The 72,089-nt window shown below is 35.7% G+C and overlaps 1 protein-coding gene across 1 annotated transcript; it reads left to right on the plus strand.

Moving 5' to 3' along the window:
* Positions 1 to 23,732: 23,732 nt before the first annotated feature.
* Positions 23,733 to 27,002, plus strand: LOC138695164 (apolipoprotein D-like). Its single transcript, XM_069819622.1, has 4 exons — positions 23,733 to 23,743; positions 23,833 to 23,912; positions 24,837 to 24,932; positions 26,742 to 27,002. The coding sequence occupies exons 1-4, from the start codon at positions 23,733 to 23,735 to the stop codon at positions 26,873 to 26,875; spliced, it is 321 nt and encodes a 106-aa protein (XP_069675723.1). The 3' UTR covers positions 26,876 to 27,002.
* The last annotated feature ends 45,087 nt before the right edge of the window (positions 27,003 to 72,089 follow it).

A 72,089-nucleotide genomic window follows, 5' to 3' on the forward strand; every position in this document is an offset into this window, starting at 1 on the left:
ATCCAAGAATTAAAATGGTCTAAAATTATACTATTCTCTTTGAGCAACGTTATGTATTTCAGATCTTGAAATGACTCTGGAAATGAACACAGGTGGAAATTTGAAAGAAGAAGTGATTGTATTATAGCGATTTTAAATGAACTAATAAGAAAAATTTCGTCATTTGTTGAAATTAATTTCTTAAAACAGTCCAGAATACTCGGACATTGGTGTTTTAGAGAATGCAGTAGGTTATCAATATGCCTCAATTCCGTGTTTTCAACATTCGGGATATGATAAAATGCATAAGATTCGTCATGATGGAAGTTTGCATTGGAATTGTTAAGTTCCTGCAAACTGGATATTTGTTTCTCAAACTCAGGCACAACAAGGTATGAGGTGAAGAAAGACTGGAATACAGTGTTAATTGCTAGCCCATAGCACAAAGCCATGAGGAGAAAAACACGCATTGAAGTTGAGTGTGGGTGCTGAGTCACTGATACTCCTACAAGAACGGATAACATATCGTAACAGCAGTTGAAAAACGTTTTGTACGCTGGAATTTTCATCTGGAAATCTTGGTATTTTCTCGTAATTGCCCACATGACAACAGATGCTACAATTACGAGGAAAAAAATAGTGATCCAGACATTTAAAGAGAATACTTTGGTAAAATTTCCAAGAATGAGACGCGGTTTGGCACATGAAGTGTACCATCTCACATCTGTTGAGTAATGAGGAATCGCAATAGAAAATGCAGAGAAAAACACTGTTTGAGAGTACGCACAAATCGCTATATCGAAATCTCTAGAAGACTCGGTATAAGTTAAATTAATTTTGTTTAGTATTTCGCGAACAATCCGAAGCTCCATCGTACGGATCACAGAATTAATATCGTCGCACTTTGATAGAACCAGTAATGGACATCCGTGGAAGGTTTCAGGTATTCTTTTGGAAAATATATAACTGTGTCTGTGTTTGAGAGAGCATTCTGGATTACTTGAAGACATATCTATGCGAATAACATTTCCAAATGTTCCACATTGTTTTCTTGACCGGTATGGAAACCATGTGTATAATTCCAGATGATAATTTATTGGATTATTTCCATCATGCTTGTTGCTTAATGTTACATAAGATCTTAATTGTGTGATTGAGGACAATACAATTACGTCATATATGTTGTAGGTGTCCCACATGTATTCAAGAATTCTTGTGTGGTTACATTGAATAATTTCTTTCTTGCTGTTGGCAAGTAAAATGACGATAATAAATCGTGCTTTGGAATTCAAACGCTTTCCTCTTCTTTCAATTTTAAGGTAAACATTTATGCTGTCGTAAATGAAGGAATCAAGCTTTATACAAGAGTGTGAATTTTCTAGCACGAGAATGTAGTTGTTGAATTTTTTAATGAATTTGTAGACGCGACGAACTTTTGAATGTCTGTAATTATATGTTTGTAAGTGGAGAGACCACAATCCAGTGTCGTGAATGTTTTCCAATATGGAGTCCAAAATCTGTGGATGTGTTCGATCAGGAGATATGAGTTCCTTTGATTTACCTTGTTGCAAAACAAGAATTGGTTGTTTCGAATTGAAGTAATTCTGGATTATAGATTGCAAGACTATCACTATATCAAGTTGTTCAGATGTTTTTACGTTGTCAGGAGTAGAAATAATGCTCTTACACGTTACACTGATCAAAAGTACGACAAAAAAGTGTATTTCTTTCATGATTTGAGAGATTTATTTAAATGTTTTTATTTTGATAATGTATATAACTCAGATTTTAATGCAGTGGCATAAAGCTGTATTAACGTAACAGTTGTAGATTGAAATATATAAAATGTTTATGTATTAAACTAACCAAAAATAACGTAAAGTTTTGAATAAATTAACTAATGACCATATTCTTACAAGTTCTTAAACTGTTCGAGAACTGAATATTCTCTACTTTTAGTTTCTCTAACCCGTGCGAAGTAAGATTACAAGCTCTGATTTCTTTAAAGCTGATAGTCGATATTTGGAAAAATGTACGACTTTTAATCCCTTTGTTAACTACTGTATTACTAAACAAATTACCATCATTTAATAAAACAAAAAATATGTAACTCAAACTAACAAAATTTAATATTTTGTGTATATATGCGTAGTGTTACAAAACATTATGTGTATTAAGATCTTGCAGTACTGTATTGCTACACAGCACAACATGTATAAATATCTTACATTACATTGTCCAAGTCAAGTCTGCGAGTGGGGATATCGGGATGGAATGTAGAGGCAAAACACAGTTGCCACATAGGTCACTTGACGCTCAGATTTCAACGTGTGCACATCGTTTAAAATACACTACGGAGCGCACGCATTTTTTGTCCTTGTCTTCAGATAAAGGCAACAGTTACGCTGTCTCCCAGCCTCCCCCCTCATGCAACTTTCTCTCCCACGCCCACGCTTGCCAATCAGAACGCCAAACCTGACTGTCAAGCAGAAGTAGAAGTACAGTCTATTTCAAAGCGTCTTAAATTGTTACCGCTCTATGAACTGAAGCGCAGTAGGAAAACTTTGCTGTCATCTGAGACTGTACTGGTCTCCTATCGTTACCGCCTCCTTTCACTACAGAACTGCCTCCAACTTCCCCTCTCGGCTCGCAGACTTAACTTGGTCGAGCTGTACTGTAGGACATCCATATATGACACTTCCCTCACAGCGCAAGCTCAGTTGCATTTTCTGTTATAATTATTCCTCGTACAGTTGTCGCGAAATCGGCCGTCGTTTCTACTGCAGTAATTTTAGTTTCTAAAACCTTATTAGAGGGAAAATGTTCATAAATTACTTAAAAATGAATACGTAAAGTGCATCTTATCTGTATCGCAAGAGATTTTCAGTGTCCTAATTCAGCACACGATTGTTCTCAAATACTTGACTAAGCTCCTCTTGTGAAAATGTTCCATATGACTTGTCGGATATTTTGTTCCACTTTTTGCATAACTTACAACTAAAAAAACTCGCTGCAATATGCTATGCACCATTCACAAACAGTTATAAAGACACAATAGCTTGCTGCACTACACTATGCATGAATGAATACTCCCTTCAATATTCAGAAACAATTAGAAAAGACGCAATTGCTTGCACTATCCTATGTACGAATGAGTAATCTCTTCAGTGTTCTCTAATAATTATCAAAAAAAAAAAAAACAAAATAGTTTCCACTATCCTGTACACGAATGAGTACTCCCTTCAGTATTCCAAACAATTAGAACAACACAATAGCGTGCAATATCCTATGCACGAAGGAGTACTCCCTTCGGTGTTCCAAAATAATTACAAAAAAAAAAAACAATATCTTTCACTATCCTATGCACGAATGAGTACTCTCTTCAGTATTCCAAACAATTAGAACAACACAATAGCGTGCACTATCCTATGCACGAATGAGTACTCTCTTCAGTATTCCAAAACAATTAAAAACACAGTTGCTTGCACTGTCCTATACAGAAATGAGTAAACACTTCAGTGTTCTCAAACAATTAAAAAAACACAGTAGTTTGCATTACACTACGCACGAACAGTAATTCCTTCAGTAGCTCACAACAGACTGAGGTGAACTGCACTCATCCATACCCCGATAAACGCCCTTGAACTTCGGCGCGTACGTGATGCAACGTTTCTGTAACTCCCTTGGCGTCATAGACGAAGCACTCTATAATGGTACAAAACAAAATGTATACATATTAACGCTTAAGAATAAACAGTCCACACCTGTGGAATAACGGTTAGCGCTTCTGACTAACCGCGAAACCAGGTGGCCCGGGTTCGAATGCCGGTCGGGACAAGTTACTGGTTTAGGTTTTTCCGGGGTTTTCCCTCAACCCAATATAAGTAAATGCTGGGTAACTATCTGTGCTGAACCCCGGACTCATTTTACCTGCATTATCACCTTCATTCCATTTATTATTTTATCTCCAATGGGGGGGGGTAGCCCTATTTTACATATGTATGCTAGGGCTATAGTTTTACACAAAAAATAGGCCTAAGCGTAAAACAAATTGAAAAGAAAAATAAATTAGCTTACACAGTGGAAATAAAACCTAAAGAATCCGTAATTTAAACATTGCGATTGCAAATCAAACATCAGTCATCAATTGAGACATACAGAAAACAGTTACAACACATAAACATAACATTTCTTATAGCTGTACTCTATAACACAATTAAGCAACTTTCCCTAACATACATCATAAATTAATACACAATAGTCACACAAACACAATCAAGCATCCCATAACTATGACTCACATACACAACAAATCAAGCATCCTCTACAACACATACACTTCAACATGATAACTATACTTTTAAAAGTTACAAATTTGGCTGCAAAAGAATAAATACGACACTGTTACTAAATACTGTTATTTTCTACAAGGTCTTAAATACACCTGTAATAAATATGTGAAATTCCTTTATGCAACATTGCATCAGAAGAACTTTTGTAATTGCTGGTGAGAAAGTTGTATCGCACATCCATTTAGAAGCTAAATAACCTTAGATATTGATACAGCATCGTAAAATAACCCACTAAAAAAGAATAAACAGATAATAGTTCATTATCAGTTGTCATCTGTAGTCTACTGGTAACTTACTTTCCTGCGGACGCAGGCAACGCATATTGAAACCCTTAGACACGGAAAATGGTCGCTCTCCTATAGCGTGAATTTGTCTGTCTTTCGGGTTAACGCGAGATTCACACGGAAAATATTAGCATCGAGATCCGAGGCTGAAGTCCAGTTGTAGCAGCGACATATCTGTGTGTAGCGAAACGACGTTTTTCCCTACGAAGCCTTGATGGCTTAGCGAAAGACCTCTTTCTTCTTGTTACAAAGACCGGGCTTCAAATCTCTAGGCTATATGTAAAACACACGCCTGTAAACACGGCGCACACGATGATTCCCAAGCTATTCCGGGATGGGACATAGGACCGATTTCACCAACATGTTACTAATTCACAATTAATTAATTAATTAATTGTAATTTAACTTACATACGGAATGATGAAAGATAATAATAATAATAATAATAATAATAATAATAATAATAATAATAATAATAATAATAATAATACTTACTTACTTGCTTTTAAGGAACCCGGAGGTTCATTGCCGCCCTCACATAAGCCCGCCATTGGTCCCTATCCTGAGCAAGATTAATCCAGTCTCTACCATCATATCCCACCTCCCTCAAATCCATTTTAATATTATCTTCCCATCTACGTCTCGGCCTTCCCAAAGGTCTTTTTCCCTCCGGCCTCCCAACTAACACTCTATATGCATTTCTGGATTCGCCCATACGTGCTACATGCCCTGCCCATCTCAAACGTCTGGATTTAATGTTCCTAATTATGTCAGGTGAAGAATACAATGCGTGCAGTTCTGTGTTGTGTAACTTTCTCCATTCTCCTGTAACTTCATCCCTCTTAGCCCCAAATATTTTCCTAAGAACCTTATTCTCAAACATCCTTAATCTCTGTTCCTCTCTCAAAGTGAGAGTCCAAGTTTCACAACCATACAGAACAGCCGGTAATATAACTGTTTTATAAATTCTAACTTTCAGATTTTTTGACAGAAGACTTGATGACAAAAGCTTCTCAACCGAATAATAACAGGCATTTCCCATATTTATTCTGCGTTTAATTTCTTCCCGAGTATCATTTATATTTGTTACTGTTGCTCCAAGATATTTGAATGTTTCCACCTCTTCGAAAGATAAATCTCCAATTTTTATAGTTCCATTTCATATAATATTCTGGTCACGAGACATAATCATATACTTAGTCTTTTCGGGATTTACTTCCAACCCTATCGCTTTACTTCCTTCAACTAGAATTTCTGCGTTTTCCCTAATCGTTTGTGGATTTAATAATAATAATAATAATAATAATAATAATAATAATAATAATAATAATGATTTATTTTAGCTGGCAGAGTTAAGGTCATAAGGCCTTCTCTTCCACTCAACCAGCAAAAAGTATACATACGTATGTATGAACTTACAAAGAATTAAGCAATTTCATTTAGATAAGAGCTACATGTATACAAGAGTTATTTACGAATTAAACAACAAAATACTATTAACTATTAATTAAACACTGAAATACAAACTATGTAGCAGAATTAAGCTAAAATACATAGAATGTTAATATATTTCAAATAATGTTAGATAATAGAAAGAGATTATTATGAGACAATTTTGAAAATACAGCACTATCAGGATGCATGTCTAAAGGAAGGAGTAACAATGTAGACAGTGATAGTTTAAGTCAGTATGATTGGAGTGAAATGCTAAGAAGGTTATCTTTTAGCTGTTTTTAAAAGTGCTTATTGTCTTGCAGCCACTAATACTTTGTGACAGGGAATTCCATTGTCGCGAGGTGGATACTGTAAAGTGATCTGGTATTTACGTCGTGGTTAGAGTGTAGATAAGAGAAACGAGACGAAAGGTAATTTGGTGTTGAAGTGTGCAGAATTCGAAAGAGCAATGACAAGGAGTGTAAAGTTCTACGTTCTTTAAGTCGGAGCCACGAAAGACTTGCGAAGGACGGTGATATGTGATCATATCGTCGGATGTTGCATACGTATCTGACGCACATATTCTGAACTCGCTGTAGCTTGACTGACAGTTCAGAACTTAGGTCACTTAACAAAACGTCACAATAATCGAAATGCGGCATTACTAGGGTTTGTACTAGGGTAAGTTTTAGTTGCTGGGGCAAGAAGTTTCTTAAGTGACTCAAACAGTGAATGGAGGAACAGATTTTTTTTATAGTTTCTTTAAGTTTAAAATTCCAATTTAGATTATTATCGAAAAAGAAGCCAAGATTTTTTTACGACAGATGAATAAGGGATTAGTGTGTTGTTAAGGGTAACAACTGAAAGATTACTGTTATTAAGAGAGTTAACAAAACGCTTATGGCCAATAATTATAGCTTGAGTCTTACTTGGATTAAGTGCGAGTCCGAAATTGGCCGCCCAAGTGGAGACAGTGGCTAGGTCACGCTATGTGCAGAGGTGCACTCATTACGAGTGACTAAGTGGCCGGGATCCGACGGAATGAGCGCCGTCTTAAATAACTAAGTGATTATTTAACACGGAAATATCATACGTACTTCGGCAAATCATAATAGACTAATATTATACACGGAAGTTAAATCAAGTTTAATTTCTTTGCATTTCACCGAACTAATACGCAATTAAATTAAAGTAAATTAATTTAATTCCACATTCAGTCATCACGGGCTTACCAATCAGAGCAAAATCACTGTTTAGTATATACAGTCACGAAACTCAATACGTAGTAAATATGCATCCATACATAGTTGCTAACCACTAGTATCGCTGCTATCGCCTCATTACAGATAATGATAAATAGTACCCGCACACTCTGTTGTTCCTAGTACCCTCACAAACTCAAGCTTCGTGACGGTATATACTAGACTGTGGTAAAATCGTAATTCCGAAGGTTATGTGCCCTGTAAATGTAAACACTGGCTTTTGATTTCATTTGTTATTTTACAACAATAACATCAACAATGGAGGTAAAGAAGAGATCTGATGATATTCCCCTCCCCCTTTCTTAACTGTAAATGAGCACAAACGCTACTTAGGTGTAAATTTTTCTGACATTTTGTATATTCGATTCCCTGTAATTACCATAATATAATGAAATATATACCAAGCAATATAAAGTATGCTCATTAAAACAAAATGATATGACAATCTTCACTAAACTGTGGTATTCACTTAACTTTAACCCTTGCTTTCACCGTTTGTAATAAATGGCGCTTGGCCCACTATGGCTCTGAACCCTTGAAATATTCTTCACTATTATATATGTGACACACAATTTGCTTACGATTAAGTATTAAATAATTTTCTTAATGTTCTTACTTGTAATGCTCTCCCATTTCATGTACGTCACACTTGTCTGCATCTCGTAATCGAAGTGTTCAAATAACGGAGAAGAATTCCGTGCGAACAGCAAATCGCTTCGTGTCATTAATCGTCATACTGAGTTATGAAATTCAAAATACAGACATGTTCTTTTGTGAGCGAAGTACTAGCTAAATACAAAGAACGGTTGAGGTTTCGTAACGTATTCGAGAAGAAACAATGCAGGATATATTATTCTGAATCGATATGGCGACATTGCGGAAATAAAATAATCCTTTGTTTCTCTTCTATTTCGCAATTTCTTTTTTTTACAGAGTGGTTCATTTAGCTTTGCAGTCAGTGTTGTAATTTTATGGCTGTAAGTAATTAAAGGACTCAAATTTGATCCAGATATAGCACATAAAAACTTGAAAACAAGATTATTTTTCAAGATAATTCCCCGGTTTTTTATACATTCCTGTCATCGACCAGTGTGCTTATATCAGGTGGTTATAATTAAACTGACGGTGTTCAGGGTGGCACAGCACGGACTGTAATGATTGTAGGAGTGTGAAATCTGGTAGATATGCTAATTAAGCAATGCACTCGTGAATTATATAAAAATAGTTCCAAGTCTTGCCACCAGGTGAAAATATTAGAAATTGTGAACAAATTAATATCCCATACTGTAGATTACATAAAACTAATACAAATTTTTTTGTCATGGGGATGAAATTATAGAATAAGCTTCCCAGTCAATATTATAAGTTACCAACCAATAGTTTCAAAGCTAGATTTTATAATTGGCTTTTAATTAATCCTTTCTACTCTGTAGATGAGTTTCTTAACATAAATTCATTCGAAATTGTTTTTAATAAATAAGTTATTTACATTTAGTTACAATTATTTCAATAAGAGTGAAGTGTTTTCATTAATTTTAGAGTTTCAAAATGTTTTGTGTTTTCATCCTAATTATACTTTACTGTTTGAAATTATATGTGTACTTTCAAATGTATGTTTTTTTTCCTCCCTTCTGTATTGTGACGAAGCCTATCACTGTATATATTATTTTAATGTACCGAAGTACATATGATATTTCCATGCAGATATTCTGCGTCATCATACGATGAAAGAGTAATGGAACGGAGAAAAATTGTCTCCGGCGCCGGGATTTGAACCCGGGTTTTCAGCTCTACCTGCTGATGCTTTATCCACTACACCACACCGGATACCCACCCCGGCGTCGGACAGAATCGTCTCAGTTTTAAGTTCCAACTCTTGGGTTCCCTCTAGTGGCCGCCCTCTGCACTACGTCATAGATGTCTATGAACGCAGGACTGAAGTCCACACATGTGCTGAAGTGTACTCGTTATGAGTGACTAGTTGGCCGGGATCCGACGGAATAAGCGCCGTCTTAAATCACGAAGTGATTTACGCATATCATATATATTATTTTGTCCACACCTGTGGAGTAACGGTCAGCGCGTCTGGCCGCGAAACCAGGTGGCCCGTGTTCGATTCCCGGTCGGGGCAAGTTACCTGGTTGAGGTTTTTTCCGGGGTTTTCCCTCAACCCAAGATGAGCAAATGCTGGGTAACTTTCGGTGCTGGACTCCGGACTCATTTCACCGGCATTATCACCTTCATATCATTCAGACGCTAAATAACCTTGATGTTGATACAGAGTCGTAAAATAACCTACTAAAATAAATAAATAAATAAATAAATAAGTAAATAAATAAATAAATAAATAAATATATTATTTTAATGTACCGAAGTACATATGATATTTCCATGCAGATATTCTGCATGATTTAAGCCGGCGCTTATTCCGTCGGATCCCGGCCAACTAGTCACTCATAACGAGTGCACCTCAGCACATGTGTGGACTTCAGTCCTGCATTCATAGACATCTATGACGTAGTGCAGAGGGCGGCCACCAGAGGGAACCCAAGAGTTGGAACTTAAAACTGAGACGATTCTGTCCGACGCCGAGGTGGGTATCCGGTGTGGCTTAGTGGATAAAGCATCAGCACGTAGAGCTGAAAATCCGGGTTCAAATCCCGGCGCCGGAGAGAATTTTTCTCCGTTCCATTACTCTTTCATCGTACTATCACTGTATGTTTAATGGCTTAATAAATTGAATTGCATTGATGTATGGCGCTGTAAGTAGTCAGAACTACAGTGACTGTAGTCAGAACGTGGTAAGGGAGCGGGAAAAAGGCAGGAAAGATCAAATACTCGATAACGGTGGTTCTGGCACGTTTATTAAGAACTATGGTCACAAACACTATTCAACATGGCCTCCCACCTCAGCAACATGCTGCGTCTGTAACCCATGATCATGAGTTGCGCGCAGCATATCTAGTGAAATCAGAGCGACATGTTGTATGCTAGCCTTTAGATCAGGCAGACACCGAATATGATAGACACGATCTTTCAAATATCCCCACAACCAAAAGTCACATGGATTTAGGTCGGGAGATCTTGAAGGCCACTCATCTGAAAATTGCATAGAAATGATGCGATCGTTACTGAAAGTTTCTCGCAGCTTTCACCTGGTGAGCGACATGTGGTGTTGCCCCATCTTGCATGAAAATAATGATGTGATCACAGTTGCGTCCTTCCGTGTTAAACAAGCAGATCCCTATAATGTGCAGATGTCACTGTACACCTAACAGGGCCGCGAGGTATTCATGTGTTTGTTCTTTTCTGCCTTTTTCCTGCGTTCATACCACGTTCTGATACAGTGACTGTAGTTCTGATTGCCTACAGAGCCATATTTTCACCTGGTGGCAAGCCTTGAAACTAATTGCATAACAAGCAGAGGTCAATTTAGGAATAATATTATTCTATCATTGCAATTTAATAATAATTTATTGCTAGAACAAATATACATACTTACTTATGGCTTTTAAGGAACCCGAGGTTCATTGCCGCCCTCACACAAGCCCGCCATTGGTCTCTGTTCTAGGCAAGATTAATCCAATCTCTATTATCATATCCCACCACCCTCAAATCCATTTTAATATAATCTTCCCATCTACGTCTCGGCTTCCCCAAACGTCTTATTCCCTCCGGTCTCCCAACTAACACTCTATATGCATTTCTGGATTCGCCCATATGTGCTACATGCTCTGCTTATCTCAAACGTCTGGATCTAATGTTCCTAATTATGCCAGGTGAAGAATACAATGCGTGCAGTTCTGCGTTGCGTAACTTTCTCCATTTTCCTGTAACTTCATCCCTCTTAGCCCCAAATATTTTCCTAAGAACCTTATTCTCAAACACCCTAAAGTGAGAGTCCAAGTTTCACAACCATACAGATCAACCGGTAGTATAACTGTTTTATAAATTCTAACTTTCAGGTTCTTTGAGAGCACACTGGATAACAAAAGCTTCTCAACGGAATAATAACAGGCATTTCCCATATTTTTTCTTTGTTTAATTTCCTCCCGAGTAAAATTTATATTTGTTACTGTTGCTATAAGGTATTTGATTGTTTTCATTTTTTCAAAGGATAAATTCCCAATTTTTATATTTCCATTTCATACAATGTTCTGGTCACGAGACATAACCATATACTTTGTCGAACAAATGTAATTACATATTTTTTTTATAAGAAATCACACTAGTAACCCCCGGAAAGAAAACATACTCGTCCTCAGGGGGCATTTCACAAAATTTTAAGATAATTATTTTATTAACAGGAAAAAAAAGTGAAAATGGAAAAAGAAAAACACTGATATTAGACCTACAATATTTGAAACTTTGTTTTCTCTCTGAACAACAATTTTAAATTGATTTCTTAAAATAAGGAGCATTATCAAATTGAATGTTTGGGAATTTATCTGTTATCTGCTATAGTGCCTTCGACCGAAGTTGCTAATGCAATCGAGGCGGTTAGAAGCAAAGGGGTGTAAGTGATATGAAAAAAAAATTAAATGCATCCAAGGTAAACTAAAGCATTTAAAGTAAAGGGATATATTTTAACCACATCGCACATTAATATTTAAAATTAAAACTTCACTGAATTTACGAATGCTTAGCAACTTTTAATCACATTTTATGGAAAATAACGTAAGTGCACTTACACCCCTTTGCTTCTGACCGCCTCAATTGAAAGCTACAGTTGTGGTATATTATTTAGGTTCTGTCTAGCATATGTTCTCTGATTTTTTAGTTTTGTATTTATGTGAATGCAAATTAAATATATTTCGGTTTTTATGTACGAAATTCAATAAGACATTGTTATAAATTTATTGGATATTAAATATTTTAAATTCAGAATCAATAGTTCTGAGGCATAATAAAAAAAAACTTATTAAGAAATATTTTTATTATTATTTCCTTTAGCAGCATCATTGGCATGAGAGAGGTACTAAAAGCACAGCTTTATCTTATAATAACATATTGTAATATAGCTTGTACTAATGAGAGGTAAGTAATTTCGTAGGATGACAAACTAGTGAATCATTTTTCTTAATCTAATGTAAAGAAAAAGAACATCTTAATTCCAACGTAAATGTTGGTCAATTATTACTCCGAGATATGTAACATGAGGAGATTAATTTAGAATAGGACATTTATAGTTGTCAGAAGAACAATTAGATGTATACATTTTTAAATACAAGAGCGAATCAGATTTCATACCAACTAGGATTGCCAACCGTCCGAAATTTTTCCGGATTGTCTGGAAATCAGTCCTCTATGCAGGAAAAAAATTAAATTATTTTCAGGACGCTTAATGTCCTGAATTTTGTTCATTGCAATATTATATTCTGAAATTTCATATTGATATTTCATTATTAGAGATCCGACATTGTTTGCAATGGCTTGGTAGTAAATCAGCATTTGAATAACTTGAGTGATTATGATTTGCATCTCTTTAAGAACGAAGCACTGAATGTGTATCAGAGGGCCATTGACTATTTCCAAAAATGGTTTAATTAAGATTCTTCACTTCTTAAGAAAATCACTTTTCTAACCTTTAATGATACTTTCACATTCAGTGTCCTTACTGAAATTGTGAGTATATTGCATGTTAATATAGAACTGGACTTTGAAAATGGTGCTGCATTGTACCAAGAGTATTGCCTATTGAAAGAGATGATGCCGGTATTGAAAGATCTACCAAGTCCTCAGCAATGCTGGACACTCTTTTCAAGACACGTTGTGTGCTAAACTTAAAGAAAATTGCTGAACACATACATGCTCTTCAATTATCAATGCTCATGAAGAATCTCTGGACTGATGAGGGGAACCGGACAAGGCCAGAACTTGTAAAATCAGAACTCTTACTAAAGACGAACTTTAATATGGCATGTGGAGAATTTTTTTGATTATGTTTCAACAATCAAAGAACTATTAAACAAAACCAAAGAAAGTAACAAGTATTATTTTAAACAATGTTAATGTAGTGAGTGTAGGGACATGTACAGGGATGGGCAACTCGTGCTCCCAAAATGCTAAAAAACATTGAAAGAAAGGCAGACGGAACCAGCAGCATGCAGTTACAAGTTGTTTGTAGTTTCGCTGCAAAAGCCACGGTGCGCTCTGGCGGCTCATGCAGGTGATCGTAGTATCTATTCCATGATTTGAATTTCAGAATGACGCATGGTACAATAATTATAGTAATTTTAGACAGACTGTACCTAAACACATAACAAAATTATATTATTTCCTAGCTTTGTAAATTAGTTTAGTACTGGAAACACAAACTGAATACAACCTTTTCAAGATACGACAAATATAGCTGCAACACTTATTTATTATTACACTATTTGTTAATATTTCTTATTATATGTCTCATTTGAAATATAGAACCCGAGAATTTACAAGTCTTTATACATTAAAGAGTATTCCTCTGTTCTCAGAAAGGTAATAGTCTGTATTCATAAACAAATACAAATTCAAGGAAGTATTTTTTACATATCATGGCAGATGAAATAAGCTTATTTCTGAGCTCTTTCTTTACTTTGAGAGCTTTTACACTTCTTTCTTGTATTAAGCTCTGCCTCAAGCACATATAGTATATATGGAAGCAAAGAGTAGCCTATATTTGGAAATTCTGACTTAGGCAACATTACGAACAGTTCGATTCCTGATTTTGCTGGAATCTGAGTGGCGTGCTGTTCTGTAGATTTATTAATTCAAACTATAAATTTTCAGGATTTTCTATCGACGTAAGCTAAAAAAATTTCAGAAAAATTTTGATTCCTTGTCAATTGTCACTGTTTCTCCAATTCTGCTGTAGGTCTTGAAGTAGGGTCTTATATTTGATAAGATTTTCTTATCACTCTTCAAGATAGTTTATAGTCAAAGAAAGTGCAGTTATCTACATGATATTACCACATTTCAAATTTATCCATAAATGCTCTTAGCTAGTCGATCATATGTCGTGCAATTCTGTAACTCGCACGCACAACGTGCTAATGGTACTTGATATCAGTCTCACCTTGTTGATATCTCATTTTTACCTTTAGCTGTTCTAAAGCAGATGCAGACAGTATTTCTTTACTAATACCTTCACTGTTTATTTGTAACATAAAATGTCATGCGTAAGGAAGTGTAATAGAATACAAGCTTTACCTCTCTTCTTAATAAAAAAAATCTCTTTTTACTCGTAACTAAAGGGAAATGATCTGGGAATTATATTGTTTTTCACTTAAAACGAGCCGCCACTTACGGCAGAAGCGATCGAACTTGTGTCTTGAAATAACCGCACACAGACAGTACAGCTAGTACAGAGTCCGTTCTACCTGCACTAAGCTTGTGTTGACACTTTGAGAGCACGAGTTGCCCACCCATGGCCATGTATATCAACCCCTGTGCTTTTCAATGTGTACAGGCTTATGGCATGTTCTTTAATACAGGGCTACACCGCTACAACCAAATAATAACACGAAGTCAATTCGAATTGTTTAATTGAGCGTCAAAATACAAGTGTATTTACATTGAAATTCATTATAAGTTTGTGCTATTTTTATTTTTTTAATGTGTCCTGAATTTTCGTCCTCTATAGTTGGCAACTCTAATACCAATAGAATTGAAAAAAAAAAAAAACTCTGTACATATCCATTTTCATAAATGTCACTGAAAGAATAAATTATAATGTTTTTATATTCTGCAATATTTTGATTGGGACACTACATACCTTTCTCCCGTAACTAAGGATCATGAAATCTATTTAAAAATAAAATTATCACATGTTTCGTATTGTAAATAATACCTGTACTGGCTCCAAAAGCTTGAACACAAAGTACAAGAAATCACCAGCGTATGACAAAGAATTGCGACTTGAAACCAATGTTACTCCAGCAGGCAACTGTAATCAGCACGTAATTTGTAAGACTAGAAATGTAATTTTTCACGGGCAGAAGCACGACAACCTTGGCTCCCTTTAGAAAGCACACGCTGACCGTATAGCGGAAGCCTGCTTAATAATTCCAGTGTATTAAAATTAAAAGGCCAGGCAGAATCAGTCATTATCGCTCTCATTGCGTAAGATGGGGAGAATACTGACGTGTCTGGCCATTGTTACGCATTGTGGCGTCTAATTTAGGTCACTGAGAATGGTGCCATCGTCTCATGATATAAGGAACGTCTGCAATCGATGACCTTCCATTGTTGCTAGATGTGATGTCAGAATACTGAAGTGAGCGACTTAGTAAGTGATCGAAATATTCGTGCTTCAAGGTATTGTATGGATATTGTAAATAAGCAAGTGAAAAACGCAAAACAACTTATGAAAAAGGATATAATACATAAAGAGTGTAGAAATGGAATACATTGGTATTATACAGGGACATCATTTTATTTTTACTAACATTTTAAATATTAACCTGTCTATACCTTTAGAGAACCGGAAACACCGCTTGCTCCCCCCTCCAAGACTGGAGTTCGATGATACTGGCGTAAAACACAAATCACTCTACTAGGTATAGGAATGAAGAAAAGTAGTTCATTCATTTACGTAAACTAGGAAATATCGCGATTTTGAGTTTGATAATTTTCATTAGTTTTTCTTTAATCAAAGTACAGTACTGTATTAAGAATAAGTGTTTTTACTCACGAAGTGAGTTATCCATGCGAACGTATTCATTATGCAGTGTATATTATACTGTCTACAGCACATTAGCGTACAATATAGAGAAAGAAGTTAAATTGAAAAATAATCATAATATGAATATTTAAACACAATTTTGAAAATGGTGGCCGTTCATTTCGATACAGGCTTCAGTTCTTTTGTGCATATTATCGCACTATAGACTATTGTACCTAATTCCAATTACCAGTTTGGTCCTTCGTACTAGTAACTCATGTTGAAATAATTCTGTACCTACTCTACGTACTGTGAATTCAATCTTCACTTCTGCCCGACCCGAAAATATAAAATTACTCAGACATGCTATCTACTGTCCGTCCAAGTGGTTATGCCGCAGGATTGTAGAAAGGGAGGAAATCACGTGACAGTTAATTACTTAACGAGGCCCTTTTATTTAAGTTAAATTAAACAGCTGTATAATATTACGTAAACTTCCAATTCCTAAGAGAAATTAATGTTTTCAGAAAAGAGCTAAGACAGCCCAGCTATTACAGAGGGGGGAGCAGAAGCAGGTGGGGGAAATCGGGATGCGACGTAGGCAAACGGACAGTACCTGTGCGAAAATATGATTCAATATTGAAAGCTCTTTCGTCACTGGAAAACGCGAACATATTTCTGGAACGTACTATACTCAGTAACTCAGTACTGCTTACTATCTGCGGTCTTGGTTCTGTGTGGAGTTGGAACTTCCTTAGTAGAAGAGGTGGGAGTGAAGTACATTCAGAAACTCAGGTACAATAAAAATTGAAGTAAAAATAAAATGATGTCCCTGTACATCTTGATTACACAACTTTTAACACTGTATCACTTCGGAATGTGTATGGTAAGACTTTCCTTGTTAAATTTCAACGTAGGCCTACCTCGTTTACATGTTTCGACCTATTTATGGGACATCTTCAGAACTGGTCGTTGTTGGTCTTGGCGCCACTTGTTCTGTTTCCTGTGAGGGTGTGTTCCTGTGGTATAGTGTAGAGTCAAAGAGTGTGTGTGTTTTGAAGTTCAGTTGTGTGTTGAGAATTTCGTTGGGGTGTGTTTTTGTGTGTCTGTATATTTCATATTGTTCTAGCATGTTTAGTTTCTGGCTTTTTGGTTGGATGTGTAGTATTTCCATGTCTGTGTTGATGTCTCTGTGAGTGTGGTTAGCATTTGTGATGTGTTGTGCATTTGTGGAGGTGTTTTGTAATTTTGTTATAACAACACACATCACAAATGCTAACCACACCCACAGACATGGAAATATACTACACATCCAACCAAAAAACCAGAAACTAAACACACTAGAACAATATGAAATATACAGACACACAAAAACACATCCCAACGAAATTCTCAACACACAACTCAACTTCAAAACACACACACTCTTCGACTCTACACTATACCACAGGAACACACCCTCACAGGAAACAACAAGTGGCGCCAAGACCAACAACGGCCAATTCTGAAGATGATCCATAAATAGGTCGAAACATGTAAACGAGGTAAGTTGAAATTTAACAAGGAAAGTCTTACCATACATATTCAGACATTGGTATTGTTTTTTCTAATAAAATTTCTTATTAGGCAAAGTATCCTAAACTGTATAATATAGATTTCATTATTCCCACGGGAATATGTAAGTCATTGTTTTCAGAACGCCTGATAGTGCAGAATTTTCATGCTCTTAACCGAACCAAATTCACGGCACACGTCATCTTTCTTTTTACCACTCTAGATTTATTTTGTAACGTTTACTTTATATTCAACACTTTAAACTTTTCTTTTATATGCACCTTGCTGCATTATCCTGTATGTAATACCTGTTTGCAAACTGAATGTCCGAAGGATGAGTGGAACGGAGAAAAATTCTCTCCGGCACCGGGATTTAAACCCGGGTTTTCAGCTCTACGTGCTGACACTCTATCCACTAAGCCACGGAAATATCATATGTATTTCGGTACATCGTAATAATATATGATATGCGAAAAATAATCACTTGGTGATTTAAGACGGCGCTTATTCCGTCGGATCCCGGCCACTTAGTCACTCATAACAAGTGCACCTCTGCACATGTGTAGACATTGTGCCACTGTCATACATCTGTGACGCAGTGCATGAGGGTAGGCCACTAGAGGGAACTCAAGAGGTGGAACTTGAACTGAGAGGATTCAATCCGACATCGGGATGGTAATCCGGTTTGGCCTAGTGGATAGAGCGTCAGCACCTAGAGCTGAAAACCCGGGTTCAAATCCCGTTGCCGGAGAGAATTTTTCTCCATTCCACTCATCCTTCACCATATGATGACGCAGAATTTCTGCACGGAAATACCATATGTAAAAAGGCTGATGCCACTACAGAAAAAAGAGTTTCGCCTACCATACAATCCATTCTCTTTTCTTTTCTCGGCCCATAAAATGCTTTTGTCATAGTAACCGAGTATAATATTGATCAGTAATGATATTACTGTACGTTCGGAACTATCAGCCTGATATCGCACTCGACGAAGATTCTCTTGCGAATACTGAATCGAAGTTTATAGGCCTATTCTAAGATGAAGGACAGTTGCAAGAAGAGCAGTTAGGCTTCAGGTAGGAAAAAGGTACGAGAGATGCAATTGGACTACTACAAACAATCGGCGAAAGGTATCTAGATAAGAATAAAGAAGTGTGTCTAGTATTTGTGGATATAGAAAAGGCTTTTGACAGAGTAGATTGGAATAAACTGATGCGGATCCTAAAGAAAATAGGTGCGGATTGGAAAGAGAGAAGGCTGTTCAGTAATCTTTATATGAAACAACGGGTCAAAGTCAGGATAGGAGAAGAAATGTCAGAAGGAAGTGAAATTGGGAGAGGAGTACGTCAAGGATGTTCTTTATCACCTACACTGTTCAACATGTACATGGAGAATTTGATTTAGTAAAGAACTGTTTTCAGAACATGGTAGGAGTGGTAGTAGGAGGAAGAAGAATAAAGTGTATAAAGAAATGTTATATTTTATTTAACGACGCTCGCAACTGCAAAGGTTATATCAGCGTCGCCGGATGTGCCGGAATTTTGTTCCGTAGAGTTCTTTTACATGTCAGTAAATGTACTGACATGAGCCTGTCGCATTTGAGCACACTTAAATGCCATCGACCTGGCCCGGGATCGAGCCCGCAACCTTGGGCATAGAAGGCCAGCCCTATACCAACTCGCCATCCAGGTCGACGTGTATAAAGATTTCTGATAATATAGCGTTATTAGCATAAGAGGAGATGATACTAAGGGATATGCTACTGGAGCTAAATGACAGCTGTGAGCAGTATGGGATGAAGATAAATGAAAATAAGACGAAGACCATAGTCATAGAAAGAAAAATAAAGAAGACAAACTTGCAAATTATAAATGAGGCAGTAGTGGAATTGGACAGCTTCAAATACTTGGAGTGTACTGTAAGCAGTAACATGTTCTGCAGCCAGGAAGTCAAAAGGAGGATAGCAATTGCAAAGGAAGCTTTTAATATAAAAAGGAGCATCTTCTACAGGCCTCTGGAAAAAGAACTAAGGAAGAGGCTAGTGAAGTGCTTTGTATGGATTGTGGCATTGTATGGGGGCAGAAATATGGCTATTACGACGAAGTGAAGAGATGCGAATAGAAGCATTTGAAATGTGTAGCTATATGAAGAAGAATGGAACAAGTGAAGTGGGCAGACAGAATAAGAAATGAAGTTGTGTTGGAAAGATTGGATGAAGAAAGAATGGTGCTGAAACTGATCAGGAAGAGGGAAATAAATTGGTTGGGTCACTGACTAAGAAGAAACTGCCTACTGAAGGATGCACTGGAAGAAATGATGAAGGGGAGAAGATATCAGATGATAGACGACATTAAAATATATGGATCATATGAGGAGAGAAAGAGGAAGGCAGAAGATAGGAAAAATTGGAGAAAACTGGGATAGCACTGAGAGATCTGCCGTTGGGCAGTACAATGAATGAATGAATGAATGAATGAATGACATTAATGACTACCTGCGAATATCTCTCGACAACATACTATTTTTAATTTACGTAGAACATGCATTTTTAAAGAACTTGCACTGTTGCTAAATATTGCTATAATAATAATAATAATAATAATAATAATAATAATAATAATAATAAATATTATTATTTATTTATTTAATCTGGCAGAGCTAAGGTCAGTAGGCCTTCTCTTCCGCCCAGCCAGACTCTAATTCTAATTGAATACAATCGGCTTTTATTACATTAATTGTATTGTATTGTATTGTATTGTATTGTATTTATTAACATTCCATGGTATTCATACATGCTTACAGCTAGAATATGGAACAAGTCAAAAAACTTAATACTATTATAAAATCTTAATTTATAGTCACAGTCTAGATGAAATATATATAGACGAGATTTACAATATAGTCTACTAGTAAAACACAAAGTTCTAGTATCAATTTCATGAAGTGTTATTGAATGTCATGAATTCACCTACAGAATAGAAGGCGTGAGAAATTAGGCACTTCTTTAATATGGCCCTAAATAATTTTATGTTTTGAGTTTCATTTTTTATATCGATAGGGAGGCTATTAAAAATTTTTACTGCCGTATAACGCACTCCTTTTTGATAGCACGATAGACTTGCCGATGGAGTATGAAAGTCATGAAATAATAGGTTAATAGACCGTAAAAAACACGAAAGTGAATAATGAAAGTAAGATAAGTAATGTTAGTGAGACAGTAATAAATATTGGTAAGAAATAGTAATAGTATAATAATAATAATAATAATAATAATAATAATAATAATATAATAATAATAATAATAATAATAATAATGAGATAATTTAAATATTTATTATGTGATGGTATACTTATACGGTCTTACTAATAAAAACTCTATATACAGACGTTTAACTGTCTTATACTTATACAATGAGTAGCTCGTTTATAAGTCGTGTGTAAATTCCTTACTAATAATCACTACATACGTCGTGTATAACAGTATAACTGTTACACAGCTACGTCATAGTTTCGTCATTACTTCGTTACGAAAGGTAATAGAATATCTGAGGTTCTCTACTGGATCCGGTAGAGCGCTCTAGTGTGGTGTGTTAAATATCGATAGTACAACTGGCTCTAATCGATTACCACACTACATTTTGGTCAAAGAGTACAAGCTACAGCAATATTATTCTAATAATTCTATGATCTTTGGTGTGTTCTTCTATGGTTACAAGGTAAACATCATCATAAAATGACAGTCGATACGAACAGCTGTTAGAGGGGCGGCCATTTTTTCCATATATACAACGCTTAAACAAGGGGTTTCGTGTATATAACTACTGCAAAGCAATTCCCATTGTATAGTTACAGCCTGTTTATACGTCTATAGCTTATTCACGGTTTATTAGTAACGTTTTCTGTCTCAAATCTGCATAAGTCTCGTATAAAAACTATACACGGTTTATTAGTAAGACTGATACTGTATAACCATTAAACATTGAGGAACTTGAAACAACTATTATTGTTAACAAGAATTGTTAGAATAATAAGAAGTTGCTTGAGAATAATATATCATATTTTGTTTAATGCAGACAAAAACCGCATTTCTTAGTGACTGTCGCTGTAACCGAGGTGTCGCACTGACCGTTGTCGCTATAACCAAGTTCAACTGTATATCGTAGTAACATCACATAAATGGAACGTCTTTAGACGAAATACTGAAGCATTCCGCCTCTACTATTTGCCAAGTAACCTCAGTGGGTGATTTTTAATGTAGTCAATATCGAACCCAGTTGTTCTGACACAGAGGCATAGACGCTACTGTTTGAATAACACCAGACGGCACAACCCTGTTGTTCTGCATGTTCAAAACGCAGATTCATTGACTTACTCTTTGTCCTGCAGGTGGAGTCGGCATGGTGCTCTCATTGGTGTTTCTATTCGCAATGCGAATGTTGGTATCAGAAGCCCAGGTTCCGTTCCCGGGCGGCTGTCCGACTGTAAAAGCGATGCAAGACTTCGATGTGCTCAAAGTAAGTTTTGTGCCTGGTATTTTTGGTCATTTATTGGGTGAGCAAATTATCTCCCGACCGGAAAGCAGCAACGCTATCGGGGGGCAAGCTCCCACATTCTGATTACGGAGGCAACGCAATGTCCATGATTCGACAGACTACAAACTGTTATTGTCAATTTATTATTAAACATGAGCAGTTAAAAAGGCAATTTATTCAACCATATTAGGAAAGCGGATTCTGAAACTGTCTGTTCTTAGCATCTGTTTATGAAATGACACACTGTAGTGTATTTTGAGAAATAGAGGTGATATTTTCCCAGATGTTATTTTTCGTTTTTTCCATGGAATGTCGATTTTTTATATACTTTGTATTTTAATATTTTTTATGCTCGACCATGCCGAAATGTAGTAAATATACACCTGGTAGTAGCCCTTTAACGGACCTCATTAAAGTACACCTATTCATTAAATTTCAGGTGTTCCACCAATCAGAAAATACCATTGTAGCAATATGAAAGCGCAAGTATCGATTATTCTCGGATATGCAATCAAAAGACAACTAGCGCGAGATTAGACAATATTAAACTCAGTCGAAAAAAACAACACACAAATTAACATCAATTCACCGTCATCTTCCAGCCTTTCACAAAGCATATTCCCGCAGATTCATTTCACCAATTGCCCGAAAAAATCAATATGGTCGAGCATAAAAAGTCGTATGAAACTTGACTATAATGGTAATTAAGACGCTCGTATGAAAATTATGAAACTCGCTTGCGCTCGTTTCATAAACATACTCGCGTCTTAATTACTACCATTATAGGCTCGTTGCATAATGTACTATTATAGATAAATTATAAATGTCACTGTGGGTTTGGTAGGGGAGTCAAAGGGGCCAAAGATTCCTACTGATAATTTTATACTAGAACTTATACGAAGTTTGTCTACGCAATAGTCGGCAATATGTCCTGTCTAAGAATTCTGTTGGAGAAAGAAAGAAGTACACTGTTGCTCAGTTTAAAACAAGAAGGCATTTTGTGTTCAGGAATTCCCTTTCTTAATTTGGTGGATTAAATTGTGTATTAATTGCTTATACTAAATAATATTTTACATTAATTTACAGCTTGTAGTTTTCCTGTGCATTTCATTAGGATAATTCCACTAAGCATTCAATATTAAACTTCCTATGCACGCACATGTAGAGATTGCTTTTAAGAATTAGGCGAGTTCCTTTGTATGACTATCATATGGACTTTGGTCACTGCCAATTTCATTATTTGAAGAAGTGCAATAATAATAATAATAATAATAATAATAATAATAATAATAATAATAATAATGGAGCAAACTAATAATAATAATAATAATAATCATAATAATAATAATAATGGAGCAAACTAATAATAATAATAATAATAATAATAATAATAATTATTATTATTATTATTATTATTATTATTATTATTATTATTATTATTACCATCATCATCATTATCAGAAAGAGACATAACGTGAATCGTAAATAAAAGTGTTATTTCCTATGGTAACGGTTTGATTTTCTTTTGTTTCCAGTTCCTCGGCCTGTGGTATGAACAGAAAAGATATTTTGCCATCTTTGAAGCAGGAGGCATCTGTGTCACCGCAAACTACACCGACAAGGGGAATGGCGCCATCAAAGTCAACCACACCGAGTACAACACGCTGTGAGTTCCTTTACCTCGAATTCAGAATATGGACTGTAAGTTCCAGATGAGTTATTATTGTTTTTATTATTATTATTATTATTATTATTATTATTATTATTATTATTATTATTATTATTATTCCTCAGGTCTGATTCCTACAATTCGATAACAGGTACCGCCAAACTGATCGATGAAGGCACATTGGGCGTCAAGTTTCGTTCAATCGGTGAGTAGCATCTCTTCAGTACACGAAGACTAAGATATCTTACATAAATTGATCTTAGCCTATCCACTATATAGGCTATGTAATCTACCCACCATACGTTTCCTGTCACAATAATTTGGAGTCTATGTAACGCGGTATATTGCTTGACTACGGGTTAGTACGACGGAAGTTTGAAGTTCCGTCTTAGCTACAGATCAGACTAATGTAACCAAATGGAACTAACCTGATAAAATCGAAATAACATAACGTAATCAAACCAAAATAACAATACCAAACTAATGTAACTAAATCGAGGTACCTAAGCAAATAAAAATAACCTCATTAAACTAATCAACCAAATCAAATTAATTGATAATTGAGAAAAATTCGCTCCGGCGCCAAGGATCAAACCCGGGATATCCAGTTCTACGCACTGGGTGTTCTAACCACTGAGATACGCCGAAGTTCAATCCACCGTACTAGATCAATTCTTTCTTCTTTGGTTCTTTTCCCTTTATGGCCTTCCTGGGTTAGAGCACCCAGTGCGTAGAACTGGGGTTCCGGGTTCGATCCTCGGCGCCGCAGCGAATTTTTCTCCATTAATAACAAATGGTAACCTTCACAGATAATCTACGTAAAGATGAATTTTTAATCCTACAGAATTTATCTATTGTAATATTATCTGTTTTTATTATTGTTTTTCTTTTTTCTTCCTTTGACAAGTACTATAGTTTTTTGCTCATTTATGGACCAAAAAAATAAATAAATAAATCAAATAAAATACGAAATAAAAGATATACTTGGTAACTGGAAGCGATGTAGGCTACATAAATTGATGTGCTCATCTTTATTTCCTCTTCATCTAACAGCAAAAATGTTATATTAAAATATGTCTTCTTAATAAGTAAAAACACGTTAGCTATAATACATGTACCATGTTTCTAGGAGGTTTCCACGCGCCGTACACAATAGTAGGAACCGACTACCACAGTTACGCGGTTGTCTGGTCTTGTGCAGATATATTCTTCGTTGGCAACCTACGTGAGTATGACATAATTTTATTTATTTATAATTTATTTTCATTTGTAAATGCGATTCTTGGTTGAAAAGTGAAATTGCTGTATATTGGTACCTTCCCCCCCCCCCAAAATTTGAACCCCAATTTTTTTTATCTAATTTCAAATTTAAGTTGTTGTAGCAATGGTGTTTCTAAATACAACAAATGAAAAATGTGTACAGAAAATATTGCATTATGCAACGAGCCTATAATGGTAGTAATTAAGACGCGAGTATGTTTGTTTATGAAACGAGCTCAAGCGAGTTTCATGATTTTCATACGAGCGTCTTAATTACCATTATAGGTAAGTTTCATACGACTTATTATGCTCGGCCATATTTCTAACTTGAAATTATTCACAAGTATTCATGTTATGGTTATCTAAGTGAGGAGCGCAACTGACCTTCTAAATTGTGAGATGTGCGCAGACGCGAAAGTATTGATTTTTTCCGAGGAACGAATGTCATTGACCTTGATATAATCTAGAGAATAACATGAACATGAATCTTGATATAACCTGGAAATTGATTTAGAATTGAAAAACGAGATGACAAATTGAATTTATTTGAATATTATTTACAATTAACGCTAATTATTATAGTAACAAAACATAACCTTCTGCGACAGTATTGGATTTCCAGCCTTCGTGACGTTTCGCTAGTTGTCTTTCGATTGCATATCCGAGAATAATCGATACTTGCGGTTTTATAATGGTACAATCAGTACAAAGATGATTTTTCATTGGCTAAACAACTGAATTATAAAGAATAGGTGTAATTTAATGAGGTGCATTAAAGGGCTACTACCAGGTGTATAATTACTACATTTCGGCATGGTCGAGCATAAAAAATATTAAAATTATACCATCCTTTCCTCTTCAGTTGAATGCTCGCTCAGTATAAGCGTAATTGTTATAGTAAATACTCTACAGCCAGTGTAATGAGTATACTGTTTTCGCTGTAAGAAAAATCCTAATGTAAATACAAGCACGTTGCTGTCACATTCGTGATTGGCTTCCAGTCGAAACACTCAAACGACGCAGGAAAATATAGTTCCGTATTTGGAAACCATAATCTTATATTATTGAAAATAAAAAATTGAATTCTAATTGTTAAATACGATGAAACATAATATAACTTCAATTATATGTAAAACACTATGTAAAAGAAAAGCTACTTTTATATTTTATTTACAATGAACGCGGATGAATACCAACAGTTATACCGAGGTAGTCTGTTCTTGTAACAAGCTGGCGTCACTTGAACTTGTAGTTGTTCACGTGAGGACGTAAGTTTAAAATAATTTAATTACAGTAATTATAAAGTAAAAGTTTCCTAAGCAACTAATGCATAGTAGTGAGGTTAGGTCTACTTGACGAGTAATATGAAACAATGTACAAGAGTAGGCGGGAACATGTACTGAGAATCTATGACGCCACGCTGCGGCCAATGAAGCCTCTCCTCAGTTACGTGCTATTGTTTACATTAGGATTTTTCTTACAGCGAAAAGATTATAGTTTGAGAATGTAAACACGTCATAACCTGTTCCCTTTCCCTACAAGCCAACCACAAGGAGAGATAAACAGCATGTAGTCTTGAGTGACTGTTTATATACTCGAACTATCCATTGCGCTGACAATCTTATGTTCGGCATCTATTCTCAGACTGGGTGGACGCAATAATTCGCGGTATTATTTGCTGTGTGCATATGCGACGTCCACAAAAATTCATGTCATGCTATGCATTACATTATTCCTGTGTATACGCGACCTAAAACACACATAATGTTGACAGAATTTGCTTGGGTGCTGACCCGGGAGAAACATCCAAGTGAGGACACCCAGAAGAGGGTGAAGGAAGTGCTGCGAGCCAACCATTTGTCCTCCAAGACGTTCCGGAACACCCCCCAGACGTGCCTCGATAACTAACGGACATCCTTGAGCTAAGATTCTCTCACAACTGATCTCGTTCAGAAAACTGCTGGAAGACAAGGCAAATCACTCAGCATCCCAACTGTGACTGTAAACAGAGAGAAATAAAATAAGGTATTATTAATTATTTGGATAACAGGTTTTATCAGCGCTAATCTATTAATCAGACTTGAAATTTTTAAAAACTTTAATAGTAATTTTCGTTTCTCGTTAAAGTGGTACATGTTGTATTTTTTAGTGGTTTTAATACCGTTCATGATATAAACACAATGATTCTCTGATAATCATCGTAATAATTATCATAATTTATTATGATGTCATCGTCAGCCATAATAGTGTTCACAATCATCATAACATTTCCGTCATTGTCAGCATCATCATAATCATAATATTATTTCCGTCGTCATCATAATCATAATATCATCATTGTCAATATTGCAGTCATCGTCATCGCCGCTATTGTCCTTATCGTCATCATCATCATCATCATCATCATCATCATGATTAGGAGTACGAATATAAATGGCACACCAAGTATAATAGTAGTAGTAATAGCTTATTCAAGTCCCGCACCGTGGCGTCGTGGTCTAAGGCATCCTGCCTAGGACTCACGTTACGGAATGCGCGCCGGTTCGAGTCCTCATGGGGGAAGAAAATTTCTCATGAAATTTCGGCCAGTGTATGGGACCGGTGTCCACGCAGCATCGTGATGCACTTGGGGAGCTACAATAGGTAGCGAAATCCGGTTAAGCAAACCAGCTATAACAGCGGGGGGGGGGGGCTTATCGTGCTAACCACACGATACCTCCATTCTGGTTGGATGATCGTCCACCTCTGCTTCAGCATGTGGCCGTGAGACCAGCAGCCGGCTGGTCGGTCTTGGCCCCTCGTGGGCTGTAGCGCCACAGATTTCTTTTAAAACGGCGTTTCAATTTCACTCACCTCGAATGGACTTCATTTTACGTAAAACTGGATTATTATTATTATTATTATTATTATTATTATTATTATTATTATTATTATTATTATTATTGAATGTACTGTTTATAAATTTTGTATTTTATTACATTTATGATTTCCGTAATAACAATAATAGCAATAATTATTAGTTACTATTAATTATTACTAGGCCTATTGATATTACACGTGGACCCACTGCCTGACAGTACAGTGACTCTTATTTTCATTATTAGGCCGAGTCTCAAAGCTCGTCCATACTTGACTAGCAACTAGCTGACTTGTAAACTAGGGAGCTTTGTAAATGTATGCTTGAAACATGGCCTTTTTCATAGACTATTTTTTCTAAAAACCATGACATCACGGTGCAGTACTGAATTAAGAAGGCAGTGTCATAATGCAGTTTAATTACGAGTTATGTGGAAAAGATAAGGGCCTAACATATTACAGCAATGTTTAAAACATTGTATAAGGTAGTATAACAATGTCAATGTTCAAAGTTAACGTGTTATTCTACATTATTTCACTACCAAAGCATCTTCAGACTTCATAACCCCATTTGCTGATGAGGTATTCATGTTTATTTAATGAACAAATCATTAATCAGGCAAGCATTTTCGTTTATTAGCTACTACGAACTTGATTGCTATGCACCATGTAGCTTTGGATCATGAATTCTGTCGTCACTTCCGACTTTTTAGATAACTATCTAGTTCACTTTAGCTGAAAATGTAGCTTTGAGACACCGGCCTAATTATTATTATTATTATTATTATTATTATTATTATTATTATTGTTATTATTATCATTATCATTATTATTATCATTATTATTATTATTATTATTATTATTATTATTATTATTATTATTTTCACTGCAACTTCACTACCTCTAATCTTAATGTCATTATCACAAATATTGGTGTTACCATTATCATAGTTATTATCTCTATTATTATTATTATTATTATTATTATTATTATTCTTTCCATTATTAGCCTATAATTGTCATTATCGCAAGTAATGCTGTTGATCCACTATTATTAGCAGCAGTACTTTTGCTTGAATTGTACTCCCACTACTGTTACCAATACTACTTTTCACTTTTTTTTAGGTTACCATTATATTACTACGATATTACTGTTCTCAGGACGTATCTCAAAGCTACATTTACAACTGAAGTAAACTAGATTGTTGACTAAATAGTCGGATGTGACGCCAGAAGTTACGAACCCATAGCTAACGAAAAAGACCGGCTATGACGTCAATTGGAGTCACGTGGTTATCATGGTCTAGTCATGGCCATTTTGACAATCGTCTAATATAAATACATGTTCAAAGTTGTAAAAAAAAAATAAAATAAAAAGAATTGTTATACTAAACTCATGTTAAACGTGCATTCAGTTCAAAACGTAATTTTCATAGATATCTTTTGAGCATCTTTTATATTTCTACATCTTTCTACGTTTCTTTTCTAGGGTCTGAAGAAACTACCATTCAGTTCATAAACCTGATAATCAAGTTTCGTGGTGTGTTTATAATCGCAGAACTAAAATTTCCAAACAATAACAGCTGGTAACTCGTAATGAAATTGCATTAAAACACTGCCTTCTTAATAGAGTGCCATACCACAGTCTAGTATATACAGTCACGAAGCTTGAGTTGTTGAGGGTAACTAGGAACAATAGACTGTGCCGGTACTATTTCGCATTGTCTGTGATGAGGCGATAGTAACGATCCTAGTGGTTAGCAACTATCTATGGATGCATATTCCCGATGTAATGAGCTTCGTGACTGTATGTATACTAGACTGTCTATGAAGATTGCCATGATTCCAGCATACATGTCCGAAGTTCCCTAGTGTGTGGTTTACAAGCCAACTATAATGCTAGTCATTAGCATGTAGTATAGACTTGAGCTACTGCTGTTAGTAAAGTTTTCCTCAGTTACAAATTAAATCATCGTCAGTATATTTCACTTTCCAACTGTAAATTTTATGACATCTTCATCCATATTTGTATAATAATGTTACAAATAACACATTAATAAAAGCAACTACTAGAGTAACAATAATGCATATTAAATAGTCTCCTTCTGTCATTGCTTGCTAGCAGCACGCCATTCATATGGATTCCTGCAAAGGAGAAAGAAAACACGATTAAGAGAACAAGCACTATATTATATCACGAAATAATTCCAATCTATTGAATTGAATTGCCTGAGGGAAAAATGTGAAATTTTCTGTGTCCTGTCGTTTCTGAAGAAATGACACATTATTGTCATAATATTATTAAAGAACCAGACATTGCAAGATTTTGATAATAACACTCAATTGTTGTTTGGAGAAGATATTGTCTTCATGTGGTCATAAGAACAAATAATTTTCTTGAAACACGAGACGCGGGAAATCCTTCATGTCGAAAATTACGTCATTGTTGCGACTACAGCGCTATCTGTGAGCAGTAATCCCTATTACGAACGTGATCGGTGATGGTACTCAACACCGCCACGAGATGGAACAAGCAGTATCACAGAAATCTCGTCTTATTCCATCCGTGTCTACTCGTAGATGTTCAAGTACAGTATTATAAATATTTTTTGTAATAGGTGAGAAGTGTGTAAAAAAATTAGTTTGCTAAAGAAAAACTCTTAAATTTTTATAATTACGACGAATTTAATGTATGCAGAGAGTTTACAGTAATTTGTTTTTATGTTTTTAGAAACGTTAGTATTTTATGTCTAATCATTAGAGTTTACCTATGTTTGTATTTAGTTTTAATTTATTCTTAATCCCCAGAATATAGTAAAATCACTTGAACTTTGGAACGAGTTATATTTTTTATGTAATCAGTATTTGAGTGATCAGGCTTGTTGTGACAAAGCTTTTCGTGAAAATAGTTTACAAGTTATGTGATTAGAATATGAAAATATAGAAATATACTTAAAACTTGATTATAAACCAGTAACACAATGATCTTTATATCACTTTTAAATGTAGGATAAATCGAAAATATAAGTCGTCATAATATCGCTGTTCCGAAGGAACAACGACGTAAGTGCAACATAGATTGTTATCGGCAAAAAAAAAAAAAAAAAAAAAAAAAAAAAAAAAAAAAAAAAAAAAAAAAACTCGTTTATATATAAATATACAGTATATTTAAGAAAAGTATATTATAATAATCGAAATAAAGCAAAATATTATAATTTTGGTTACTTTTAAATGGTACTAGTTAGATATGGGTGTTTTTAATATTCAATCCAATTTTGTAGTTGCGTCATTGTTCTTCCGAAACGGCGACATGATAAATTATTACAATAGGCTATATGAATATATTATATTTCATATTAATTATTGTAAAATTTATGGAATGTTTTACTTAAACCATATTATAATTTATAATTGAAGCCAATAATCGTCCCTTTTAGATTTATGGAAATATATTTTGTTTTCAATCCAGAAAATTAGGGCCGTATTCATAGACATTTTTAGCGCGGGCTTTCGGTGGATTATCAGCGTTTTTCGTATTCATAAACCAGTGTTAGCGATAGGATATGATTTGAATTCTGTACAAGTAACCAGTGGATAGCCGGGGCTAGCTTAGTACGCTCGTAGCGCGTGCTGCGAAATGTCTATGAATAGCACCCTATAAGTTTACTTTCTTGTGTGGGTATACGTTTTTTAATATCAGTTCAAAAATGAACAGTAAACGGTATCATCATTCTCAAATTTAAGAAAAGGTCTCAAGTATTGCAAAGCGAGTTAAACGTGATAGTGATGTTTAATAGGTGCGTTAGCATCTATGTTTATTAATAATTGCTCCCTTATCTAGAGTTATTTAAAACAAAAGACGTACGATATCATAAGTAAAATACGAACACAAGCTAAAAACATTGTCACACTAAAATGAGGCACGCAAAGTCATTAACAACTAGATAAACGGGTTTTCTGCAATTCTGTAGAACCGAAAGTAGGCCTACGGTGTGAAAGTAATAGGTATTATGGTTTTCTTTCTTTCTTGCGTACTGCATATCGCAGTTAGGTGAGGAATTTGCGTACGGTTTATTAAAATGAAATAATTTAGTAGTAAAATATATAATTATTTTTCTGCGGAAGAATTTTTCTCACCATTACAAAAAAGCTTACCAGAAGTTCATCGAATGAGATACTAATCGATATGTATTCGTGGTTGAAGTCAATTTAAGGAGTCAATACTGCCAACATCGGAAAATACAAATTAATGCTGCCGTCTCCAAAGTCTTTAAGGGGTTAGGCACAGCTTACAGCAGTAAAATTTTGGAAATATTCAATATTTTTTTCCTCCATTACTGTATCTTGTACATTAATGAAAATTAGTATGTGTAAAACACTGTCCTTTTGCTATATGATGAAAATATTTTTACGATTAAAAAAAATTATTTGTATATATATTTTTTTCAAAATTCATAATGGTGGCAGTTCAGTGTACAGTGATGAAGCTTTTCCCTCATAACTCAAAAACTAACCAACATTCTGTAATGAAATTTTTTGTGTGCACTTATGCATGTTATACCTACAACATTATGCAAAATCACTTCTCTACCTTTGATAGATTGTCTGATAAAAAATAAATTCATTTAAAAATGGTAAAATATTAGTATTTTCTTCTAACACAAAATAAAAGAAATCCATGTTGAATCTTTCGTACACTATTTTTAACACTTGAATATAAATAATTGATTAAATGGCGATCTCACACGTTTTAATTATGTATGTGCGGCTTACAGCTGTAATTAACACAAGTAAGATCGCCATTTAATAAATTATTTAAAAAAAATATATTATTTATTAAGGAATGTAGCTGAAAGAGCATGATATTGTAAACATGAGTTTCAGCAATAAAATAAAAGAGAGAGAACGCGAAAAAGTTAAAAAGTTTATGAGCTATGAGGAAAACGCCGTTGTGAATTTTGAAATATATATTTTTTTTTAATCTTAAAAATATATATATATATTTTTTTTTTCATATAACAGAAGAACAGTGTTTTACACATACCAATTATCATCATTGTACAAGATACAGTAATGGAGGAAAAAAATATTGAATATTTCCAAAAATTTTACTGCTGTAAGCTGTACCTAACTCCTTAATGAAATTTCTTCTTGCATTTCAGTGCATTACATTGATTGTTAAGATGAAATTATAATATTTAAATAGATTACATTTCCGTAAAATGAATTTTCAGACAATTTACAATGCAAGAAGCGCTGTACTTCAAAATACAATGTAGGTAGGTACTTATGTGTAAATACCGTGCCACTTAAAAATAATAAAAAAAACATGTTTTATTTATTGATGGTGCAAGGGTAAATAAGTACATAAAATAAGTAATTCATCAACTCAATAACGGCAAAGTACTTACAACGTATTTTAAGTAATTCCTTCTGAGAACCACTTTTTTTTTCTTTTTAGCTGTTACCGAAATAAATAAATGTCAGTGAATGAATGAATAAATACATGAATGAATGAATACATCAATAAACACATGAATGAATAAAATAGAATTGAATTTAAATAAAATATACTGAAATGAAAATTAAATGGAAGTGAAGTGAAATGAAATGAACTGAAATGAATTCAGTTAAAAATAATTCAATTAAAATAACATAAATTAAGCTACCACCAGATACGAAGTGCCTAGCAGTCTGAGATATAATAATATTCTATAAGATTTTTGGATGTATAAGGTACGAAATATAAAGTTTAGGTGAAACATGCAACTAAAATTGTTACTCTCCAGATCTAAAAGGTCTGGATGATAAGCAGTTCATATCTGCAAAATTGCATTTTTGAGTTAAGAGGTGTATGTGCTTGAAGGAAACCTTTGTATCATATTACTCTACAAGAAAGTTGTAACTTCAATAAATCGAGTCGTTCTCTTAATTTTAACATATCTACAAAAACTGCCTACATGCTAGAAAAACACAATTTTTTGCAAATACTTTTTGTTTTAGCAGTATTTTGTATTTAGGGTTACAGTTGTATGTAAGGACGTGCCCTGAGGTATATTTTCCCCAGGTACCACCCAATGAAAGTACTTAAAACGTCGAAATCAAAAGAGCATTTGAAATTCTTAACCACGTGGGGACAGTTTTAATACATTACTGAGTTAAGTTTTAATTTGTTTTGGGGTATTTTTGGTTTGTTTATATTTTTCCATGCATGTTAAATTTGTTTAAGTGTTGTTCTATTTATTTAGGTGACGTTTAGTTTTATAGAGATAAAGATGTGGTCTATGAAGCTGGAAATGAGTGTGAAAGTTGTGATGGGTAAGAAGATTGTAGTGAGTAAGAATATTGAGATGGAGATAAGTAAGAAGGTGGAGATTGGCATGAAAGTGAAGACTGTACGAAGGCGGAGGGAGTAAGTATGTGAAAATTGGTATGAAGATAGTTGGGATTGGAAGTGGAGATGGGTAGGGAGGTCGAGATGTATGGTGATGGATATGAAGGTGCACATAGCTAAGAATGTGGAGATTGATAAAATTATTGAGATGGGCAGGAAGATAGGGATTCATATGAAACTGGAGATTGGCATGAAAATGGAGATTGGTTTGAAGGTGAATACTGTATGAGGAGATTGGTATGAGGGTTGAAACTGGTATGTAGATAGAGTTGAGATGAGAGGTGGAGAGGATATGAAGGTACACATGTGTAAGAAGCTGGAACGGAGTATCAAGTGGAGATTAATAAAAAGTTGAGATGAGCAAGAAAATAGAAATGGAGATTGGTATGAAGGTGGAGATTAGCATGAAGGTGAAGATGAATAGGAAGGTGGAAATTGTATACAGGCGGAGATGTGTATGAAGACGGCGATTGGTATAAAGGTGGAGGTTGGTATGGAGGTGGAGATGCATAAGAAGGTGGAGATTGGTAAAAAGGTGGAGATTGGTAAGAAGGTGGAGATAGGTATGAATGTGGACTTGTATGAATGTGGAGATTAGTGAGAAAGTGGAGTTGTGTAAGATGGTGGCGTTGGATGTGAAGGTGAAAATGGGTATGAAGTTGAAGATGCATTAGAAGATGAAGATTGATATGAAGGTGAAGGTTGGAGATGAGTGAGGTGGTGGAGTTGGGTGTAAAGGTAGATATGGGTAAGAAGATGGAGATTGGTAAGAAAGTGGAGATTGATATGAAGGTGAAGGTTGGTAAGAATGTAGATGATGGAGTTGGGTGTGAAGGTAGATATAGGTAAGAAGATGGAGATTGGTAAGAAAGTGGACATTGTTATGATGGTGAAGGTTGGTAAGAAGGCATAGGGTGGAGTTGGGTGTGAAACTAGATATGGGTAAGAAGATGGAGATTGGTAAGAAAGTGGAGATTGATATGAAGGTGAAGGTTAGTAAGAAGGCAGATGTTGGAGTTGGGTGTGAAGGTAGATATGGGTAAGAAGATGGAGATTGGTAAGAAAGTGGAGATTGATATGAAGGTGAAGGTTGGTAAGAATGTAGATGGTAGAGTTGGGTGTGAAGCTAGATATGGGTAAGAAGATGGAGATTGGTAAGAAAGTGGACATTGTTATGATGGTGAAGGTTGGTAAGAAGGTAGATGGTGGAGTCGGGTGTGAAGGTAGATATGGTTAAGAAGATGGAGGTTGGTAAGAAAGTGGAGATTGGCATGAAGTTGAAGGTTAGTAAGAAGGTAGATAGTAGAGTTGGGTGTGTAGTTAGATATGGGTAAGAAGATGGAGATTGTTATGAAGGTGAAGGTTGGTAAGAAGGTAGATTGTGGACTTTGGTGCGAAGGTAGATATGGGTAAGAAGATGGAGATTAGTAAGAAAGTGGAGATTGTTATGAAGGTGAAGGTTGGTAAGAATGTAGATGGTGGAGTTGGATGTGAAGGTAGATATAGGTAAGAAGATGGAGATTGGTAAAAAAATGGAGATTGATATCAAGGTGAAGGTTGGTAAGAAGGTAGATATGGGTAAGAAGATGGAGATTGGTAAGAAAGTGGAGATTTATATGAAGGCGAAGGTTGGTAAGAAGGTAGATGGTGGAGTTGGGTGTGAAAGTAGATATGGGTAAGAAGATGGAGATTGGTAAGAAAGTGGAGATTTATATGAAGGTGAAGGTTGGTAAGAAGGTAGATATGGGTAAGAAGATGGAGATTGGTAAGAAATTGGAATTTAATGATATGAAGGTGAAGGTTGGTAAGAAGGTAGATATGAGTAAGAAGATGGAGATTGGTAAGAAAGTGGAGATTGATATGAAAGTGAAGGTTGGTAACAAGGTAGATATGAGTAAGACGATGGAGATTGGTAAGAAAGTGGAGATTTATATGAAGGTGAAGGTTGGTGAGAAGGTGGATGGTGGAGTTGGGTATGGAGGTAGATATGGGTAAGAAGATGGAGATTGGTAAATTGGAGATTGATATGAAGGTGAAGGTTGGTGAGAAGGTGGATGGTGGAGTTGATGTGAAGGTAGATATGGGTAAGAAGATGGAGATTGGTAAATTGGAGATTGATATGAAGGTGAAGGTTGGTGAGAAGGTGGATGGTGGAGTTGATGTGAAGTTAGATATGGTTAAGAAGATGGAAATTGGTAAAGCGGAGGTTAATATGAAGGTGAAGGTTGGTGGGAAGGTGGAGATGGGTAAAACGGTGGAGTTGGGTGTGAAGGTGGAGATGGGTATGATATTGTAGACGAGGGCAGTAATGGAAATAAACGATGGTGAATAGTAGTACCGTAAATGGAGAAATGTTAATGAGGGAAAATGGAGTGAATAATTATGAGATGACAGGAAGGGCATTGATGAGACAAATTGAATAACTTTATAATGATTATAATTGTTATTTTATGCTCGACCATGCCGAAATGTAGTAATTATACACCTAGTAGCTGCCCTTTAATGGACCTCATTAAAGTACACCTATTCATTAAAGTTCAGGTGTTTTACCAATCAGAAAGCACCAATGTAGCAATATGAAAGCGCAAGTATCGATTATTCTCGGATATGCAATCGAAAGACAACTAGCGAAACGTCACGGAGGCTGGAAATCCAATACTGTCGCAGAAGGTTATGTTGTATGTTCTGTTACTATAATAATTAGCGTTAATTGTAAATAATATTCAAATAAATTCAATTTGTCATCTCGTTTTTCAATGTCTAAACCAATTTCAAGGTTATATCAAGGTTAATGTTTATTTTACTCTCTAGGTTAATATCAGTGTCAATGTGGACATTTGTTCCTCGGAAAAAATCAATACTTTCGCGTCTGCGCACATCTTACAATTTACGAGCTATTGCACAAGGTCACTTCCGCTCCTCAGTCAGATAAGAATAAAATGAATACTTCTGAATAATTTCAAGTTAGAATTATGGTCGAGCATAAAAAGTCGTATTAAACTTGACTATAATGGTAATTAAGACGCTCGTATGAAAATTATGAAACTCGCTTGCGCTCGCATCATAAACATACTCGCGTCTTAATTACTACCATTATAGGCTCGTTGCATAATGTACTAATTATTAATAGAATAGACTGAGAACAAAGAATAGGGCAGATAACCATGTAGAAGTGCAGAAATAGCAGCTGGAACAAAGAGACTGTGTCAAGAACTCTAGCTATCGTAGCTTTTGCCTACCAATAATTACTCTTCATCGAACCGGAGGCACCAGCTTGGAAAGCTGAAATTACGTATACTATTAGAGACACAATAGTTATCTGTTGACAAGCCCAGCTTGCGAACGGCTCCCAACTATCAGCCAATACTGTAGCAGGTTGTGTGCATGGCTGGTAACGCCCGAAACTTGTAAATCACGCGCAGTTTTACGTATATTCTTATGCTGATAACTATAATGATTTTCTATGTATTTGGAGGCGATGACAACTCAGAGGAATTTGTTGAATATTTGACTGACAGCAGACTGGAGAAACTCCTTGCTATTAACACGCGGTACCTAGCCTAAAGGATCTCTTTGTTTGCACCCAAATTACAGCATAGCCTAACATGCATTCTGGCATTCAATGGCGCAAGTAATAATTTAGTGTCATTATACTACTGCAGCGCAGTCTGCTGTCCGCTTGTGTAAACAAAACTTGTGATAATCGACCGTATCCGTTTTCCGGTAGAATGACCCCAAATGATACGATGCAAAAACTGGCCACAAGCTTCCCCATCCCTTTGACCATCCAAAGAAACAAGATTTATAGTAAGTTGATACCTGTTAACCGATTAAATATCATCTGCATTATGTTAATTATATATGGATAGCTCAGTTGCAACGGAAACATTTAACATTTGAGGATGAATCAATTTCGACGTGGTGTATGCGATTATTATTATTATTATTATTATTATTATTATTATTATTATTATTATTATTGCTTTTTCATGTTATCATCATCATTATGATTTTGTTGGTCCAGGTATCTGGAAAAATTATGGAACATGTAGGGCCTACAGGTACGGAATTAAAATTTGCAGCAAGTCTTGGTGTGAATCCACCTGTATGTAGGCAACAATTTCGCACGATTGTCTACAAGTAGGGAGGTGATAAAAACAGGAGAAAGTATATCAAGATTAGAAGAAATAAAGTACTCTAATACAATAAAATTGATATGAATTGACTTAGTAAAATTCTATTTCTCTAATGTTACCTTCACCAAAATGTTTGAACGAAGCCGTCATTTTCAGTCGATTATCTATGCGAGAAACAAATTACGATCGCAAAGTATGTTTTATAGTACCGTAAAGAATTTGCAGTTTGAAATGTTGGCAGACAAGGAAACAAATACTAGGGAAGTGATAAAATAGTACATTATACAACGAGCCTATAATGGTAGTAATTAAGACGCGAGTATGTTTATGAAACGAGCGCAAGCGAGTTTCATAATTTTCATACGAGCGTCTTAATTACCATTATAGGCAAGTTTCATACGACTTTTTATGCTCGACCTTATTTCTAACTTGAAATTATTCATAAGTATTCATGTTATTCTTATGTGACTGGGGAGCGGAACTGACCATGTCCAATATCTCGTAAATTGTGAGATGTGCGCAGACGCGAAAGTATTGATTTTTTTCCGAGGAACAAATGTCATTGACCTTGATATAATCTACAGAGTAAAATGAACATTAATCTTGATATAACCTTGAAATTGATTTAGACATTGAAAAACGACATGAGAAATTAAATTTATTTGAATATTATTTACAATTAACACTACTTATTATAGTAAAAGAACATAACCTTCTGCGACAGTATTGGATTTCCAGCCTCCGTGACGTTTCGCTAGTTGTCTTTCGATTGCATATCCGACAATAATCGATACTTGCGTTTTCATGTTGCTACAATGGCGTTTTCTGATTGGTGGAAGACCTGAACTTTAATGAATAGGTGTACTTTAATGAGGTCCATTAAAGGGCTGCTACCAGGTGTATAATTACTACATTTCGGCATGGTCGAGCATAAACAAACAAATGCTAGGGAAGCGATAAAATTGTACGGTAAGTCATGATTGGTTGAAAGACGTCCTTTCGTACCGTTTTATAGGTCAAAAGTAGTATGACGAAGTATCTTTAAATACGAAAATAATCCCTATCACTCGCAACACAACACAATATGTATTCAAAAAGTGATATACTCGTGTTTTGTTTCCAATAAATCATCAAACAGACCGCGTGTGACAAATTGCCTACTGGCCAATGTGTACGAAAGATCCAGATGTGGTGTCACGAAATTAGTCTTTTTTTCTTAACAAGCCGGCCTCCCTGTCGTGTTTAAATTCTTCCACCTCCAACACAGTTAAATGGCAGGACCTGTTCGCAGAGTAAATTGGGCATTACCGAAAACGGATTTATGGCCTCCCAAACGGCAGCAGTGTGCCATCAGAGGAACTAATTTCAGGTTGTGTTAAACGAGACGCCCAGTATGGCAAAAAGAGGAAGCTGCAAACTGGAAGAAAATAACCTTGTTACTGAGCTCTAGCCTAACCACCTCTATGTGGAGACTGATGCCTGAGAGACCAATGTTCGATGTATGGGACTTCTCTTTACTCTGCGCTTGTACATATTGGATTGGTTTAAGGGTTTGTTTATTGCAATTACGGTATATACGTATGAGCTTGGATATGTAGGTCTACTGTGTAAAATGAGTAAGAACCATACAGGAATTTGTATGTTTAATGTAAGATATGTATATGAGTATGTGTAAGCTATACATGCATGTTATGGCTGTGAGACATGGAAAACAAGTAAAATTATACAAAATAAACTGCCAACATTTGTTAATAGATGTTTACGAAGAATTTTAAAAATTAGATGGCCAGATATAATCACAAGCTCAAAACTATGGAAGATAACAAATCAGAAAGAAATCACAATAGAAATCAAAAGACGAAAGTGGAATTGGATAGGGCACACAATCAGGAAAGAAGATGGAGCAGTAGAAAGAATGGCTTTGGATTCGAACCCCCAGGGTAGTAGAACAAGAGGAAGGCCAAAAAATACATGGAAGAGAACAGTTCTGGAGGAAATTCCTAGGGAGGGGAAAACATGGAGCGAAGTGAAGAAGTTGGCTACAAATAGGGTCCGATGGAGGCACTTTGTGAATGCCCTATGGTCCTCATGAGGAGATACAGGAGTTTGATTGATACAGTACATGCATGTATCTATTTATGTGTACGTAGTAAAATATAATATGATATACGATGTGATATGATTACATGATATGATATGTTGTTGTTTAGTCAACTGTCCGAAGACAGATCTGAAGCTCACAAGTGATACCAAGAAGGCACCACTTTTGAGGCAAATAGGCCAGGAGGTAATGGGGTGGGGTGGCCAGTTCCTTTCTCCCTCCATTGCATACATCGGCGATTAGCTACATATTCCACTAGTCAGACTTCAGATGTAATCAAATAATGACACACATGCCAAGTGAGATGTATCTACTGCCTGATAATAGATGTACAGTAATGGCAAAAAAAAAACCGGACCGACCCTTGTAGCTGATTTCAGAGCCTTGTTCACTCCAGAGCACGATAGACTGGTAACTAAGACTTTCGTGGTTCGAATCCTGCCTGGGAAGGAAACTTTGTTTTGTTCCTTATTCAAATTTATTCCCAATACATTTCGATTGCAGCGACATTTTACTACTTAACTTATTATTCCCAGAACATTAATTTTACAAGCAATCGAAAAGTATTGGGAATAAATTTGAATAAGGAACAAAAAAAAGTTTCCTTCCCAGGCAGGATTCGAACTACGAAAGTCTTAGTTACCAGTCTGTCGTGCTCTGGAGTGAACAAGGCTCTGAAATCAGCTACAAGGGTCGGTCCGGTTTTTTTTTTTGCCACTACCGTACATATCACTCAGAACCTCAATCAGAGGTAATAATAATAATAATAATAATAATAATAATAATAATAATAATAATAATAATAATAATAATAATAACAACAGTAATAATAATAATCATCATCACAATTATCGTCATAATCATCATAATAATCATCTTCAATCACAGATTAGATCAGACCTGTTCCGACTTCAGCCCATCGTTTCCTAATATGATATGATATGATACGATACGATACAATGTATATAATATATGATATGATACGATACGACACGATGTGATATGATACGATACGATATGATATATGACACGATACGATATATATATATGTATATATATAATATGATATGATATGATACGATACGATATGATATGATATATCATGTATAATATGATGTGACATATATGATATGGAATATATGATATGATATATGATATATATAATATGATATGAGATATGATATGATATATGATATGATATGATATGATACGATATATGATATGATACGATATGATATGATATATATAATATGATATATGATATATATAATATGATATGAGGTATGATATGATATATATGATATTATATGATTTGATATGATATATGATATGATATACGATATGATATATGATAGATATATAATATATAATATGATATATGATATGATATATATGATATGATATGGTATGATATGATATGATATGATATGATATGATATGATATGATATGATATGATATGATATGATATGATATGATATGATATTGTTCCTGAGCTCTAGCCTCGTGTCATTTAGATAAAAACTATGTTGTTCATAAGTGTTAATATAATATAATTTATCTTAAAACGTAGTCGGTTACTAAGCAAATCGTAAGTTAGGCCTATTGTTTTCGCAGATTACACTTTTTGAACTAAAACTCAACACTTAAGACAATAAAGATTCAGTAGTAAAATTTTCATAGATTTACCGGCATGTACAAGATTTCCTGCGAGACAAAATTCCTGCACACCGGCGACGCTGATATAACCTCTGCGGTTGCGAGCGTCGTTAAATAAAACATATTATTTTTTTTAGATATTATGTATCCTTTGATCTCACTTTGATGGTGTAAGACAAAGGAGATTTTTTCTTACTTACTTACAAATGGCTTTTAGAGAACCCGGAGGTTCATTACTGCCCTCACATAAGCTATTGGTCCCTATCTTGAGCAAGACTATTAGCGCCATCACATCCCATCTCCCTCAAATCTATTTTAATATTATCTCCCATCTACGTCTCGTCCTCCCCAAATGTCTTTTTTCCTCAAATCTGGATTCACCCATACGTGCTACATGCGCTGCCATCTCAAACGTCTGGATTTAATGTTCCTAATTATGTCAGGTGAAGAATACAATGCGTGCAGTTCTACGTTGTGTAACTTTCTCCATTCTCCTGTAACTTCATCCCTCTTAGTCCTAAATATTTTCCTAAGGACCTTATTCTCAAACACACTTAATCTCTGTTTCTCTCTCAAAGTGAGAGTCCAAGTTTCACAACCATAAAGAACAACCGGTAATATAACTGTTTTATAAATTCTAACTTTCAGATATTTTGACAGCAGACTGGATGATAAAAGCTTCTCAGCGGAATCATGACAGGCATTTCCCATATTTATTCTACGTTTAATTTCCTCTCGAATGTCGTTTATATTTGTTACTGTTTCTGTTGCTTCAAGGTATTTGAATTTTTTCACCTTTTCAAAGGATAAATTCCCAATTTTTATATTTCCATTTCGTACTATGTTCTGGTCGCGAGACATAATCATATACTTTGTCTTTTCGGGATTTACTTCCAAACCTATTTCATTACTTGCTACAAGTAAAATTCCCGTGTTTTCCTTAGTAGTTTGTGAATTTTCTCCTAACATATTCACGTTATCCGCATACACAAGCAGCTGATGTAATCCGTTCAATTCCAAACCCTCTCTGTTTTTCCTGGACTTTCCTAATGGCATTTTCTAGAGCAAAGTTAAAAAGTAAAGATGATAATGCATCTCCTTGCTTTAGCAAAATGTTGTAAATTTAATAACATGTATTAAATTTCTTTCTTACGTTACACTATGTTTTATCATTGTAGTATATACTCTAAATGGCGCTAATGGATTTATTTCTAAGTAGGCCTACTTCATATTTTCCTGGAGTTAAATGTTGTCCCTTAGTTGCATTCTAAAAACTTGGAAACCCTAGTCGCCAGGTGTTTAAATTATTTACGGCTGGACAACAAATAGAGTTAAACAGTGGCCCGCGAGTTGAATGCTCATAACACCTACTTGAAGCACTTGTGATACTTATAATTAGCGGGATGCGAAGACGAGCCCCGGGCGACGGCGACTGACAACGCACCACGGACCATTAGCAGAGCCGCCGTAACTGCTCGGAGGTCACGTGGTCCAGTTTTTATCCCGCGCTGCCAAAACAGCGCAACTGCTGTGGAGAAACAAAAAGAACAAACGAAGAGAGTGAAGATTTCTATCAGTTTGTAATTATTACCTCTCGTAAAACATACCTGCTCTTTACCACAGTTATAAATCCACAGGGAGTTAGCCAAGTGCATGCACGAACGCTTGATAAAACGAGAACAAAGGAAACATATTTGTGCTATGAACTTGTTTTGGCAAAACAAAAAGAAAGTCTATAGCGTTACAGGCCTTCAAGGGACACTGGAAAGAGTTTTGAAACTTTTAAAGTTTTTTTTATTAATTTCTTTCAAATACGACGGGTTTGTTGTGTCTGTACGTTTAAGTAACAGTACCAAATTTCATCAAGTTTCATTTATTAGTTCCTTAGATATTAATTTTCACGTATTTTAATGCTTGCAAATTTGACCATATTACACCTCGTGCAAATATTTATCCTGGCTGCGACTCAATCGTAGAACAATTCATTCGCTGTCTCTTTTGTTTCGAGTTCTCCACACTTGTATCACAGTCTAGTAGTCATGAAGGTTGAGTTTTGAGGGTGCTAGGAACAATAGACTGTGCCGGTACTATTTCACATTGTCTGTAATGGGGCGATAGTAGCGATCCTAGTGGTAAGCAACTATTTATGGATGCATATTTAATACACTGAGCTTCGTGACTGTATATAGTAAACTGTGCTTCTACTCCAAATTATCTTCGTTCCCGGTTTAACTACTTATCCTCCAATCACAATCTAAACACCGGGTCACAGGAGAGCCAAATCCCAGCAATTTCTTCCCATAGAAGATCCCACTATTGAGTCCCCCGTGAATGGAATTCTCTACCTCAGAAGATTAGGGGCTGCCAGACAATAACTAATTTCAACAAAAGGCTAAACAATTTCTTACGGACGCAGTAAAATTGAAGTTATTTATTATAATCATGTTATAGTTTAATAATTTCATTATATTTGGGTATTATTATTATTATTAATGATAATGAATTATTCGTAAATTCTAAACATCCCTGACGGCTTCAGAATTGTTTTTAGTTTTAAAAATCTTCTGTGAAAGACTTACATTTAATGATAGAGAAAGCTGGGTATGGATTTTTAAATCTGAGAATTGGTTCATGAGATAAAAATTCTCTTACAAATCATAATTTTTGCTTGATATATATATATATATATATATATATATATATATATTTTAATTTTTGGAAGTTAAAAATTAATATCATGTAAAGTTTTCAGTGAAGAACTGATTTCATGCACAGCTTTGTGTATTGAAATATGCTGATAATTCTTGCAAGATTTCGTGTAAATCGGAGCAATTGAAAGCCGCTAGAAACTAGATTTATTTTAAACTAGCCGTACCCGTGCGCTCCGCTGCACCTGTTAGAAGTAAATATAAAGTAATTACATAATTAAAATAGAACGTTTGATCCAGGGAACATTCGTGTTTGTTAGAAGGATAAATCGTGTGTATTTTAACACATTCAATTGAGCATAGTTAAAATCTGAATTATAAAATAATTGATTGCTAAGTTAACGTACTATTACTGCATACTAAATCAATACACTCTCGTTGTTCGTTAATTCTCTGAGATTAAAATGAGTGTGTACATAAATAAAGAAATACAGAAAACGAATGTACAAAGTAACCTATCAGATTTTCTGTGCATAAGAAGCTATTTTAATCTTTTATTTTTTTTTTTATTTTATTGGGTTATTTTACGACGCTGTATCAACATCTAGGTTATTTAGCGTCTGAATGATATGAAGGTGATAATGCCGGTGAAATGAATCCGGGGTCCAACACCGAAAGTTACCCAGCATTTGCTCGTATTGGGTTGAGGGAAAACCCCGGAAAAAACCTCAACCAGGTAACTTGCCCCGACCGGGATTCGAACCCGGGCCACCCGATTTCGCAGCCAGACGCGCTGACCGTTACTCCACAGGTGTGGACTATTTTAATCTTACCTGTCCTCGATTTACTCAGAAGTTACTGTAATAACATTATAGCATTAAGCCCATCTAGAGAAACTACACTTTCCAATGGTGAAATAATAATTAATTATGCAAATCGGTTAATTTAGCTTCCGATATTACTTCCTATAAACACAGAAACATCCTCTGTAAGCTATGTTTAATAGCTTTCGATTGTTGTTGTCCAAGGCCCCTTATAGACGAAGTCATTTGTTCTTATTTCATCGCACCGTCTTAGATGGCGTTATTTTAATTTTAAAACTCATTTATCTCATTAAATATCAGTCCTATCAAAATTTTGTAAAGAATAAAACTTATCGGAAATCATTTTAAAGAAACTTTGGTATGTAACATTTTTTACAAAAATCAATAATAACGAGATATTTCGATTTATTTAATTCAGGTCCCCTTATAACCCCCCTTTTAAATAAATTATTTTGAATGCCATATAGCCTAAAATCTAAGTTACAACGAACTTAATTTATATTCCAATTTTCATATAAATCGGTTCAGCCATTCTCGCGTGAAAAGGTAACAGACATACAAACAAAAATTTCAAAAAACGATTTTCGGTTTCAGGGTTGTTAATTATATATGTTAGGACCAATTATTTTTGGAGAATCTAAAATTACCAGAAAAATTTCGGCTACAGATTTATTATTAGTATATATGTTATTTTAAGTGATCAAGCTTCATTTAATTTAGAATATTCCCTGTTATTATTATTATTATTATTATTATTATTATTATTATTATTATTATTATTATTATTAATTATTGTTAGTATTAATTATTAGTATTATTATCATCATCATCATCATCCTTCACGAATTAGGCCTCTGTAGATCTGTTTCGGCCCCATCTAGCAGTCTTCTTAACGGTCTTCCTGGTCGACGATGTCCTCTAGGTTTATATTGCATCATAATTTTTGGGATTCTTGAATTTTCCATTCTTCTGACATGATCTAGCCAATTGAATTTGTATCTGGTGATTTTTTCTTCTACTGACTCTACTTCTAATTGTTCTAAAATTTCTTCATTCCTTTTTCGGTCTAAAAGAGTATATCCTGCTGTTCTCCTGAAAAATTTCATTTCCGTTGCTTTGATTCTGTTCATGTCTTTTTTCTTTAATGTCCAAATCTCGCTTCCGTATAGAAGGGTGGGTAATGCTAGTGTATTATATATTTTTATTCTTGTAGATTTTTGTACTAATTTAGCTTTTAATGTATTGTTTATTATTCCTAGAATTTGTGTAAATTTGGTAATTTTCTTGTTCACAATTAGTATTATTATTAATTTATTTTAATTAACAAGTTTATTATTGTCATTATTGAGTGTAATAGTTACCACTGCCACCGGGTATATTCTCATTGCAGTGTGAATAAATACACATACACATACACTTTATTATTGATCAAAAACGTAGTTTTGAGAAAACGAAATGTTTAGTGGATGTGGCATTTTAAAAATGTCGCCAGACTTTTAAAGGGAGTAGGCACTGACTAAATATAGTAGAAAATATTAAACAAATGTGTAAGGTTAATTATTTATGTAGGAAAAAAAAACAAACAAAATATTCATTTTTACCATTTTGGCCAAATAAACTAACTTAGTGTACGGAAGTGAAGAGAGGAAAACATGAAAGATTTTCAACCAAGAGTGCTGATGGTAATAAACTGATTTTAATATAGTTAAATATATTTAAATATTTCATATTTTAAAATAATTTACCGGTATTAAATGAGTGACTTAAGGTATCCTTTTTGTTGTGTAAATTTAATTTTTCATGAGTAACTTCATTAGGTTCAAATAGGGTTAATATGACAGGGTAAAATAGTCGATCTATTTCGATACAGACTTTAAAATATATCAAAGGCTCAGTTTGAAAATGTTTAAAACTTATTATAGAAGTACATTTTATGCTCTTTAAGGGACAAGATTGAACAAAGTAAAAGAAATCATTATCATCTCATAAAAGTATTTAAAAAAAATCAGTTTTATTTCTTGAAAGATAATTTGAAGTGGTACTCGGTTGCTTTTGGTGTTGCTCTTGAATGAATAAAGATAGAATAATTTATAAATTTTCCTTTTACTCAGAATAGTGTAAACTTCATTTTTATCTAAAGGAAAGTTGTGAATGATTAGCAGTCTAGCATTAATTAGTGTGTTAATGAGAAGACGTATTGTGTATGTTTATAATGAAAGAAATTGACCAAGTTCATCAATTTTCAAACATGAAGTAATTTATTATTTCTTGAGGGGTATTTCATAATTTCTCAGTTTTGAGGGATGTTTGAATTGACATGTTGGTATGGCACCTAGAATTGAGTATAAGCACTGTCCAGTATATATAATCACGAAGCTCAATACGTAGGGAATATGCATCCATAGATAGTTGCTAACCACTAGGATCGCTACTATCGCCTCATTACAGACAATGCGAAATAGAACCGGCACAGTCTATTGTTTCTAATACCCTCTACAACTCAAGCTTCGTGACTGTATATAGGCCTACTAGACTGTGGTATAAGTTAAAAAAAATACACATATAGACTTAATTTTACTTATTTACCTAACAATTTGAGTTAATAGTCATTCTTCTTAGTGCTAAAATTTAATGACACAACTTTGGAAAATATATTAACCATTATATTTTAAAAAGTATTTTAATTTATTATAGCAATACAAACTGTATCATAATTTTCTCAATATATTTCCTTACACACAAAAAAAATATTTGGATATACAACAGTTTTGTAGCATTGGCAGTAAGTGTTAAAGTTTTAGGAAATTGCATAAATTTTTCTGGGAAAAAGAGGCCATTCCAAAAGTGGTGGTTGTGGTAGCTGTAGTAACATCAGTTTTATGTTTTTACATAAATTCGTTTATGCGATAGTCCGCCGAGTTAGCTCTGTGGTAGTGCGTCTGCCTCCAGAATAGTCGGCCCGGGTTCGATTCCCGACGGAGTTAGAAATTTTTGTGTAAAATTGTACACAAATATGCCTGGATTAAATCCCAAATCTCTCCGCAGTGCATATGAAGAGAAGGCATGCGTCACTATCGATAGTGATTCGTCCGTCGGAAGGGGACGTTAAGCCTGGCGGCCCTCTTGGTGCTATTCGACAGGAGTAGGCTACGTGCCGACACTGGGTTCCCCCTTCTCCCTTCCTCACACTACACTCACATGAACACTTACACATACACTCACCGTAGTACAGGACATAACTCGTGCATAGCGTGGCCCGCCGAACTGGTGTGCAATTTGAAAATGGGTCTATCCGCAATATGCGAAACTCGAATCACGCAAGTGAAGTGGGTGGGCATTAGACACACACACACATGTTTATGCGGAAGAATGATTCGATAAGGAATTTGTAAGCGTAATGTAAGAAAAATATCCAGCGCTGCATGAACTTCAAATGATGAGTGAATAAATGAATGAATTAATTGAAAGAGAGAGAAAACAAGAAAATATCAATTGAAAGGTACACGATGATGATTGCATCCCTGCAACAGCTCTTGGAGACTCATATTGTGAGCTCCTAGCCCAGAGGCCACTTGTCTCACTTTATTCACACTGTTCTTCCGAAGGGACTTAAGTAAAATTTTCATGCGAAATTTTATTGAGAAATTAATTTTTCAGGAGGAATTTTATTGAGAAATCTTAAGGGAGACCGTGAAGTAGTAGAACGTAGATTTCGGCCAGATGTCCCAAATTGTGGAAATTGTTATTTGGCTGAACAGCAGCGCCAAAAGTACCCACTGCAGCATAGACAGCTACTACCGCTGCATCCCACAAGTTGTTAGTTTGTAGCCAACGTAGTTTTAATTGAGAATTACTGTCACTGCCTTCTAAATATTTCGTTCTAACCAGGAACAATACTACAAATCAGGTGCGAGGGTGCGACAATATGCAGAAAATTACGAAACAGACTCGACAAGATTATTTCGACAATGTTACAGTGACAGTGACCGTTGTTGGTTGAAATTGAATGAATTCTTACACAGGATTGGTCTGAACAAAATATTAATAGTAATCATTGCCTTGCAGTCATAATTTTTTCGTCGTCATCGTCAGGTACAGCTATAGTCGCGGCACTGTTATTCCCGGCATGACTCCTCCTCTTCGCTTACGTCTTAGGAAGTGAAGGCTCTATAAAGTCTAGGTAGGTAGTATCGTTCGCCATTTTTATTCTTTCGTTGCCGAGCTATCACACGAGGAATGTATTTGGCACACCGTTAAACATTATCATGTCGTAGCTCCTATGATAATAAATCAAACGCACTGTAATTCAGCAAATAATTGAGCGGCAAATAACGTCTTCGTATGCTTTCTGCGAACGCCAACGAAAGAGCCAAAATGGCGGGCAATTATATATTTAGTATTTATCGAGCCTTAACAAATGAATAACGTCTTTATCAGCAAATCACAAGACGCACGCGTTTAAATGTAGCCGACCTGTACCGTGATTGGCTGCCGGAAGTTAGAGCGACGGGACTATAGCATGTTGAATATGAAGTCGTGAAGTTCCCTACGCTTTTCGCACAGCCTGTGGCACCAGATGTTTCCTGAAACATTTTTACTGGAAGCTTTTATATGCTGACAATGTAGACAAGAAAGACTCTGTCGGTTATTAAGTTTTGACAATTTAAATATCAGCATGATTTATAGTTCGCTTTTTGTTGTTCATCTGAAAGCCTAGGTGTATGATGCAACGCAGAAGGTAAATAGGAAATACTTAATTTGTTAAAGATTACAGAGTACTCTTACTTTGTTTAAACGTTTAAACGGTACCAGGAATGTCAGTGACCTTAATGGATATCTCTTTATTCAAATTGTGTGCATGTTAGATTTTGCCTAAATGGAGGTGAGAAAATTATAAGAATTAAATATTACGTGAGTTAGTGGTCAACGCCTCCACTCACACGCATTAAGTAACTCTCATTCTCATTTTCTCATTATAAGACCATAGAGGTGACTCTTACTATCCTGTATACAGTTGTGCAAGGTAGCGACTTCGAGAAAATAGATAATTCAAACCCCTTCATAGAAATACAGTACATGTCTACAATAAACTGAAGATCTATCATAAATGTTATTTTTCATTTATAATATTTTCCTATCTTTGTCTTACACTCGTATCAGACCTCCTTTGTGTCCGATTGTCTGTTCCTGCCTCTTTCGTCCCTCGGTCTGTCTCTTCGTTCCTAGATCAGTCTCTTCGTTCCTAAATCTGTCTCTTCGTTCTTCCGTCTGTCTCTTCCTTCCTCGATCTCTCTCTTTGTCTCTCGGTCTGTCTCTTCGTTCCTCGGTCCGTCTCTTCTTTCCTCGGTCTGTCTCTTCGTTTCTTGGTCTGTCTCTTCGTTTCTCGGTCTGTCTCTTCGTTTCTCGGCCTGTTTCTTCGTCTCTCGATCTGTCTCTTCGTCCCTCGGTCTGTTTCTTTCCTCGGTCTGTCTCTTCGTTCCTCGGTCAGTCTCTTCGTTTCTCGGCCGGTCTCTTCGTTTCCCGGTCTGTCTCTTCGTCCCTCGATCTGTCTCTTCGTCCCTCGGTCTGTCTCTTCGTCCCTCGATCTGTCTCTTCGTCCCTCGATCTGTCTCTTCGTCCCTCGATCTGTCTCTTCGTCCCTCGGTCTGTCTCTTCGTTCCTCGGTCAGCCTCTTCGTTTCTCGGTCTGTCTCTTCGTCCCTTGGTCTGTCTCTTCGTTTCTCGGTATGTCTCTTCGTTTCTCGGTCTGTCTCTTCGTTTCTCGGCCTGTTTCTTCGTCCCTCGATCTGTCTCTTCGTCCCTCGGTCTGTCTCTTTCCTCGGTCTGTCTCTTCGTTCCTCGGTCAGTCTCTTCGTTTCTCGGCCTGTCTCTTCGTTTCTCGGCCTGTCTCTTCGTTTCCCGGTCTGTCTCTTCGTCCCTCGATCTGTCTCTTCGTCCCTCGGTCTGTCTCTTCGTCCCTCGGTCTGTCTCTTCGTCCCTCGACCTGTCTCTTCGTCCCTCGACCTGTCTCTTCGTCCCTCGATCTGTCTCTTCGTCCCTCGGTCTGTCTCTTCGTTCCTCGGTCAGCCTCTTCGTTTCTCGGTCTGTCTCTTCGTCCCTTGGTCTGTCTCTTCGTTTCTCGGTATGTCTCTTCGTTTCTCGGTCTGCCTCTTCGTTTCTCGGCCTGTTTCTTCGTCCCTCGATCTGTCTCTTCGTCCCTCGGTCTGTCTCTTTCCTCGGTCTGTCTCTTCGTTCCTCGGTCAGTCTCTTCGTTTCTCGGCCTGTCTCTTCGTCCCTCGATCTGTCTCTTCGTCTCTCGGTCTGTCTCTTCGTCTCTCGGTCTGTCTCTTCGTCCCTCGATCTGTCTCTTCGTCCCTCGATCTGTCTCTTCGTCCCTCGACCTGTCTCTTCGTCCCTCGATCTGTCTCTTCGTCCCTCGGTCTGTCTCTTCGTTCCTCGGTCAGCCTCTTCGTTTCTCGGTCTGTCTCTTCGTCCCTTGGTCTGTCTCTTCGTCCCTTGGTCTGTCTCTTCGTTTCTCGGTCTGTCTCTTCGTTTCTCGGTCTGTCTCTTCGCTCCTCGGTCTGTCTCTTCGTTCCTCCGTCTGTCTCTTCGTTTCTCGGTCTATCTCTTCGTTTCTCGGTCTGTCTCTTCGTTCCTCGTTCTGTCTCTTCGTTTCTCGTTCTGTCTCTTCGTTTCTCGGTCTGTCTCTTCGTTTCTCGGTCTGTCTCTTCATTTCCCGTTCTGTCTCTTCGTTTCTCGGTCTGTCTCTTCGTTTCTCAGTCTGTCTTTTCGCTTCTCCGTCTGTCTCTTCGTTTCTCGGTCTGTCTCTTCGTTCCTCGCTCTGTCTTTTCGTTTCTCGGTCTGTCTTTTCGTTTCTCAGTCTGTCTTTTCGTTTCTCGGTCTGTCTCTTCGTTTCTCGGTCTGTCTCTTCCCAAACGAAGTTAGCATTTTCCTACCCACATTTGCATAGGATTAGAGTTTGTAGGACGCCAACAAAAGTAATATTTCTCGAAAGTTACTACAGTTAGTCTTGTCCCCCTTCTTCAAGATAGGTACGATTATGGACTCCTTCCAATGTTGTGGTACAATTTCCTTTTCCCAAATAGCTTATAAATTTCGTTAGATAATGCGCTTCCACCCTCTTGTATTAATTCTGCTGGAATTTGATCGATACCTGGAGACTTATAATTTTTCAGATTTTCTATCGCAATTCGACTTCAGAAAGTGTGGGTTCGGGTATATATGGCTCAGCAGTTTGTATTTCAATTTCGTCCCGATCATTTCTATTTGGCCTATGTAAGGTATATTTAGTAGTCTCCCAAAATAGTTCCCAGACATATTGGAAAAAAATACGGAACACTTACCAGTTATCACTGAGAAAGTTTAGTATCCGCACCCATCAAATATGCCAGTCTTCCAAAGTGTGTGTAGTAAAGTTCACTACACAAACACTTCACTAACTAAAGGTAAGTAAACAAACAGTAAACAAAATTATTAGGCAGCATATTTGCATTAAGTTTAAGCTTCTTTATGAAATTTGCCTTTAAATTGTTTTTATTAAGTTATTACAGAAATAGCTACAAAATACACTACTCTTATATTCTTATAAATCAATCCGCCTTGGCATTGCAATATTTCTCTGAAGAATTAATTTCACTTAACAATTGTATATTTTGAAGATGATTTTACAACAAGCATTGATTTTACTGTTTTTACAGACAATTTATTTTTCTCATCAGTTCATAGAGCGTTCATGCGAGAAAATAATCTTTCGACACACGCATTTGTTCCAGGGATACACATAATGAACTCCACTAACCTCTTCAAATTTGATAGTTCTCCTTCAGTATTTTTAAAAAGATCCACCCAGACTTCATCTAAACGTTTGGTGTTGCCATTACTCACCTTGAGAAATTAGTAACTTACAATAATAATGTTTCATAATAGTTCATATACAGTCACCTGAAATGATGAAGTGCGATGTTTGTAATTTGTAATATAGAACAGACATTGTAACTTTTTCGTTTTTTCTCTGTTTAGAACTCTAAAATACGGGACGGAAAGACTTTTCTCGGGACAACGGGACGCATTAGCGAAAAACGGGACGATTCCGTATTTTACGAGATGTCTGGGAACCTTACTATTGGAACAGAATATGTAATTACGCAAAATATGGGCTCTAGTTATTAATAATAATAAAATTATTATTAATCAATCTTCAGAAACATGAAATACAATATATCAGGACTGTCGCTGAACACAAGTTTCAGCGTCACATTGTTGACATGTAACGCTGACAACACAACCAGAAAATATCACTAATAGATGGTAGAGAGTTAACAGTGAATAACATAAAATATTGCGACCTCCGTATTGATATAATCTCTTCCAAGCCTGTTATGTATACTCGTATAACTGTGATTTTCTTAAATTACTTCAGTTCAATGTAAAAAAAAAAACAGAATTACTTCATAGGCAACCTTTTGTTATTCCCATTCCTAGAACTGTTTTTTTCAAGAACTCTCCATTGTTTGTTATGTGTAATGCTTACAACTCTCTGTCTTTAAACTGTGATTCTCAATTAGATTTCAGTTTAACAGTTGAAAAATTTCATACAATATTAAAAAGAATTGTATTTCCTTAGATATTTAAATTATGAAGAAGTGTATTATAATGTTTTTACTCTAGTTTTTAAATAATTTTGCATCATTATATTGACATTTGGCACTATATTAACTGCAATACTATATTCTGGCATCTATTACCGCTATGTATTTTCTTTCTTTCGTTTGTGTTGTTTGTTTTGTTTTTGTTTTTTCTTATTATGTATTTTGTGTATGTATCTGTGTAAGCCAACTGTAATTGGAAGCCTGCTTCTGTTGGTGGTGGATTTAAATAAATAAATAAATAAATAAATAAATAAATAAATAAATAAATAAATAAATAAATAATGTGGATTCTCCTTGTGTAGGTATATGAACAGACTTGTTCCTATTGTTAAGTTTATTGCATATAACGAAAGCGTTTCCAAGGCGACCAAATTTTAAATATGAAATATTAGTTATTGACGCTGTCTTTCTCAGTTTTCTGTTATTCAAAAGAAGTTTGTGCCCGAAAAAAAAAAAAACAAACAAAATAATCCCGCACAAAACTGAAATGATTGGTACTGTTCATAGAATAGACACCCTAGATATCCTCAATATTTATTATAAGTTTAATCCGAGGGAAAGAAAGAGAGAAAAGGTTGCTAAAATGATGTTACGTGAGCTCATGAAATAAAAGATGGCGGCAAAGAATCAGAAGACGTCGACATACGTTACGAAACCGAATATTAATTATGGAAAAAAGAAGAAGCAATAAATTGTATCACATAAACTAGAGAACTGAAGATCAAACAGCTCTGTCCGACTCTCTTTTGTTTTCACTTTCGAAATCTATTCACCCGTGATAAATATGACGTAGCTCTGGGCTAACAATTGGGATGAACCAGTCCCACAATTCTTATCCAATAAACATCTCGTTACTGAAACTGACGAAAGATGGCGGATGAGAGGACAAGCACGCTCCTATCGGAGATTATGCGCATTACATTACAAACAAGGCAACTCAACATTGGGACCGCAACGTATAATTAAATGTGGTTTGATCCATCGTTGGAATTTCTAGCTACAGGATGTGTACATTATATATAAATCATCCACAAAACAAACTCAACAAATGGGAGATGCCACATTACAAGGAATCGTCCTACCGTCGGTAACCTGCCCGGAGACAGGCAGTTTGTGATGTCCGTACAGAAAACATTTCCTGGGAAAAATATGTTCTACTTTCCATCAATATCGGTTAATCACTTGTGGTTATGAGAGATAATTTAAGAGCCCAATGCTGTGGGTCAAGTATCAACGTTTACTACTGTTAAAGCACTGAAACAGGGTTCGATTCCTGACAAATATACATACGAAGGTCCGAGGATCTCACTTTATTAGACGCTTTGCATACTACATTCCTTACACAGCATTCGAAAATTTCTCCCGCTGTCACAAAAAAAAAAAAAAAAAAAAAAAACACACAAGTGTAAACACTAATATTGCCCCACTTTGATTATTGTGATTTTCTACTGATTGACCTCAACGTCAACCAGTCGCAAAGATTACAACGTGTTCGTAATTCTTGTGTTCGCTTCGTCTGCGATGTCCATCGCGCTGACCACATTACCCCATCTTTCCAAACTCTAAACTGACTACGACTTAACGAACGTAGAAATTTTCATTTCCTTGTTCTCCTTTTCCAAGTCCTTCACACTTCTACACCTACCTACCTTGCCTCCCGTTTCAGTTACCTGTCATCGTATCACAATCTCTTCACACGCACGCAAAATAGCCGCATACTAGCCATACCAACACATAAGACATCATCGCATTCATCATCATACACAATCTCGCTATCGCGCTTGTGACAGTGACATCAAAGACTGTTGGAATTTAACAGTGTTCAAAAACAAACTCATTAAAATTAAATTAAATTATGGCTCATTTAACGACGTTCGCAACTGCCAAGGTATATCAGCGTCGCCGGTGTGCCGGAATTAAATGCCATCGACCTGGGCCGGGATCGAACCAGCAACCTCGAGCACAGAAGGCCAGCGCTATACCAACTGCGCTACCGAAGCCGACCAAACTCATTAAGCATTTTCTTACTGCGTAGAGTAGGTTTAATTTTTACTTAAGTAAAAAATCTTTCTTTGTTTTTAACTTCTACAATAAACTGTCTAGCCTTTATTAATCAGTTAATCCTTTAGTATTTTCATTTTTATTGTATTTGTAAATTTAATATTAATTATAATTGTAATTGTATTCTTAATATTTGTGTGCTGGACAACAGCCATAGGCCAATTGAAGGATTCAGAAACATAGTGGGCCAAGCACCATATATTAAAGAGTCCACACCTGTAGAGTAACTGTTAGCGCGTCTAGCCGCGAAACCAGGTGGCCCGGGATCGATTCCCGGTCGGGGCAAGTTACCTGGTTGAGGTTTTTTCCGGGGTTTTCCCTCAACCCAATATGAGCAAATGCTGGGTAACTTTCGGTGTTGGACCCCGGACTCATTTCACCGGCATTATCACCTTCATCTCATTCAGACGCTAAATAATCTAAGCTGTTGATAAAGCGTCGTAAAATAACCTACTAAAATAAAAAAAAATGTTAAAGACGTAGAAAACAAGGGTTAAAATTAAGTTATTTCTATAATTCAATGGAAACATATAGCAAGTAATATAAAGTATACACATTAAAACTGAATGATATGTCAATCTTCATTAAACTATGGTATTCACTTACCTTTAATCCTTACTTTCTCAGTTTTTAATAAATGGCGCTTGCCCCACTATGGCTCTGAACCCTTCAATTATAGTCCAGTATATTAGTGCAATGCAAAACAAATAATAAATACATTAACATATAACAATAATTAAGATTAAGATGTTTAATGTGAATTAAAACATAACCTATAATATCAACTGACATTGCTTAATTTATATATCTTCTCACCACTCGTGAGCTGCCACAAGGGACAAAGAGTACTTAACCATAGAAATTTTTACAAGTTCATGAAAAACCATTGATTTTGTTTTAACAATGAAATTCCTACAAGTACATAACTGCAAATATATTTCGAATATAGATGATTCTTCAGGAGAGCAATTGAATTAATAAAGAAACATAAGAACATAATTGCCAAAATTTACAGATTATATAATACAAGTCAAATAGTCCCTGCACTGCATTAAATTGATTAAAATTACAACCATGCATATTGGCGTTTTTATACATATAGAGACCGGAGAAAGAGATTTAGACTTTCTAATATAGAACATTTTGTGAACTCTAAATTCTTTTGCAGGAATACGAAAGCTGACATTTCTGATGATGATGATAATTTATTTATTTACTAATATTTAATATGCTGTACAACAGCCAGGGGCCAATAACAGTTCAGCACAAGGCAATTCATTACGAAAACATTAATAAAAGCACACTGGAAAAATTATTAAAATAATGACAATTGAAAATAATGATGAATATTGAAAATGAAAGGATGGAATCATATAAATGAATATAATGCAAATGATATAAAAGATAAAGAGAATAATATTATAATACATATCTAAACAAACGACATAAATTAATAACTGACATAAAACTCCAGAAAGCATATACTAAATGGATCCAAGTTCAATCCATGCAAATTTGCATATTTTATACATCTGCAGACCGGAGAGAGAGATTTAGAATATCTATTATAAAAAAATATGAAATCTTAAACCCTTAGCAGGAATATAAAGACTGATATTGCTTAACAAGGATTCACAATCAATATTACCCTTAATGACTTTACAAAAAAATAAATAATCTAGATACTGACGTCTGGCAATTAAAATATTTGCAATTAATCTCATATTTATAATCAACGGAATTAGATAAAAATCTATAAGAATACAAGAAAATAAATTTCTTTTGAATATTCTCCAATTTAGCCGAGTCAGTGAAAGTAATGGAATTCTATACAACAGATGTATATTCAAGCTTGGATTAACCAACGTAGGTATAGTATAAAATTATTAGACACATAGGAGTGGAAAAATAAGTTATATATCTAAATAGACAAAGCATTCTTATTGAATGGGTATAACTATATTGCACATGATCATGGAAATATAATAATAAAATAGTAATATGCGTTACAAGAGCGGTATGTTGACGTTTTCATGTTCGAGGAAAAGTTTGAAAAAGCGAAACGTAGTTGAGTTTTTTTAATTTCCGAGAATTGAAAGAAAACATACCGCTCGTGTATCGTACATTATTTTGTGCGAAGATCGTTTATTACATACCTGAAAGGGGAATTTCTAATTAGTTGCAATGAAATCTCCATCTTGGTTTCTGTTCAGTGACGGCAAATTTGCAAAACAAAAATATCTATCTTCAACATTGTTGCTCTAAAATGTTTTCTGTGTTTACTATACTCCAGCAGGCCCTGACATAACTTACGTCTGTCTTCCCCCCCCCCCCAGTCTATAAATGCTAACTTAAAACTAACGGTAAGGTTATGTAATGATTTATTTTTCATTTTAATATTTTAACAATATTATTTATATAACATATTGCAGTAATAACATCGGCATCTGGAATCTTGTTGATTTTTTCACGGCTTCCTCAATGTTACTTGCATCACGAATGCAGAAACTTTAGTGGATTTCTAGAGTATACTTAATTTTTTGCAAATATTTAAAAACAATAATTATCAGTGCAATTTAGTTTAAATTGCAGTGGTAAGTTTACAATTTATAATTATTACTATATTGAACGTCTCTAAAAATAATATGTTAAAAGCCTAACGCAGTAAAATCAATATGTCACTTAAGCGGTAAGAAGAGGGAAATTGTTATATGTGTTAGGTTGGGAATACTGAATGTGGAATTTTACATTTTCCGCGGATTGGTTTTGTGCGGAAACCAAGGAAATACGCACGATCTCGCACAAAAATAACTACACTTACCTACTGCAGTATATATTTTTCTTTTGTTTCAGAGAGTTAATATCGAGAAAGCTGCCAACTTTTTCAATTAATTTAATGACGCTGGGGATATTGAAGCTGCCAGAGTAAGTACAAAAGTCAATTTAACATAGCAAACTTTCGTTTTGAAATTGTGACTTTTCATAAAACATTTGGTAGGGTAATTATTGCTTGATTTAAAACTATTGATTTCACATCACCGCTCAGGACTGTCTTCTTATAGAGCCTATGTGAACTTTTTCCTTTCTCTTTTTTTTTTCTTTTTTTCTCTTCTCAAGAGATGAATGTAAACGGATTGCCTTTTTTAAAAGGTCGCATTTATTAACGAATGTCACATGCAATATGTTCCGATCCATCTTATGGTTCAGCTGTAGCAAGCATTTGAAAGTCTGCAAAATTAGGAAAAATATTACATGTTTAAGCTATTGTTTAAACAATCTAAAATTTTATTTCGGGAATAAAATAAACATAATTTTCAGATTAATATTAGTCTTTAATCTTTCATTTACATAGGATATGACACGTTCCTACAAATATTCCATAGGTATTAAGTTATTATGGTATCTATAATAATTGAACGAGTGCTGTTTCATCTTATTGGTGAAAATGATGCTAATAAGATGAAACCACGAGTGCAATTTAATAAAAAAGTGCAAAGAATAAAATTAAATAATTTGCAAAACCCGAATTGCTTACGTAAATAATGATAATTACTACTTATAAAACACGGCAATAAGATGCTATGTTTCCTTGTAATGAAGTTAAAAACAAATGCTATCACGGCATACTAAATACTATTGCCAACTACTCAGAGCGGAAATACGAATCAACAATACTTAACCTCAAAAGTAAGATAAGCTGAAATGTTACATTAACAGAATAAAAATACGGAAACTTTTTACAGACATTTATTTATTACTTGAAGTTACAGCTATTGAAAACGCAATTTACAAAGTTAAATTTTGTTGGTATTTCTTGATTTTCTGTGGTTGACACTGTAGTTGACTGGACTGAGCTGGAGGTAGAGGGAGTAAAAGTGGGATGGGTAAGATTTAGTAAGTTCTCTAAGATCGATGAATGATGCTGTTTACTTTTCTGCACATAGGATTCCAGGGATGCTGCATTGGCGTGACTTGTCATTTTATTAGCCTAATTATATATTAATTTTATTAATTACTGCATACTAATGTGATTACATGTCCAGTATTGTACGAGGCGTCTTATCAAGAAACACAATTGTGATTGGTTGATTTTAAGGCGGTTCTGAAACGTTATTGGTCAATATCGCAAATTCATCCTATAAGCACAGTCTAGTGGTATATACAGTCACGAAGCTTGAGTTGTTGAGGGTACTAGGAACAATAGACTGTGCCGGCACTATTTCGTATTGTCTGTTATAAGGCGATAGTAGCGATCCTAGTGGTTAGCAACTATCTATGGATGCATATTCCCTACTTATTGAGCTTCGTGACTGTATATACTAGACTGTGCTATAAGTTGAATAGTCATTCAAAGACGGAGTTGCGTTAGTGCTACGAGAATAAGTGTCCGTTTCATACTAGTGACCTTCCAAAAACAACATTAAAATACTTCATTCATTCACAGTGTCCTGTCCATGAGCAGATCTTTCAGAACAAACCCATCATTCTTCAATCTACTCTATTATCTATCTTCCTCATTGTCTCCGTATATGATCCATATATCTTAATGTCGTCTATTATTTGATATCTTCTTTTGCCCCGATCTTTCCTTTCGTTCACCATTCCTTCTAGTACGTCCTTCAGCAGGCAGTTCCTTCTCAGCCAATGATCAAGCCAATTTCTTTTTCTCTTCCTGATCAGTTTCATCATAATTATTTCTTCACCCACTCTTTCTAGCACAGCTTCATTTCTTATTTTGTCTGTCTACTTCACACGCTCCATTCTTCTCCATATTCGCATTTTAAATGCTTCTAGTCGTTTCTCTTCACTTCGTCGTAAGGTCCATGTTACTGCCCCATACATTGCCAAACTCCACACAAAGCACTTCATAATCTCTTTCTTATTCTTAGTTCTTTTTCTAGAGGTCCACAGAAAATGCTCTTTTTTCTGTTAATATTCTGCCAATGATTTCTAGATATAGGCTAAGTATTTTTATATGGCCGTAAAACAGCTGAAGATTGGACGAGAATTGCATGGACATGAAGAGAAATGGACAAATATTTGAAAGTGGATAACATCACAGTCTAGTATATACAGTCACAAAGCCTGAGTTGTGAGGGTGCTAGAAACAATTGACTGTGCCGGTATATTTCGCATTGTCTGTAATGAGGCGATATTAGCGATCCTAGTAGTTAGCAACTATCTTTGGATGCATATTTACTATGTATTGAGCTTCGTGATTGTATATACTAGACTGTGATAACATTGTATTGATCTAAATGCACGTGGAGTTACCGTCCGGGAATACCTATCCTCGATACATGTCTCCATGGAGATAGAATATCGATGTCTGAAATGGTAGGCAGATGTTTTCTGGTGGAACCAGCAACACATATCGTACTGAAGCGATGTCTTGGTTCTATTAAGCATTACAAATAATAGTTAATTCCGTTCCTGGTTGGCAGGTAATTGCCGCTCAATTTAGAAGTCATCTAAACAAACAACCGATAATAACATAATCACCATGAAATTACCCGGTGATCACAGTGACTCAGCTGCAGGTTATGAAGGGTGGAGTCGCCAGTCGGTACCACACCGCTTCTCAGGTGAGTCGTTGATTCACGGGAATTCTGGCAGCGTCACAACAGACTCTGAACACCAATATTAATTTCTGAGCTTATACGGAAACTTGACTGTTCATTCTTGCGTGTAAAGATGGAAGACAAGTCGTACTTCTGAAACTGTTCACGTTCCGATTCACCTTAAATATCAGGTTCCAAGTAAGGGTACCGAAATAACAGTTTGACACTGGCTTAATTGCCTCATGAGTGATGTATTATTTGTGCCACTTATAAGTAAAGATCGTTTTATTAATCCCACAACATTGGAATAACTATAAGTGTGCACGAGGTATGTTACATTACGTCACGTGTCCTTCAGTAGACACCCTGCTCACAAACATCAAGTACCGGGCACTACAAGGTCACTCTGCAACAGATTCCTTGCTCCTAAACAAGTACAATATGGTTCAGTTTAGTAATAACTAATAATGAAGTTAAATAATTTTACAGCAAAGATTATTGTAATATAGACTTAAACATTTCAGTAAGACTAGTGTTTGTGAAACAGTAACATTTTAATTAAAAGTTTACAGCAAAGGCTTTGTTTATTCTTTTGTAATAGTACACAGCGGGGAGTAGTCTGTTTTAATTGTACAGCACCACGCCCACTACTCTTCGTCAAGGCATTTGGTTCATTGCACAAACTCCGTACTCACTTAACTTCAAAGAGTGGTGACTAAGACTCCGGTCTCTGCTTATTAGGTTCAAACCTGTCTCCGGACAGTTGTCTAAGCAACAACAACAACAATAATAGTAATTATAATAATAAAAATAAAATAACCTCCAATAGAGGTGTATTTCAGGCCTGGCGGACTCTGGCGGCGCTAAGGTACACTGGCGTTAAAAATACCTGACTTCTACTAATCGATAGTGATCGATAATTTGTTCGTGTAAGTGTGGTTTCTTAAGTTATTACTTCTGTGAATAGAAGATACATAAGAGTCAGTGTTGCCTATAGTACATAGGCCTACTGTAAACATACCCGTAGTATAGAATTCAAAATTTAATCTCCGTCTAAAGATTGTAAAGATTATTACGTGTATACTTTTTTTTTTTTTTTTTTTTTTGAAAGATGGGACATGACAGGAGCGTTGCGATCGGAAAAACAACTGAATGTCACATAGCGTGGGAGGCCTGTTGCTATGGTAACAATGGTTGAGTTGCCAAACTTACAGTTTCCATATGACGAGTTCTTAATAGCTCTCTTGGCGACATTTATTGTGCACACAATGTTAGCAGTTTCGTCTTTGATTCTCTGTCGATTTTTGTATTGTTTTCTTCCTTCGCGTCAATTGTCAATGAATGTTTTAACGTCAGCCATCTTAACGACAATTGCTAGCTACCATCAGCTGACAGTGTGGTAGTCCATATTAGCAACATGGCACTGTAGTTCCAAGCTCGGCCGCTTAACTGTCATGTCCCATCTTTCAAAAAAACAAGTATAGTGAGAAACCTCTGATACTATCAATATTGAGGGGTGCTCTGCAATAACAAGGTGTGTAAGAAGTGGATGTTTGGAAGTAAATAAAAATAACATTGTATTCATTAACAAAGAAAGGCCTTTCCAAATCTACGTTTTGAATTAGTATTATTGATAGTTTTTTGTATAACTTTAATGTATTATTCATCAAAATCTCATTATTGAATTTGTTATTTTGATACATTAATTGTGGCGACTGTACCGAGGTATGTGTACATACCTTGTTATTGCAGAGCACCCTTCATTTATGAGAATAATATTTATACTTCGTCTACATTATCATTTTCTGCAATACCTTTTTCACACGTCTCAATAATAGTGTCACCTATTGAGGACTAGCGGAATTATTTCAAAGTTTGTCAATTTGTTGTATCTTTGGTTCTGAATTATTTCTGGTTAGAAAGTCGCTTACACCAGACTGGGCACCGGGAGCGAATCCAAACTCTAAACGGGGAAGCTTAATATTCATCCGTGACGGCATCAACGCTGCGCGGTATTCTGCGGGAAAGAAAGTGGTTGTAGAGAAGTTATATACAGAGTGATTTATATAGAACTGACACATTTCTTTCTTTAATTATTCCGTTGGAAATTAATTCAATGACCCAATTTTAGCACCAAATTAAGCAGAATGTTCTGGAGTTTCGATTCCTTGTCACTAGATGCGCAGATGTTTATGTTTTATTCCTATTGTTGGCAGCACTGACCCAATTTTAGCACCAAATTAAGCAGAATGTTCTGGAGTTTCGATTCCTTGTCAGTAGATGCGCAGATGTTTATGTTTTATTCCTATTGTTGGCAGCACTAGATGCGCAGATGTTTATGTTTTATTCCTATTGTTGGCAGCTGTTTTCGACTTTTGTGTCAACGTGAAAATTCAGTACACATTAAATCAACGACTCTTCCTTGTGAAGCAATACTGGATTACGAATTCAATTACAGCTACTCAAAGGGCATACCAGAGAGAATTTGGTGTTCGCAATCCTCCCAAAAGAAACACAATACTGGGACTGGTAAACAAATTGGAAACAACTGGATCTCTGGTGAGTGAAAAGGGCAAGAATCGTTCATCTAGGCTTCCCACGGTTGTTGACGTAAGAGCACGACTGGAGCAGTCACCCAAAAAATCATTAAGACGTTTTTCTTTGAGTTTGTTGAGCAACTGGACGATGTAGAGCTGAGTCAAGGATATTTTCAGCAAGATGGCGCTACATGCCATACATCAAATGAATCCATGGAACTACAGTAATTGCAAGTTTCTTTGACGACCGAATAATTTCCAGGAACCTGTGGCCACCGAGATCTCCGGATTTGACAACGCCGTACTTCTTTCTATGGGGTTACTTAATCTCCCAAAATTCCTCTACATTTTAGGTATAATAAGTTGTCGCTAGCACAATTCGTTTTGAAACAATTAATGAAAGAAATGTGTCAGTTTTATATAAATCACTCTGTATTATGGCTTCCCGCGAGAGAATAGATTTAGCTCTTGGTGCCCAGCCCTGGCTTACACGATCATAAAATTGTAGGTCAGATATCTAAGAACGACTGCTATAAGGTGTATGTGGTTGACGAATTGCATCCAGGTAGTTGTATTTTGAACGACTACATTGAATATTGATGCTATTGTCTGAGGATGCGATGAATGTAATGAGTGATAATTTGTCAACCTACTCTTGAATCTCTTTGATGTAGCACGCCTTGTAATTATCAAGTAAGTTGGACTCTGCACTGTGATTACCATCTCATTGTTGTGGCCGGAATATAATTAGATGATGCCCTCAGCTTATGATGGAAGCTGCAAATGTCAAGGCCTCCTGCAGACGAGGGCACTTCCACACATGCGCCGCATTGATTGATTGCTTTGTCCCTATTTAACGACTTTCTATCAATTAATTGACGTCATTCAGGAATGAGTCACCGTCAAATGAGCTCTTGAGGGGCGAGGTGAGATGTTATGGGGCAGACGTTATTCAGCAGAGATGCAGTTCCGTCAGGTCTTTACGGCGCCACACGTTGGGACTGGCCCTTTACTAATTTAATTACACAATTAGTTGTCTCCGTGACACACCCTATATATACTGCCTTCTTCACAAAAAGGCAGTGTCACTCTCATGAGAAAGGTAGACTATTGGTATTTGAGGTCCTACAATTCAGAATGAAGGAATTTTGGCCTTAAATGCAAACAGAGCCATGTGTGAAAAAAAAAAAAAAAATACATATTCCAAATATTTTACTAGTGTCTAAATTATACAGGCTGATGTAATTAATTTCAGAGGGTTACTCTTCGAGATATTTCAAACTAAAAAGTTATATACAGTTTTGCTCGTTTTTGCATTCTTTTCGAGATAAAAATAGTTTTATATGAAACATTTCATACCGTGTTTTATGAAAGCCATTGCTTTAATTCCCAATATGCTCAGTCAATATAAGAAAGCAGTGTTTTGTGATAACAAAGTCTATCATTACGTCTTGTGATAAAACCATAGTACGAAATGGAAATTCAAAAATTGGAAATTTATCCTTTGAAAATGTGGAAATATTCAAATATTTGGAGCAACAACAAATATAAATGACACTCGGGGGAAAATTAAGCGCAGAATAAATATGGGAAATGCCTGTTATTATTCGGTTGAGAAGCTTTTGTCATCCAGTCTGTTCTCAAAAAAGTTGAAAGTTAGAATTTATAAAACAGTTATAGGGCCTATTACAGGTAGTTCTGTATGGTTGTGAAACTTGGACTCTCACTTTGAGAGAGGAACAGAGATTAAGAGTGTTCGAGAATAAAGTGGTTAGGAAAATATTTGGGGCTAAGAGGGATGAAGTTACAGGAGAATGGAGAAAGGTACACAACACAGAACTGCACGCATTGTATTCTTCACCTGACATAATTAGGAACATTAAATCCAGACGTTTGAGATGGGCAGGGCATGTAGCACGTATGGGCGAATCCAGAAATGCATATGAAGTGTTAGTTGGGAGGCCGGAGAGAAAAAGACCTTTGGGGAGGCCGAAACGTATATGGGAGGATGATATTAAAATAGATTTGAGGGAGGTGGGATATGATGGTAGAGACTGGATTAATCTTGCTCAGGATAGGGACCGATGGCGGGCTTATGTGAGGACGGCAATGAATCTCTGGGTTCTCTAAAAGTCATTTGCAAGTAAGTGTGTTATGATGATATATTATTGAAAGACTTCTAGTTTTGTCCTTTAAATGTGCAGAAATTTGAGCCGAACGAAATTGTAACATTGTAAGATTCCTTTTGAAGAACGAAGAGTTACGTTTCTTCGGATACAATTTCTGCACGTTTAGGCCTAAAGGATAAAACTAAAATTATTTCAATAATTTATTATCATAATACATTGCTGTCTTAAACTGACTGAGCATATTGGGAATTAAATCAGTGACTTTTCCAAAACACGCTATTAAGTTTTTCGTATAAAAATTATCTCGAAAAGGAAGGAAAGACGAGCAAAATTAAATTAAACTTTTTTGTTTGGAATGCCTAAAAGAATAATCCCCAGAAATTAATGGCATTACTTACGGTTGACTCACAACATACTTAAACTGACCAGACGTCCTTATTTCGGCAGGACAGTCCTGCTTTGGGGATGTTTGTCCTGTCTTCCGTGAGTATGGCAGGACGCCTAAATGTTCTCCTTTGCAGAATGTGGCCTTCAAACATGCCGCTTCTCCGCGAAATGAACAAGGCCTAGGTAAGAAGAAAAATGTGGAAGAAACTGCAGTAACTTTTTATGAAAACTGTGTAAAATATTTAGACATATCGTGCAACAAACACTTCAAAGACTTAAATATTTTCTAGTGGGGTTCGCTGGAGCATGTTCCTCTGTGGTTTGAGGTGAAAAAAGAGCGCTGAGATGATGGCTAAGCGAGGACTTTTTATAATATTGATAGTGATACAGAATTTTTTGACCAGTTTTCCAGTCTGACGAAAAATGTAATTTCAGAACAAGTAAATTTGTAGAATAGCTCAGATGATTCTGTAGACAAACGTTGGAGAGGAATATTTCTTCATTGCAGGGACCACAATGTCAGGCATCATCATCTTTCGTCTATCTTCATTCGTATCTCTTCTAGGTAAAAATGAATCTGTAAAAGACGTAGGCCTTATTACAGAACATATATTTGGACATTCGAAAAATGTTAATTACGAGTAAAAACAATAAAAGTCTTTGACGACAAAGTACAACTTCCATCTATCTTGCAGTTATTTAATTTTTTTAAGTAATTCCCAAAATTATTGAAGAAAATTTTATCATCCTATGAATATAAATATAAAAATGAAGTATAAAAATAACATAATTTTGTTATTGCTAAATGCAAGCATAAGGAATGTGCTGGAGCTAAATGACATCCTTGAGCAGTATGGGATGAAGATAAATGCAAATAAGACGAAGACTATGGTCATAGGAAGAAAAAGAAAGAAGGTAAACTCCCGAATTCTAAATGAGGCAGTAGAGCAAGTGGACAGCTTCAAATACTTGGGATGTACTATAAACAGGAACATGAGCTACTGCTAGGAAGTCAAAAGGAGGATAGCAATGACAAGGGAAGCTTTTAATAGAAAAAGAAGATACCATTGTTACTTTCCCCCCCATTATTTTGAACTTAATCGAAGACTGAAACAAAAAAAATTCCTAGCCTCATAAACACATACCGCCTTCATTGCGATTTTACAAAAAAAAAATAATAGTAATTGAACTATCAACTATGCTATGTTGACCAAAATAATGTCTCTCTTGTACAAGGAAAAAAGGAGCATTTTCTGAGGACCTCTGGAAAAGATACTAGTGAAGTGCTTTCTGTGGAGTGTGGTATTGTATGGGGGCAGAAACGTGGACATTACGAGTGAAGAGAGGCGAATAAAAGCATTAGAAATGTGGATATGGAGGTGAATGGAACGTGTGAAATGGACAGACAGAATAAAGAATTAAGCTGTGTTTGAAAGAATGGGTGAAGAAAGAATGATGCTGAAACTGATCAGGAATAGGAAAAGGAATTGGCTGAGAAGAAATCGCCTACTGAAGGATGCACTGGAAGGTATGGTGAACAGGAGAAGAGTTCGTGGCAGGAGAAGATATCGAATGATAGACGACATTAAGATATATGGATCATATGCGGAGACAAAAGGAAGGCAGAAAATAGGAAATACTGGAGAATGCTGGATTTGCAGTGAAAGACCTGCCCTTGGCCAGAACACTATGAATGAATGAATGGATGAATGAATAAATGAATATCTGTAGTCAGTCATTAATAAAATGTTATTTGCATAATCATTGCAATTTTAGTGCCATAATTATGCCGACACATTTTATCTCAAGTACGGAACTAAGGGTGTCCTCCTTCGACCAATGAAAAATCTGATCTTTTTAAATATACTGTGTCCACAAGTTATTGCACTATTATATAATGTAATATTTTCACTAATATTGAATAAACAGACATGATATTTCCACAGTCTAGTATATACATTCACGAAGCTCAATACGTAGTAAATATGCATCCATACATAGTTGCTAACCACTAGGATCGCTAATATCGCCTCATTACAGACAATACGAAATAGTGCCGGCACAGTTTATTGTTCCTAGCACCCTCACAACTCAAGCTTCGTGGCTGTATATAACTGTGATATTACCGCCATTTGAAAGAGGGATATGTGAAATTTCATATTGCCATATGAGTTCCATTATTGTTATTTAGCGGAAAACGTGTACATCATTGTTGGAAAAAATAACTGCCCTACCAACAGATCGTAGAGGGTGTGTGCTGTAATATGCGCTGTATAACAGTGCTGTCGTAATTCGCCGCGTGTTCCAACAGCAATTTGTACGTCCTAGTCCTCCCGCGTTGTCAATACAAAGATTGTACAGACAGATTCCAGACACATTTGTTATCAAGGATGCGTAGGGAGGCCGAGTGTTACTGAAGAGACGGTCGATAGAGTGCGTGGGAATTCTATGCAGGATGCTCAGAAATCAGTATACAGAGCCAGTCATAAACAGACAACGCCTCCTGAAGATGACCACCCCGTTCACCGGACCTCAGAGTGTGATTTCTTTCTATGAGGTTTCACCAAGGACAATGTTTACGTCCCTCCATTTCCAACGATATTGTCGGAATTGAGAAGGCGCATTAGGAACGTCACACAAGACGTACTTGAGAGGGTTTGACGAGAATGGGATAACCGCCTGGACATTGCCATATCACACGTGTGGCACACATGGAATGCATTTAAGATCAAACTTTAAATAGTAATATTATATGTTTCTGTTCAATATTAATTTAAATATAGTATTATAAAATCTGAAAATCCAATAATTTGTAGACACTGTGCACAATATTACCATAATTATTACAGTGCAAGTTGACAGTTTTAATGCGTCTGCAGACAGGGGAAAGAAAGACAGAATTCTTGTTTCAGAAAGGATTGTTATTTTCTTACTTTTCATAGGGACATGCAAGGTAACATAGATTTTTGAACAACAGATGATACAGCGTGTTTTAAAATGATGGGAACACTTTCATATGATTATTTATTAAGTGAGTGTTAATGAGAAATTAACATGGTACATGTTAAAGAAGTTAAAACTAGGTCTATGTCTGGAAACTAGAAATATACTTTAAATTGGGGTAAACTTGACCATAAAACAATAATTAATTAAACAATGATATTAGACCTAGTTGTGATTTAAGATAATGAAAAAGGATATAAGAAATTAAGAAAAGGGATGAATTTTTAAAATATGTTGATTGCATCTGATGTGATTTAAATCCTAAATATATTTTTTTAATGGTCAACTTTACCCCAGCAGTCAAGTTTACCCCAGAGGGCGGAGGTTCATTGCCGCCCTCACATAAGCCCGCCATTGGTCCCTATCCTGAGCAAGATTAATCCAGTCTCTATCATCATATCCCACCTCCCTCAAATCCATTTTAATATTATCTTCCCATCTACGTCTAGGCTTCCCTAAAGGTCTTTTTCCCTCCTGCCTCCCAACTAACACTCTATATGCATTTCTGGATTCGCCCATACGTGCTATATGCCCTGCCCATCTCTAACGTCTACCCCAGTTTACGATATGGAAAATAATTATTTTCGGAGGAAAGAAGGTGGAGGCCATACTATAGGCCTACTAGGTATTTCCTAAAAAATCTTTCCACTCTAGCAAAAACTCTGAAATGGCGCCCCTGAAACCCAACTGTGTTTGCTGTTTGAGAGGAGGTTTCGACACGAGATTATAGACAGTTCTATTCTTAGAAAATCTTTTGTGTTCAAAATGGTAATTTCTCATGTCTTTCATACGAACATATAAGTTCACATTGTTCATGAAAGAATAACTAACTATATTACTTTTAAATATCTTCAGTAGAGAGATTGCTTCAAAATCTGACGATGGGAATGCAAACTGTAAAGGCCCATTCACAATGAAAATTAAACATAACCATAACATAAACACAGAAGTTTGCGCCCAGTCTACCAAGTAGGATCATTCACAATGATTCACGTAAGCATTGACATAAACATAACCGTAAGACGTTAACATGAAAGTTTGCAAACTCCAAACTTTCATGCTTATGCTTACGTGATTTGCAAACAGAACCCAATCGTGGAGCGTTGAAGTATACGACAGAATATGAGGAAATGGCGTTGTTATGTTTCCATGGTTACCAAGCATGTTTGCTGTTATGTTTATGTTCCCATCGTGAATGATGGTATGATTTCTTGATTTTACCGTAACGTTTACATTCTTAAGGCCCATTCACAATGAAAATTAAACATAACCGTAACATAAACACAGAAGTTTGCGCCCAGTCTACCAAATAGGATAATTCACAATGATTCACGTAAGCATTGACATAAACATTACCGTAAGACGTTAACATGAAAGTTTGCAAACTCCAAACTTTCATGCTTATGGTTACGTGATTTGCAAACAGAACACAATCGTGGAGCGCTGAAGTATACGACAGAATATGAGGAAATGGCATCGTTGTTAGGTTTCCATGGTTACCAAGTATGTTTGCTGTTATGTTTATGTTCCCATCGTGAATAATGGTATGAGTTCTTGATTTTACCGTAACGTTTATATTCTTAAGTTAACGCTTACGTTATGTTTAATTTTCATTGTGAATGAGCCTTTAAGTTAACGCTTACGTTATGTTTAATTTTCATTGTGAATGAGCCTTAACAGGTGAAAAAAAAAATCCAAAGTAAGAACCGACAGTTTCACAGCAGGAAGAAAGCCCACAGCTCTGCAGCGGTGGTGGGTACAGTAAGGTATTGCGAAACTGCTTGTAGACAGCAGTGGACCGCATCGTGTTCAGTGGACGAAATAGGCCGCTCACAGATTACAAGTGTACGCGCTGTATTTGTTTTAGTTTTTTGTCTAGTTGCCTAATGGTGGACTAGCGAGATGCTGTTTATAGAAGGGATGTCTGCTGCAGGGGTGAGCGACGAGGAGGGGCTCTCGGCCCGGATAATCGAGGCAGATAAATACTGGTTTACATCACGAATGTTCCCGCCAGAGGAATTTCACGATATTTGAGTTCTTTATAAATAAAGAAGTTTAGCATTCAGATGGTTAAACGTTTCTTTGTATAGATTTTCTGAAAGAGTTGACTAGAAACTCTTTTATCACTTTTGTGATCAGTAAATTACTATGGTTACTAGTAAACTCGATCTGCCAGATGCA

Source organism: Periplaneta americana, chromosome 2 (assembly GCF_040183065.1).
Source record: "Periplaneta americana isolate PAMFEO1 chromosome 2, P.americana_PAMFEO1_priV1, whole genome shotgun sequence".
Lineage (NCBI taxonomy): Eukaryota > Metazoa > Arthropoda > Insecta > Blattodea > Blattidae > Periplaneta > Periplaneta americana.

Coding starts and splice junctions, on each gene's coding strand:
- LOC138695164 (XM_069819622.1), top strand. Junction 23,913..24,836: donor CGTCAAGTTTCGTTCAATCG/GTGAGTAGCATC, acceptor CCATGTTTCTAG/GAGGTTTCCACGCGCCGTAC. Junction 24,933..26,741: donor ATTCTTCGTTGGCAACCTAC/GTGAGTATGACA, acceptor TAATGTTGACAG/AATTTGCTTGGGTGCTGACC.